This window comes from Cornus florida, unplaced genomic scaffold, assembly GCF_030987335.1.
Source record: "Cornus florida cultivar Cherokee Brave unplaced genomic scaffold, ASM3098733v1 CherokeeBrave_3.0.0_Hap2_Chr06, whole genome shotgun sequence".
In the NCBI taxonomy this organism is placed as follows: domain Eukaryota; kingdom Viridiplantae; phylum Streptophyta; class Magnoliopsida; order Cornales; family Cornaceae; genus Cornus; species Cornus florida.
In genome coordinates this window covers 542,440-614,528 of record NW_026775576.1, presented here as the reverse complement: position 1 = coordinate 614,528, position 72,089 = coordinate 542,440, and the positions used below count along the sequence as shown (strand labels likewise).

The following is a 72,089-nucleotide window of genomic DNA, read 5'->3' as shown; positions in this document are numbered from 1 at the left end:
AGAAAAGATTCAAATTGAAAATGAGTCATTGAAAAATGAAATGAAATGTGTATTTTCTAAAGAATCTTCATCAATTGATCTTATTCCCGAAAATGAGTCTTTAAAGAAAATAATTCATGATCAAAATGACATGTTAGCAAAGCTTACCAAAGAAAAAGAGAATTTGAGTACTATACTTAGAAATCAAAGAGATGTCTTTTTCAAAAATGAGATACAAAATGATCCTCACACTAAAGATGCATGTTTGTTAAGAATAAAAAGGCCTTTGAATGATCACTTTGTCAAGAGTGGTACCCAATCCTCTAAATGCAATTATTGTAAAAGATTAGGACATAAGATTCATGATTGTCCATTTAGAAAGAAGTTGAGGTCAAAGAAGATTTGGGTTCCAAAAGGAACTTATGTTCCATTGCCTAACTTATATGGACCCAAGAAAATTTGGGTACCAAAAGAAGAATATGCAACCCTTTCTTATAGGGTTACTTAAGGGCATCAATTAAGGATTATGAAGGAAGCATCACTCTTGGGAACAACTTCAAGGGCAAGGACAAGTGGATTCTCAAGTTGGTGCCTAGAGCACAAAAGAAATATCAGCCAAGAATTTCTCAATCACAAAATGGAAAGGATGCATCACATTGAGAAACAACTCCCAAGCTAATGAAGTTAGCACCATGGGTAAAGAATTTCTTTCTCATTAATGTGCTTTTATATGAAGAATTCAATCGTGAAATTCTAAGCATGACATTCTTAATATGCTACTAGTTGCTAATAGATGTAAAAATGTACATGTTATAGATTTTGATAATTTTGCATGAAAGTAGTTTGTTTTGGCATATGAGTTATGAACATGCTAACACGAAATGATACTCTATCTTCCAAATAATCTTTAGATTAAGTATTCTCAATCTTTGTGAAAGATTTACTTTTTGGAAGATATGCCATCAAAGGAAAGCATACACTATCTCATGAAGACCATTAATGCTATTTCATTTGAACCTTATCAAATCTATCAAAGTAGCAATGTCTAAAACATCATCTATATGCCTTTGTGATCTTAAATGCTTTATCCATTTTATTGTGTCACTTCCATGCATATAGAAAATGAGGTTGTTCATCTTGAAAAGGTTTAGTTGGACTTAACAAAATAAGAAATCAAATAAGTCCTCAATTGAAAATCTCAAGGAACAAAACTCCATGGAAGAGCCATCTCATAAAATTTAAGAGTGAGAGTTTATAATGCCTTCCTAAGAGTGTTTGAATAGTTCACTTCATTATTTTGATCCATCATTGGAGAACATTCTATATGTGCTTGATAAATATCTGATTCTCTCTTAAAGTTGTAAACTTTTATCTATGTTTCTTTTCATTCACATCATGATAGTTAACGTGTGTCATCATTGGCAACTAGGCTAGAATATCTCTCCAAGTCTTCAACCTTGAAGAAGGAATTGAATGAATGACTTTGTGCACATGTGACTTTGATTAAAGGAACAAAAATGCTATATGTTTTTGCATGAAATGATTTTTATCAAATGCATTTTTAAGTGACTTTAAATTCAAAGGTCTCTAAAAATAAACCACACGGATTTAAATTGCACTACATGTTTAAAATGATCTCTAGCCTATGTGTTTAAAAATAAGCTCCTAGAGCTCCTTTCAAAAGGCTTTGTGGTTTTCTAAAGAATGATGGCTTTTGAACAAACTTAATATCTTCATATATTATAGCTTTCAAAACCATTGCTGAAAATATGTTGATTGCACTTAAATTTTATCCTTGAATCAACATTCATGATTTACGCAAAGATGTTTACCACTAGCATGCAAAATGATTTAACTTAGCATGTTGAGTAAACATGAATTCTTCTAAGGATTAAAACTCCTTAAGTATCATAAAAATAAAATTCATATATCTATTTGACAATTTAGTCTTGGGAATAAGTTATTCAAATAACAATTTGTTCTAGCTTAGATGACTAATGTGATAATTCAAGTGTAATATGCATTTCTAAAAATCCTATTCAGCATTCAAGGACAAAGCATATAGAAATTAGATACCATTTTCTTAGGGATCATGTTTCTAAGGGCAACATTGATCTTATATTTGTAAATACTGGAAAACAAATTGGCTGACATCTTCACAAAACCACTCCAAGAGGATAGATTTTGTTTGCTTAGAAGGGAAATTGGAATGATCACAGAGCAGAATGTCATGCAGTGAAGTAGCAGTAGCAGAGTCGGCTCTAATCTAATTAAGAGCCGCATCTACAGAGAATAAGAGCCGGATCAACTCATTCAAGAGCCGCCTCTCCAACCTGCATCCAAGAAAATCTCAAATCCTAACTCTCGGTATCTCTAGAGCCGGATCACAAAATTTCATGAGCTGGCTCCCCAAAACCTGTATCCAAGTCCTAACTCTCGGGATCTCTCAAAACTCATCAAGAGCCGGCTCCAAAAATCAAGAGCCGGCTCCAAAAAGCTCTTGAGCCGGCTCCAATTTCCCATGAGCCAGCTCCAATCCATTGTCCCTCATTTTAATACCTCGGCAGTAGGTTTTTTTTATAAATAAACCATCTTCATTCCAGAGAGCATTTTGGCTAAGCAACATTTCATCTTTCTTGGGCATCTTCACAAGTAAGTTTCTTTCATCAAATTTCCTTTAAAGTTCTTGTGTTCTAGCTTTTTTAGATGAACCTTCAGTGATTAATTTTTGAAATTCATCACTTTTAATCCATCATTCACTAAACCTTGGTACACACTGTAGCTTTTCTCTCTCACATGTAAAAGACTCATTCTAAAGAGAATTGCTTAATCTATGGTTTCAATTACCTTTTGAAAATTCCAAATTTCTAGTATTTATGCAGAAACTACCATGTGTCTTTTGTTTAATCTATTAATTCATTATATATAGATCAAATTTTAGAGACATATTGCATAAAGTTTATTATCAAACCCCATCTGTTTTAAATTTATCTTTGAATAAGTTCTAAACATGTGTTGTTTATGGTTCATTTGGGCAGTGTGTTGCAAGGTTCTATTGAATTTATATGCTTTTATGATTCTAATTGCGTATCTACATTTTATTGGTATCACTTCTTGCATATATAAAATGAGGTTTTTCAGACTTAAAAATGTTTATATGGACTTGAGATAATGAGAAATCAAATAAGTCCTCTGTTAAGATCCTCAAGGATAAAATCTTCTTTGAAGAGCCATTTCATGAGAAGTAAGAATAGGAATTTATAATGCATTCTTTAAAATTGTTGAAGTTTTCATCACTTTAATCAATCATTGGTGAATATTCTATAATGGCTTGCTAGAGAAACCAATTTTTTTGTTATGTTTTTTTTTACTTTGCTCTTATACTATGAAAATCTACATCATAGTAGGTATTATGGGTCATTCTTGATAACAATTGGCATAATTATGATTATCCTTAGGCATAATTATTTGTTATGATAATCTCATCATGATACTCATCTTAAAATGTTTATATAAAGATTTTCATAAAAAGTGGCTTGTTTTGGATTATGTGATTTGAATTTGCTAGCATGATTCAACTCTCTATCTTATCACGTTATGTCATTGCTTCATTGTTCCATTAGTTGGACAATCATTGAATAATATATGATGGGAGCATGTTCATAGGGGGAGATTATCAATAATCTCTTATGTATAAACATTACATGTTATACTAAGCTTAAAGGACTTATCTTGTTTTTTGTTAAACATGTCTTAAAATGACTTATTGGTCATTATTTTCATTCCTATGAACTTTCATGATTTTGATGATATTTCCCTTTTTCTTGAGGATATCAAATGTGAAGAAATATATTAGGGTAGAAGTAGTCTTGAGTTCTAAAATTTGCCTCTAAAAGGTTGTTTGCCTTTAGGCTTATTCTAGTTTATACTTCATTTTTGTTTCACGTTTGATTATGTATACTTTTGTATATGACATGAACCTTAAATGATGATTCGAACTCATGTTGTCAATGAAATTGGCCTCTTATGATATAATTGCTTATATGTTTCACCCTAAAACATATTATAGTAACAACTACTATTGCCAATTCTTGATTATCATTACGTCACCATGTCAATTCTCTATGCTAAATGATCAATACTAAAAGAAGATGTCTTGACCTCCCACCTTTTTGAGATGCCAAAGGGGGAGAGAAATGTGATGTGTTAAATGATCTAAAATGATTTATGAGATATCAAGCATGCCATTTTATAACATTATGTTCAATGAATGCACTTTGATAGGGGGAGCATTTTTCAAATGCTACTCCATTTGCTTATGAACACATCAATGTTTTGTCATCATCAAAAAGGGGGAGATTGTTGACCTTAAGGATTTCATCCAATGACAATCTAGGTGTTTTGATGATAACAAACCATTAATGGTGTTTAAGGACTAATGTTTACATTAAGTGTTATATAGATTATTCACATTCAAAGAATGACCTCAATGAAGCACTAAAGATCATTCAAAGTATTCCATTATTTAAGATCACATCAAGGAAAGAAATGAATACAATAAAGACATGAAGTTGCAAGGAACAAAATGCAATGTCCAAAGATAGCTTGGACTTCAATGAGCAAGAAAGCAACTCAAAGGAAGAAAGAAAGCAATACTACCTCAAGCCTAAACGATCATGGACAATGCATGAAGAAAAGGGGTAGATAGGATGGTGAGTGTTTTGGATTCAATGTTAAAGTATTTATGAATCCATTTGAAGCTCATCTCTATAGGATCATGCATATTATCATTATTCACATTTTCTTATATCCTTAGTAATAGACTTTGCACTTCATTCATAGATATTGTCATATGAAGTCTTTGCTAAGAAAGGGTTAGTTCAAGCTTGCATAAGCTTTGAAAGAACTCGAAACTTGAGCTAGAAATGCTAGGACCATGCACATTAATCATAAGATTTACTTTGGTGTCTAGAAAGAAAAGGGAAAAGGCATTGAACTTAATATTTCATCTTTAAAGCCTTTGTTGCCATAATTTAGTAAATGACTCTAGGACACAATGAACTTGATATTTATCATCCTTATATGTCCCTAGACTCTTAGAAATAGGTCTTGAACTAAATTGAACCATTCATTAAAGTCCTAGGTGCTAGAAAGATGGTTATCTCAAAAGAAGCAATTTTCAGCCCAGAAAATTTCCAGACCAGCCTATGCTAAAACTGCTATAACTATTTTTGTAGTTGGAATTTTTAAGTAAGGCTAGGTGCATTAGAAAGCTGACTTCGATCTCTTGAGTTTAGACTCAAATTTCACCTAAAAAAGATTTGAATTGAATGAGATATGAGCATTACAAAATGCATATCTCTGGTTTGCGAAAATTCTGACCAGGTTGCACTAAAACGACCATAACCATTTCTGTGGTTATAATTTTTGAGCAAGGCCAGTGGATTTAGAAAGCTGACTTCAAGGCAATAAATTTACACTTAAATTTCACCTCATTTGGAGTTTCATGGACTGAGTTATGTCCATTTGAAGTCATGTCATTTTCTGTCAAAATCCAAAACAAGGTGTTGCCTCCATGAAAACTAAAGCAAGCACATTTTATCAATTGGAGCCGCCTCCCAATTATAGGAGCCGCCTCTTTGCACTCCAGTAGCCAAATTGTGTGTCGTAGAATGCATTTTGTGAATTGGAGCCGCCTCCCAGTTATTGGAGCCGCCTCCCATTTATTGGAGCCTCCTCCAATTTTTTGTAAAGCCGGCTCTTCTAAGTTATTTGAATCTACAACGGCACTTTTCTGCATTTAAGTCTTCCAACTACTTCTAACAGATATATTATGCTACGGCTGTCTATATAAGGAAGGCTCATTTTGCTGAAGCATATAGACCACCATTTTGAGAGACATAATATTACATTTCAAGAGAGCTTTTGTTCTCTCATCTTCTCATCTCTCTCATTCACTCTTATTCTATCTTGAGAGATTCTAGCAAAGATTAAATGGGCTTTTGCTCTTGCTTTAATCTTCATAGAGTTTTTGCTCTATTATTCACTTGAGAGATTATAAAAGCTTACATTGTTCACTTATATCATCTTCTCTCATTCATATCATTTATAGAGTTTGAGCTTCACTTATATTCATATATACTCTAGTTGAGAGCTAAAGTTTGTACATCAATCTTTGAGAGATATTTCTTGTGAGCTTGCACTTGTATATCTATCTTGAGAGAGATTCAATCTTGTATTTCAATTACAATCTTTTCTACAAACTTGTAAGGGTTGGTGTGACCCAAAAGAAGCCTAGGAGAAGGGTGTTCTCCTAGCAAGGAAAAGAAGCAAGGTCTTGCTTCATGTAAAGGTTTGCTCTCCATCCGCAAGGAGAAGCTATATTGGATTGGGAAGTCTCAAGAGGGATCTTGAGCCGAGGAGTAGGAGCTTCCGAACCTCGCAAAAATCGCCGTGTTGTAGTTTGCAATTTCTCTTCCCTTATCTCTCTTATAATTATGCTTTAATTGCTTATTCCATATCTTGATCTCATATCTTGATTATTGCATAATTACTTAAATTGTTGAATAGAAATTGTATTTCTATATATTGCGAAAATTATCCATTGTTTGGCATTGACTCTATTCATCCCCCCCCCCCCCCCCTCTAGAGTCAATTCTTGGGCAACAGATTGTTTTACACCCCTAGTTAATTAGTTTAATTTCCTTGTCTTAGTGTAATTGTAGTGTAATTGCATTTCAATTCCTAGATTGGGTAGACAATCTAGGCTTGTGTTTGATAATCCATGTTTTTTGGTTGCAAGATGTATATTTCTCTAGATTAAAGTATGCTACAATTGTGTGTTAATTGAATGGTTAGTACTTTAATTTAATGATTTGTACTACATTCTAGCTTAAGTAGACAATTCATGCTTGATATTGACATCCATGCTCATTGTTTCAATAGTTAGCACACACACACCTTGGTTGCAATATTGAATTCCCCCAATTTGTTAAAGGCTATATGTTTAAAGGAAGAGTTTAGTGGTGATTCCTATGCCCCAAGACCTCTCTCCTATTCTCTTCACCTTACTCCATTTAGATTGTTTGCTATTGCATTGTTCAGATTTAGTTAATCATAGTTTAAGTAACCAAACCAACCCACTCTTTTGATCACTTGACCTACTAATCCAACTTTTATTCCGAATATTCTTACAATCACTTGGGACTATCCCTACTCCTATGCTACATTAGTAGTAGTAGTGGTGGTGGTTTTATAAATTTAAATTTGACCAAAAAGGCTTCTTAAACCACACTCATAATTTAACCATTGTGAAGCGACTAGCAATCAAGGCGTGTCAGCCCCCATATCCTAACAATGGTGCATAAATCCAAAACCATATCCTGACAATGGTTCCCACACAATCCATTAAATGATACAATCATATATGTACGTCAAATGATCCAGAAATAAACATGATAATAATGATACAAATATCCATTGCATTTAATTAAGCAATATAAACAGCAATTCTAAGTAACATATAATTAACTTACTAAACAAGTAATTAACTTACATCTCAATTAAATTGTATAACCTTACAAAATCCAGAATTAAACAGTTAAGGATTAAATATATATAAAATCACAAAAGACCTCCATAGACATGATTATAATCGTTTAAATATCCTTTGCAATTGTTATAACAATTTAAAGCAATATAATCATCCATTAAACAACTTATAAGTTATTTAAAATTCCATATTTTATTAATCCTTAGCATATTAATGTATATTATGCATTCTAGGAGTTAATTAAATCCATACAGACCAATTAAAACCACCAAAACCAATTATAACTCCTTCTGTAAACCCAAAACCAAGAATCCATTACCTAGATCAACTAAGTCGACTTAGTTCCTAACTAAGTTGTAAGGTTTCTAATTTTCCCTATTTTTTGGGAATTTTTTGATTTTTCGAGATTATTTTAGATTTGTCTCGTTTTGCGTGCTGGACACCAAGAGGTGTGCCGAGTGTGTTCTGAGAGTCGGTTGAGGTATTTCCTCAAGTTCAGGATTCTTGGAAATGCATTGGTTGCCGTTTTGGTATTTTTCCATTTTTCGGGCTGGGAGGTCGCAGGCAAGACCAACAAGCTGTTTTGTCGCGCACGGTGATTATTTTTCGAATTTGTTACATTTCATGCATTATTATTTTGGTACATATTTGCTTGGTTATATGGTTAATTATATGGTTGTAAAGTGTTAAAGCATATATATTTATGTATATGGCAAAAGATATTTTATATTGGCTGGGGCCCACTAATAACTAAAGTCATTATAATAACCATAAGGTCAATAGCTTATCATTCCACTTACTACTCCTCTGTGCCATTTTCTTTCTCTATATAAGCATTTTCTTTTTCTTTTTCCTTTACTACTTCAAGCTTAGATCTAGGCTTTGTCATTGAAATTTTGGCTTTGCCACTGAAAGCAAAGTTGACGAGCACGACAAGGGCTTCATTTTGATCGGAGCAAAGTCCTGTTTGGACCACTTTACAAATTTTGAAAATTTGGACTGATTTGGGTTTTTCTTCAAATTGTGAGGTAGGGGTGTTCTAATACCCATTTCTTTGAGATTTGTGAGTTATTTTCTCAAAATTGTTATATAAACATGCATTGGTTGTGTTGGAATTCTTTGGGTCTTATGTTATATACATATAATTTCTATGTTTCGTTTACAAAGTGAATCACTATGTGTTAGTTGTCCAAATGTGAAGAAGCATGCTAAATTAAAAATTATTACTTATCTTGTACGTTTAGAATGCTGAATTTTTATTATGTCAAAACATGATATATTTTCTTGTGAGTTTCTTATAAGCATGCAATGTTGTTAAATTTAAATGAAGTGCATACATATAAAAAAAAAATAAATAAATAAAAATTATTATTGGCATGATATTAAAAGCATAAAGCATTCATGCATTGCATTAGGTAAGAAAAAGGGAAATTTGTTTTGAAAAGAAATGAAAAATTATTTTGGAAAAATATTTTGAAAAGTGGTTTGCGAAAACCCGGGTGCCTAAGAATTGCCTAGTGGTCCGTGGTGTTAATGTGATTTAGATGGAACTAAGGAGAGACCCTAGCATGGTTGAGCTAACTAGGCCCGAAATGATGCCTTGGAGATGCCATATGGTCGGGGATAGCTAGCCAGCCCTTCTCTCGTGACACCATAAAGCTGTTATGGGTCGGGTTACATTAACGGTTTGGAATTGTGAAATGGAAATGTTTTGGAATGGGGAGCAACATTGGCATATCATTGCATTCCATTGGCATACATTATGCATATATGGTTGGATAACCTGTATATTATTGTAGTTGTTGTTGTTATGTTTCCCCTGAATATTATGATCCCAAATATCTGTACTCTATATTTTGTGTGGATTCATTGGGTCATTAAGAGGTGTGTCTTAGGTACCTCCTACTGAGCGGTTGTACTCACCCCTTATAGTAATATTTTCAGGTCTTAGGAAGGAAGTGGCGGATGACGTTCCATCATAGACATAGTGTGACGGCCCTAGTTTTTCAAGCCAGTACGTCCTGTGATGACCCGTAAAATGACTCGAAACGGATCTAGAATGCGGAAGCAAAAATAGAAATAAAGTCTCTAGGAATATACGACATCCCTAAGATGCCAAGGTGACCTTCCATGAAGTCACGAAACTCAAAAGAATCAAATGTGGAAGCTAAGATTATAAAATGGGAAGGGTACTTAACCAAGGGTAAAATGGTGTTTTCAAATGAAACTGGATGCGACTGAGCATACCATTAGATAGACAAGGAAAATATAATAAATCTTGACTCAAGAATCACTTGATTCGGAGTTCGGATGAAGAAGATATGAAACGTCAAAGTTTCAAAAAACCAACTTTTGGGTTTCAAATCAGTGCGACAAAGGTACTTGATAAGGGGTAAAATGGTTTTTTTAGACAAAACTAGATGCAACTGAGCATACCATTAGATAGATAAGCAAAAATTAATAAACTTAGACTCAAAAATCACTTGATTTGGAGTCCGGATGAAGAAGATATGAAAAAAACGAAGAAGAAACCCCCCTTAAAATCACTTTTTCTACCCGGCAGCGCAGAAGAAAACGAAAAAAACACGCTGTAAAATCCCTAAAATGCCCCTAGATCAGCATAGGTCAAAAGTATCCAAAAAGCTGCTACATGAATTTTTTTCAGGATCTATCCAACTGAGAGCAAAAAGGGCCATACGGCCACGTGGGAGAAAATGTAAAAAACACACTGTGAAATGGCCAAAATGCCCCTAGATCAGTACAGGGTTAAAAACTCAGAAAATGCAACTTTGCACTAAGTATGCATTTGACCCTAAATGCATTTCTAGGTTGAAACGAATGTGCACGCAAGTGTAATAAATGATTCTAAGCGCGCGGGAATGGTCTGTAACGACCTTGGATTTTTCAACCCAGTGTGTCTTGTGATGAACCAAAAGATGACTCGACAACCGATCCGAAATGCGGAAGCAAAAGAAGCAAGATGGCCTTAAGAGACGTACGTCATCCCTAAGGCACCAAGATCACTCCCCATGAAGCTATAGAACTCAAATGAGCCAAGCAAATGAAGCAAGAATGCCAAACCCGAAAAGAAATGAACTAAGGGTAAAATGGTCATTTCACACTGAAATGGGTGCCATCGTGCACACCAATAGAAAGACAATGAAAAATGAACAAGGTTAGACTTAAGAATCGCCTGATTCTGAGTCTGGACGGAAAAGATATGAAATTAAAACGAAGTAGCATTCTCCGTTTAAGAGTTACCACGAACCAATCTCACTAAAACTGAAATAACTTACACTATAGATAGAGTTTTGATGAGTGGTTGGTACCATTGGAAAGCTAACTTCAAGCTTTTGAATTTAGACTTAAGAACAACCCAGTTTGGATTTAAAATGAAAGAGATATGATTTCCCAAAGTCGATGCAACAAAGCTGTCCAAGGAAAAGATAAAAAAAATGGTTCTAGGGAGGATCGGTCGACTAAAATGCAACCATCAGCCAGCCGAAACTCAACCATCGGTCGGCTGAAACTCAATCATCAGCCGGCCGAAACGAGGTTTTTCCTAAAAAGCCTGCTGGAATGGTCTCGAGAGTTTGGTCAGCCAGCCGACTGACACATCTGCTACAGCAGAAAAAGCTGTTGTAATGTGTGTGTGATGCTTGGTCCATCTCTAAGGCTATACATGGACTCTACATGATCTGAACATGTTTAAAAACATTCCCTAGCGTCATACAAGCATCCGAAACAAGGAGGAACTCAAAATGATACCCCAATGCATGAATTTTCATAAAAATTCATAAAATCGCTCAAAAGTAGGTCAAAAGTTGAAACTTAAGATTTTTGTGAAAAGTGGATATGCAAGCAAATGTAAAAAGACATTTAAGACGTGTCCCAATGGTCCGCGGTTTCAAAATGTCCTAAATGCAAAATATGGCCTCTCAAAGGCCAAATATGCCTTAAAACATAATAAATGAAACCAAAATGCAAAACCTAGAACAAAATGGTGTTTGGCTCTTGGTCACACCTCATACATGATCATAGAGACCCTATGAAAGAAGAATAATGGAATTCCCACGCCCGATGCAACTATGGTGAGGCAAAGACTTAACATTTTCCATTATTTTTATAGTAAACCTTGAAAATGAAAGTGCATAGAATACAAGATACATGTCATTATCCTCCGGCCTCATCTTATACATGTCAAATACATTAAAAGGAGTGTACTTATGTACACATTATATACAAGAAACCAAGGATACAAGTTTTGATACATAAGGCCACAAAATATGGCATTTCATGCTAACATTTGCATGAAAATGATACTTCAAGTCTATGAAACTTCCATGGCTTAGTGTGCATCCCAAATCAAGGTCCCTTTACCTGAAAAATGTCCCTATTATGTAGGTGAGTAACATAAAGCTACTCGTAGGAGATGAGCATGCATCGACCTAGTATTTTATAATTATATCACCTTAAGATGAAACATGTTAAAGGGGCTCATGCCACCAAACGTCTATGTCAAAGTGAGACTCAGAGATCATCCTAAGCTACCTTAGATCATTTCTAGTATAAATCACATCATTCATGCAATTTAAACAACAAAGAAACATGTTATACAAAGCAACAAGATATAAGTTCTCAAAAGTATCAACTTGCAACTTAAGATACGAAAACAACTAAAGTGGGTCATGCCACCTAGCGTCTATGTTTCAATGAATCTATGGAATCATCCTAAGCTACATTTGAACATCAAAACACAAATCACAATATCGATACAATTTAACCAACATTGGAACTTCCAATACAACGTATAAAGCATGATTCCTCTAAGTTAACATCTTGAAACTCAAAATGGGAAATCAATAAAAGAACAACAAGTTACGATATCATCTAGTTATCAACTTGAAACGAAATGCGAAATCAAACAAAGTGGATACTTGGACATCACGTCGGATCAGACCAACACCATAATTACTTTAGGGTTACTAGCCCATGGGTAACCTCCTTATGTACGTACTAGACTATAGAGGGACAATCCCCTGTACTAGAACCATGTCCTAGCCGTAGTCAAACAACGACATCCCCAAGTTTCTAAAATCAACAAGTTATGTAACAATGTATATATCAACATGTATATACAAGATAATCAACTATCTATCATGCACAACCGAATTTGGAAACACATAAAATACATGCTTTAAGTCCACAACCACTAAGGCATGACAAATGTCAAATCTTCAGTGTGCGATTCGTTACACGCTATGGCAATATCATTCAATATTGAAAACATAAACTCATGCATTTAATGCAAATCCAAAATTTTGATTTTAAACATACAACTAACGTCAAATACATGAATAAATCCTTAATGCAATAGAAACGAAAATTAATTAAATAAACTAATTAATTTCCCTACGTTTCAATTCTCAACCAAATGATCCATAATTAATATATGTTATACAATATAACTTGATCGTTACATATATCAATTCAAAAACTGAATTAGGCCATTGGAACAATAAAAAATGGAATATAATTAAATCATAATAATTAAATCCCTAAATTCGAAAACAACATCAAATGGTCCCAAATTAATATATACTAGTAAACAAGTCTTAGTCATTTCAACTATCAAGTTTAAAACTCAATTAAGCCAATGGAACCCTTAAATTGATTTTAATTATTAATTAAAATCTCTAAATTTTCATACTCATCCAAATGTTCCAAAATTAAAGTATGTTAAAGAGCATGCCAAGACTTAATTTAATAGCCTATCACAAGTTAATTTCATGCAAGGTACGACCATAATAATTAAACTTTCACAAAAGAAAATTATTAAATAAAAGTTCCAATCTTTATTCAAATAATCCCAATTTAATATATGTTAACAAACATACCAAAGCCTAATTTACTAGCATGCCACAATTTAATTCTAAGTTGAATATCATTATGAGAATTAAATCTTAAATATAGAAAATTATTAAATTAAATTCTAGATTTTAAACAAAAACATGCATACTAGTTGTATAAGTATCAATAGCATGCAAGACAACAAAAATAATAACCTATAACACCCCCTACCTCAATTTGAGATGAAAATCTCAAATCTCCACCGAAAGAAAAATGCTCCGAATTCGACGATACTTCGGGGTTTTGTTGAGGACAACACGATGAACAAGAATCCCAAGGAAGCCCCATCAAAATCACAACTTGACTTCAAACCCGAACTCAAAATTTGGTCAAAAACGGGTTCTAATAAGGGGGAAAGGTAGAGCACGACAAGGCCTATAATAAATATTAAGGCCGAAGACTTTCTACCAAGGAAATCAAGTGGAGGAGGAGAAGAAAAGGTGGCAGCCCAAGGAGCTCCCATGGCTGCCGGCCAAAGAGGGAGGAAGATGATGGAAAAAGTGACTTTTTACTTTAAGACATTCTATTTATAGGAAAACCCTAAAAGTGCCCCGAAAGGACCACGCCGAGTCCGGAAGCTTGAAATTTGAGTAAACGCGCTCAAAAGGAAAAACTCTATGAACAAAAAAGAACTGAGATGAGAAAATATGAACAACGGAAGAAACGGCGTCGAAAACTGAGTCCTGAGCAGAGAGATATGCCCTGAACAAGTTCGGCGGCAACCGGGGCCAGAAATCCTGAAACTAGAGAAAAACGACTAGAAGGAAATTCTAAGAGTACACGACTCAACGAAATATGAAAATGAATCATGTACGAGGATCTAGGCTCAAAATAAGGCATTTTTGCAATAACTTTCCTTAATTACACAATGGGCCCTTCAAAAAGTAAAAACTGCACTAATGACCTAGAAATGAAAATATCTTCCAAAAATATTTTCTTAAAAACCCCTGAAATAAAATATCTTTAAAAGATATTTATGAAAAACATCCTAAGAAAAGAAAAAGATTCTGAAAAACTATACATCCATGCCCCTATGGACACCAGGAGCAACCAGAGTACTTTACTGCAAAAGTAAAGATATGTATTTCGTGGAAACAACTTAGAATGAAGATACGTAAAATCAAAAATGAACTCCGAGCATGAAAAGTGAGATTGTGCCAAAAAGTGACAAACGGGGTAAAGACAAAATAAGGAAAAGGACGAAAAGTGAATAGTGTCCAAAAAGTGAAAATGTTGAAATGACTCGGTCCTTAAAGGAAATTGTTAATCGGAAAAAGTCTCGGAAACCATTTCTGAGCACTCGAGATGACACTAAGCGTCAAGAAACAGAACTCAAAAAAGAAAATTAAACAAAAAAATTTATCCATAAAATTTGAGAAAAAGAAAAGGAAGGAAAATGACCGAGTCATTACATGGTCCGCGGCTCCCGAGAAGCCCCGACTCAAAATCCGACCCCCCGACGGCCAAATATGAGAAAAATGGACTTGAAATAGAAAATTTGAAATCCAAAAAACTAAAATGGATTCAAATTACCGTTTAATCCTTGGTTACACTTCACACATGATTAATGAGACTTTATGGAAGAATAAAATTGAAATTTCCACACTCAATGCAACCACGGTGAAACAATGACTTGTGATTTTTCAATATTTTCATAATATTTCATGAAGTCAAAAGTTACCTAGAATACAAAATACATGTCAGTGGCTTCCGACCTCATCTCATACATGTCAATTACATTACAAAATGTGTACTTATGTACACATTACATATATGGAATCAAGGATACAAGTTTTGACATATAAGGCTTCAAAATGACATTTCATGCTAACATTTGCATGAAATGGAAACTTAAATGCGACAAGTCATCCAAGGAATGATGAGCATCATGAACCAAGTCTTTGCACCTAAAAAATGTCCCCGGTAACTTTAGGGTGAGTAACATAAAGTTACGTGTAAAAGATGAGCATGCATAGACTTAATATTTTACTATTCACTAAATTGATATAAATCAATATATAAGGTCCATGCCACCTAGCGTCTATATCCAAGGTGAGACTCAAATAGCATCCTTAACTACCTTAAAACATTTCTTGCATAAACCACATTATGCATGTAATTTAAACAATGTAGAAGTATGCGGTACGCGCAACAAGGTAATCAATATACAAGTATACATACACAAGTATACAATCAATATTGAAATACACTTAAGACAAGTATACAAGACACAAGTATACAAGGTTATCTAGAAGGTAAATCATCTATATACAAATGTACACACCAAGTACGCTAAGTAATATTGAAATGGAAATGCAACATATATACAAGTATACACTCACAAGTATACTAAGCATTTTTTATATACAAGGCATACAAGTATACTAAGCAAGAAATGAGGTATCATGCATCATAGCACAAGTTAAAAGCAATCCAAGATTACAACTAGGAATTGAATGCGAAATCAACAATTGGTAGAAAAACAAAAGACATAAAGTCCCAATGACTAAGCAAGTGGTTCCGGGTTACTGACCCGCAAGGTACTGCCTAGTGCGCAACTAAACACGGAATAAAACCGTTATATTGGTGATTTTGGGTTACTAGCCCTCATAGTACCACCCGGTGCGCACTATATAAAATAGAGGGAACTCTCATCCCCCGTACTAGAGCCATATCCTAGCCGTAACAATTTCCAATGTCCATACAAGCTTTCCAAAAATCATTTAAGTTGTGCAACAAGTATATCACATATACACAATGTACTAAAATTAATTACTACGCACAACCAAGTCATGGAATACACACAAGCCATGCTCTAGACAGTCAAGCTACAATGGCATATTAAATGTCAAATAATTAAAATGTGAATACTTACAAGTTAAATCATAACTTCAACTCATGGAATGCTATCATATAACCATATAACAAGTTCCAAACCACAAATTAAGTAAGAATACAACATCAATGCCTAATTACCTCAATGGGAGCATAAAGGGGAATCTAATTAACTTAAGTAATTAAATTCTCTAGATTTCAAAGTAACTCCAAAAATTCTATAAATCATAAATGTCAAAGGTCATATCAAGGCCTATTTTAATTTCATGATACAAGTTAATTCTACACTAGGCATCACTAGGTGAATTAAATTTCATACAAGGAAATAATTAAACAAAGTATTCAAGAATCATTCAAATATTCTCAATTCAAGGTATGTTAATGAACATATCAAGGCCCACTTTAAAATCATATTACAAGCTAATTATACACTAGTTAGAACTAGGTAAATTAGACTTAATACCAAGAAAATAAACAAATAAAGTTTTCAAAACTTATTCAAATATTCTCTATGTCAAAAATCCAATTAAGTGAATAGGACACTTAAAATAAAATTAATTAATCTAATTAATTAATTTTCTCTAAATTTTAAAACAACTCCAAATGTCCTCAAATTCACATATGTTAAAGAACATACTAAGCCCTAATTTAATATCACATTACAAGTTGATTCCATGCAAGTTACAACTATGTGAATTAAATTTTCATTCAAGTGAAAGATTAATTAAAAGTTGCAATACTTATTCAAATCCTCCCAATTTAATATATGTTAACAAGCATATCAAGGCTTAATTTAATAGCATGCTACAATTTTATTCCAAACTATATACAACCATGAGAATTAAATCTTAAACATAGAAAATAATTAAATTAAATTCTAGAATTAATACAAAGGCATGCTTACAAGTTGTATTTGCTCATAAAACCATCAATACAATACATATATAAACCTAAAACATCCCCTACCTCATTTTGTGATGAAATCACAAATCCCCACCGAAATGAAAATGCTCCGAATCCGACGATACTCCTAGGTTATGTCGGGGACTACGAGAGAAGCAACTTTAACCTTTGAGGCACCATGAAAATCTAAACCCGAACTCAAAAATGGTCGGAAATGAATTCTAATAAGGGGGAAAGGTAGAGTACGACGAGGCTTACAATAAACGTTAAGGCGGGAAACTTTTTACAAAGGGGAAGTGGTTCAAAGGAGGAGAGAGAAGGTGGCAGCCATGGCTGCCACGGATGGTCGACCAAGAGAGGGGAAAGAGACGATGAAAATCAAAATTTTCATTTAAGTCATTATATTTATAGTAAAACCCTAAAAGTGCCCCGAAAGGGTCCCGCCGGGTTCCTAAAAGTGGAATTTGAGCAGACACGCTCAAATGGCAAAAATCCGTGAATGAAAAAAAACCAAAATGAGAAAACATGAACGGAAGAAATGGCGTCGAAAACCAAGTCCTGAACAGAGAGATATGCCCCTAACAAGTTCGGTGGCAACTGGGGTCAGAAATCCTGAAATTGGGGAAAAACAATCAGAAGGAAATTCTTAGAGTTCGTGACTCGACGAAATATGAAAATGAATTCCGTACGAGGATCTAGACTTAGAACAAGACATTTTTGTAATAACTTTTGTTAATTGCATAATGGCCTCTCCAAAAAGGGTTAACTGCAAAACTGGCCCAGAAAGAAAATTTCTTCTAAAAATATTTTCTTAAACCCCTGAAATAAAATATCTTTAAAAGATATATATGAAAAAAAAAACCCCAAGAAACATCAATGTTTTTGAAGAATCTTTTCATCCACTCCCCTGCGGGAGAAAGAAACAACCGACGAGTTTTTCTCCAAAAGTAAAGCTACGCCTTTCGAGGAAATCAACTGGAATAAAAACTCATAAAGTCAAAACTTAACTCCCAACATGAAAAGTGAGGTTATACCAACAAAGTGACAAACGGGGAAAAGGACAAAAAGTGCATAGTGTCGAAAAACGAAAAAAATATAGAAATGACACGGTCTTTTAAGGAAGTTGTCAATCGAAAAGAAAGAGTCTCGGAAACCATTTCCGAGCACTCGAGATGACAGTAAGTGACGAGTAACTGTACTTAAAAAAGAAAAATCAACGAAAAAAATTTATCCGTAAAATTATGAGAAAAATGAAAGGAATGAAAATGACCAGGTCTTTACACATAGTTGGACTTGAGGGCTATTTTTGGTTGTCTCTATAATTAGAATTCCGTTTTTGTAAAGCATTGTATGATATGTATAACCTTGAAGTGGTGGCCTTGTAATCTATAACTTTGAACCATTTGATGCAAATTGAAGTAACTTGGATTATTTTGTATTGGCCATTGAAAACATATTTGAACTATGTTGTTACCTTGGGATGAGGTACAGGTTATGCATTGACATAGAAAATGACAATAATGCCCTTAGATGACCTTGGGTTCTGGTAAGGACCCGGTTAATGATTCAAATCCCCGAGTTTGAGTCGTTACATAAGTTAACTTCTTTTCAAAGAAGTTGACTTAATCAGCAACTGAGTCGACTTAGTTGGAACTAAGTCGACTTATTCCTACTGCGAGTCTTTTTCCCCATCTCTAGCCACTGTAATTCATTTGTAACTCCTCTGTTAAGGGTCCTAATCATCCATTCTAAGTTCCATATGATCCCAAATATTTATTTAAGGTGATTAAGCATGTAAAGATCAAGTTTAAACAACAAATCATGCATCAAAACTCAAGAAAATACAAATCAAGAACATATACATATATTCACATATAGCCTCTGTTTTAATATAATTTAAGCATGCATACATGTTTATTAATCTTGCTTAATCATCCTAAAGTTATCCCAAATATGCATTGAACCCTATATCAAAGAAGAGGAGTAGAACATAGAACTTACCTTTTAGGATTTCGGATTGAAAACCTAACTCCTTCCTTTTCCGACCAACTCCTCAATGCCGACAGCCTTGGATGTCGTCGTCCTCCTCCCTGCTGCTCTTGTTCGTCACCCACAACAGCCCTCCTCATTCTTCTTCCTTTAGTTGCACCTAATCTTCTCTCTCTAAATCTCTGCTCTCTGTTTTGTAAACTCTTTACCTCTCTATATAATTTCCCACGTAAATAAAACCTTCCTCTAGCAGACTACACACACACACATATATATAGGCTACAACATCTAACCTAAACTAATCCTCGTCTACCTCATGTACTTGGGAGAAAAGAAAAGAAAAATAAACTAATTACTATAATAATAATCCTAATAAAGATAGTAATAGTCGGTATACACATTATATATATTTATATATATACAGATCATTATATATATATATATATATATATATATATATATATATATATATACATTCATGTATTATTAATAATAATATATAATAATAATACTTACCATAGTACTACACGTATATACATATATATACACATTACTATGTATATATATAACTGATTCATCCATTATTAGTAATAATAATTATAATAATAATAAAGTAGTCCATGTGACTCATTTGGTTGGTCCATTACTGTTATCCAAATCCATTCTTTTTAAATTAAAATAAAATAAAGCAGACAATTAAACATTTAGTTAACACATAATTACAAACAATTACATAATTAATCACATAGATCACATCACATAAATACACACAAATAGAACACACAATACATATCAAACAATTAAATCATTTAAGTATATAAACATAGAGTCACATAAACAAATGAAAATGAAATAACGAAATAAATTCTTTTAAAAATCCTCTAAAAATTAGGGGTATTAAGGTCTTAAACAAGCCCTTAGAGCCTGGTATGAAAAGCTACATAACTTTTTTGGTTGAATAAGGGTTTCATAGAGGTAAGGTGGATAGTACTTTATATGTCAGAACTCATCAAGTTCAATTCCTTATTCTTCAAATTTATGTTGATGATATTGTGTTCTGTGGCTCAAACACTTCATTAACCTCAGAATTTGCCAAACTTATGAAGACAAGGTTTGAAATGTCTCTTCTAAGGACTCTTAGATACTTCTTAGGCCTTCAAATCCATCAAACATCCACATAAATCTTCATTTCTTAAGATAAGTATGCTACTAAGCTACTAAAGAAATTCAACATTGCTAAAAGTAAGGTTATTTCAACACCTGTGTGCCCTAACACTAAACTTACACTTGAGTGTACCACAGAAGTTGTCCCTTCAACCCTTTACAGGTCTATCATTGAGAGTTTGTTGTATCTCACAACTTCTAGGCCTGATATCATGTATTATATGGGCTTAGTTACAAGGTTTCAAAGCAATCTAAGAGCTTCTCACCTTCAAGCTGCCAAAAAAATCCTCAGATATATCAAAGGAACTCTTTCATATGGCCTTCACTACTTAGTTTATCCCACATTGCCTATTGAATCATATTCAGATGTTGAATGGGGTTGTTCTTTGCATGACAAAAATAGTACTTCAGGATGTTGTCATCTTCTTGGCTTTAATATAGTCTCTTGGCTGAGCAAAAAACAAGATACAATATCCCTTTCAACCTCTGAAGCTGAGTACATTGCTGCTTCACAAGCTAGTTCTCAACTACTTTGGATGAGAACAACCCTTATAGACCTCGGTCTTCAATTCTCAGGTCCTCCTAAGCTGTACCGTGATAACCAAAGTGCCATTGTTATCAGTAAGAATCCAACTCTCCATTCAAAGAGTAAGCACATTGACATCAGACATCATTTTCTTAGAGACAAAGTTCAGAAAGGTCTAATTGATATCACTTATTTGCCCTTTGAAGGTTAACTTGTAGATATTATGACCAAACCTCTTATTCCTCATAGATTTACAACTCTTAGAGACCTTCTCAGGGTTGTTCCACCACCCTCTTGAGCTTATAATTATTGGTCCTTATCACATTTTGGCCTTTAATATCAAAAAGGGGGAGAGAATGACTAAAATAAGGATAGTTTTCATCCTTGAATAAGGTTTTGGTGCTTACATTTATCTATTTGCGACTGTGGTATTCATATACTTGTGTTACTGAATCTTCATTTTTTAGTTCTTATTTCATTGTGAGGTTTTTGTTATTAAAGGCAAAAAGGGGAGATTATTGGTCCTAGTAAGTACCAATTGGTGTTTGCCTTTTTAACGTCAAAACCTGGTGTTACAGAGTAGTTAAAGGCTTATTTCATCACCATTGCTGTACACAGTGGCTTATATCATCACCATTGCTGCGCATAGTGGCTTTTATCATCTCTCAAGGATAGTATAGTCCCCATCTTGTGACACAATTTCACAATGATTTAAGATAGTATATTATAGTTATCCAGCTTGTTGAGGCTGTTTTCTTTGTTGTGTGAGGTTCAACATATGGAAATTAGCTACAAGGATTTTTAGGGGTACTATGGTCATTTCACAGTTATATTATATGTTTTTAAATTTGTTCAGATAGCTGCATTGCATTGAACAAATGTGATTTAGCCTGCATTATGAATTGTACAGTCTCAGCAACATATTAAAGCTGAGAATGACAAGTGGTTGTTACAAAGGCATTTTGGTCTTTCTACTTAAAGCTCAGGTGTGTGACACGTTGTTGTGGTCCTAGTGTGAGAGTGTATACACAACATTGCATTTCTTAATCACCAAGTCTTGGATAAGAATGATATTACAGCCTTGATATAGTGAGCTGTAATTTATGGTACACTAAAGGACAATTTAGCTGTGTTGGCAATGGTATTGTGATCTATTCACATAAAGAATGTTAGAACATTCTCTGGCCAATGATTGGCTACAGGTGCCATGTGTATATCCTTCTTGTAATAAGACTTGTATTGTATGCTTGAGTATATATATATTGTGATATCCATTTCTGCAGAAATAAGCCTATTGTAAAACCTTAATAATGACCTACATTGAACTTATCTCGAGAGCTTCATATGAACCAAAATTTCTAAGGTCCTTGATGATGATATGAACCTAAAATCTTCATAGAAATGTCACTTAATTCATCCTTGTTACTGTGTTCATTATGAAGTCCATTTGCAGTCATGTTTTGATGGTGCAAGGGGTAGTTTGAATGTTCACTTTGAGCCTGAGGTTGCTGTGGTGCAAAGTCAAGGTTGAGACATATATATTTGAGCTATTTACATTTGTTGAGCACTTATTCTTGAGCCATACTATGCTGCAAATGATTTTCACCTCTCAGAGTTGTGATTTGGACTATTTTTTGGTTTAGCCTTGGGATTCATACATAGATTGTTTATATCTTGCTATACAATGTTTGATCTACATGCTAACAAATTTATTTTGATAAATCAAGGCTGTTGAAGTTGGTTTTTGGACAGAACTTTAGTCACCTTTGTTTTTGAGCCACCGCTGTGGGATTGATCTCAGAATTTTTGGGGACACGAATTTCCAATTCTACCATTCAAACCCTAGTTTTAGCATAAGGTGTTCCTAAGGATACAAATTGTTGTTTTAAGCTACACAACCACTCTTATCTTTTGTGTATACTTGAATTTTATTGATATTCATTCTTTTATATATATTTTGGTGAGCTGTGAGAGCTTGTAGGGTCCAAACAAGGGTGCTTAGGACACGGGGAGTGCTTGTGAGCACTGTGTTGAGCTAGTGTGTGTGTAGAGGCTGTGAAAACTAGTGTTTCAACTTGTACAAGGTTGTGTGCAGAGTGTGAGACAACTAAATGTGTAACTACTTGCATATAACTAATGGAGCTTATAATGGCTGAGGCCAAGAATCAAGGTTATTCCCTTTTCCTTGTATACCTTGTGTTCATTGTATTTACTTATCAACATTTATCTTGCTGTGAAGAACATTTATCTTGGTGTGAAGAAAAATGATTTAAAATTGACCAATTTAGCCCCCTTTTTGGTCTAACAGACCCTTAGGTCATAAAAAACTTGAGAGAATTCTCCTAAAAAATGAGTCAAGGGTTGGGAGGAGATGGAAGTGCGCCGAAGGTGAGGGAAAAAGGAGTAAGGGAGAGAGAAAGTGGCGGCGTTGGGGAAAGAAGATGAGGAGGTGAATGTTTTTTTGTTTTGCTTTGATACAAAAAAAAAAAAAAAAAAAAAAAAAGGAGTTTTTTTTTTTCGGTTTTGACTTTACTCAAACTAAGAATCAAGAGTTATAATTTATATATAAGAATATGGTATAAAGAAAAGAAACCAAATAAAAAAAATAAAAAAAAAACTGGAAATATGACAAAATCTACGTAATCCCATGATTATGGAGATCTTAATCTATTTTATCCCATAATTATAGGGATCTTACATAAAACACCTAATAAAAGGTTAAAAATAACTAATAGAAAAATAAAGATATTTCAACAATACCAAATTAGCGTTTTAATTTTTGTCCATTATTCACGAAATATTTTGACATTGTAAAATAAAATAATTTTTATGAGACGAGATTTTTTTTTTTTTTTTTTTTTACTGTTTACTACAACAATACTAGACAAATATATATATATATATATATATATATATATAATAAAATGAGTACCAAAAACCCTTATGTTTGGTGTGTAGTAATGGAATAGAATGCTCATTCCAACCATTCCTTTGTTTGGTATGCAATTTAAAGTAGGAATGGCCATTCCATTGGAATGAAAATCTATTGCACAACTAAACCTATAGAATGACCATTCCATTCCTAAATAATTTTTTTTTAAGAAAATCAACTTCTAAAAAAACCTTCATGTTCCAAGTCCAAAAACCACCATTATCACCTTCGCCTTTCATCACCATTGCCTTCCATTACCACCATCGTCACCAACTTTCACCATTGCCCACCAATTTTCACCACCGCCACTGCCTTTTACCATCGCTACCACCACCGTTTGCCGTAACCACCACCGCTACCACGACCACCTTCTACCACCACCACTCCTATTGTTTTTCATTACTACCACCACCACCTTCCACCATCGCCACCACCCTACACCACCACCACCACCAGCTTTCATAACCACCACCGTCACCACCTTCCATCACTACCACCTTTCACCTCTGCCACCACCACCACTGCCACTGCCACCACCTTTCACCACCACCACCACCGCCACCACTACCACTAAAGCCACCGCCTTCCACCACCACCGTCACCACCTTCCACCACCGTTGCCACCACTTTCCACCGTTGCCCCTACTTTCCACCGTTGTCGCCACCACCACCGCCTTCCAACACCACTACCACTTTCCACCATCCCAAACCGCCATTGCCACCATTTATTTTTAAAAAATTATTAGAGAATGTCATTTTGTTAATTTAATTTATTTGCTATTAAGATGGATATTTTGGAGCATTCAATTAGAAATTTATTCCTTTCTAAATTTTAAATTGGTCGAACTAAACACTAGAATGGTCATTATCATTTAATTCCTAAATATTTTATATTTACAATCAAACAATAGAATAAGAATGGCTATTTCTACTTACATTCCATTGTCATTGTCATTCCATTTCCTTTTATTCCTTTTCATACCTGCACAACAAACTAATGCTCAGTAATAATTTTGGTTCTAACTAGTTTTTTTTTTTTTTTTAATTCAAAAAGCGTAATGGCATAAAGTCCAGGTGTGGTGTGTGTGTGACAATGTGAGTACTATGTGAGGAGAGAATATTGGGTACCCCAAGAGTACCTCGTCAGCTTGTCCACCTGGCTAACTTTCCACCTCAGCTTCTTACTCAACATGCCATTAACGGAGACGGCGTCAACTTCCTTAAAAAAAAAAAAAATTAGCAAAAGCGATGCGTTGCTCGGATTGAGGAATCATCTTCACCATCGCCGGCCCCACCAACCAGCAGCCATCGCCGAGCTCTTGGATAGCCCATAAATGTTTCTTATGATCTTGCCGAGTTGGCTCACTAACAAGTTTGAGCTAAAGACCCACAAGAATTAAAGGTTTTGGAGCAATTGAGAGAGACCCAGATGAGAGAATTGCTTGAATCTGTACGACGGAGTTATGAGACATACGCCATAGTTTTGAAGGTCAGAGCGCTGCCTGCGCCAGAGAAGATGATGCGTCGAGCACCGGTCGATTTGGTGATAGTATTAGATGTGAGCGAAGCGTGGCGGTAGAGAAATTGTAGATGATGAAACGCGCAATGCGATTGATCGTGTCGTCTCTTTCGTCCGCCGATCGTCTCTCCATTATGGCTCTCTTGGTGAATTCCAAGAGGTTGTTGCCATTGAAAAGAATGACGGTGAACCGCCGGTTATCGGCGCGTCGAATTGTCGACACACTTGTGGCAGGCCAAGGCCTATCGAATTTCATCGACGTGCTGAAAAAATTAGCGAAGGTGTTAGAAGACATTCAAGACGAGCCAGTCTCCGCCAGTAAATCGGCGGTGGAAAGGCGTCAATCCTCCGTCGTCTGTTGCGAAGCCCCTGCCGACAACGCCTTCGCCAAATGTATGGGTGGTATACTGAGCACCGTGGTGTAGGATTTCCGTCTCCAGCTCAGTTTCGTCTTCGGTTCAGCTCCGGCGGAGATCACAGCGGTCTAGTCACACACCAGTCGGCCCGGTGCTCTCGAATCCGGTTGGATCCGGCTCAGTGAGTTATATGCCGAAGAAGGTATAGATCTTCTGATTGAATTGAAAGTTCTATCATCGACTCTTGGGGCAACCACGTACTGTCGGTTCAATGATTTAGGTTTTATAATATATATATATTTTTAACAAAATTGGCGACTATTCCGTTAGTGACATGTTGAGTACGAAGATGATGTAGAAAGTTAGCCAATTGTCGTGTTTTTATTGGATTGGGATCCCAGGTGGGACAAACTGGCAGGGTACCCTTGGGAAACCCAATATTCTCTCCTGTGAGGTGTAAGTACATTTATAGAAAAAATAAAAAGCAAAAGATTTTTTCTTAGTTCAACTTCAGCCTCAGCAATCGTAGTCCCATTTTCCAACACTGCTATTACTCCACGCGCCCGTCAAGAGCTCTCGCACGCTCTAATATTTAAAGGACGAATTTAGCCCTTCCTGCTGAAATGCTTTATGTTGAAACATGGAGAAAATTGGAAATTCACTGCTTCCGTATGAGCGTAGTCTGCACGCCACATATTTCCGCGTGAGTCTATGATCCAACCCTCAGTCCCGCTTCCTCTTCCCTCGGCGGTTCGAGTAGACTCTCTCTAGGGGTACGTACCACCGCCATGTCTGTTCTCTATTTTCACACTTGTTCCTCGTGATCAACGTTGAAAAAGCTTTATACCCAGTTAGCCACGTGGCCTCTGAAACATGTATGAGCAATCTTTGAGGACATTGATTCTGGGGTCGGTCTTGTATTGTCCGATCCAGCATTTCTAATCCCTCTATAGCTGGATCCCTGGTTGGTCCTTCCATCTTTCTTTCTTTGTGTTTATATATATATATATATATATATATATGTAACTATTTATGTAACTATATATGTATTATGTGTTTGCAGTTTATGGCTTACTATTGAGCTTGATGGGTTTTAAGTGGCTATTCTGATTTCTTTGTGTTTTGGTCTTTATTAAGAACAATTTCATCTGTAAAGATTGTTCTTTTCCCTATATTTCTTTTGCTGTGGTGTTGATTTGCCTGTCTCCGTGTGTATATATGGTTTGGGATTTGAAGGGAATGGTAATGTTTCTCTTGAAACCCTTTTCTATAAAGGGGTTTTAATTGGTTGAGATTCAATTAAAACTTAATGGTTGATTTGGAAGGCATATCTTATATTAAATTGATGGTTTTTTTTTTTTTTTTTTGAAGGGGATGGTTCAAAGTTCCCTGCTTCTCATAGGCTACAAACTTCAGTAAATATGAACTATTAAGTAAATTTTAAATTGCTGGTTGTTGTAAAGGGTGTTCTTGATCATCTCCAATTGAGTGCAATAACTACATTTTGAAAAAGTGCAGTTTTTAGTGGGTGAATTTGTGGAACTTGTATTTGGTGTGTCCATTATATTTCCAATAAAGTTGTTTTTTTGTTTTTTAATTTTTGGGTGGTGTCGGTGGTTGTTGTGTTGTTCTGGAAGTAAACTATTAATTGGGTTGCTTTGGCATTAGCTTTAATGTTAATATTTATGACTGCTGATCAGCCTTTTTTACTTTTAGGGATTTAAGGGAAAAGAGGAGAAATGATAGGTCCTTATAAACAGCAGAGGCTTTATGAGGTGCATAATGTTGGTGAAGATAGAATTTGCAATCTGCCTGATTGTATTCTTCATCACATACTCTCATTTCTTTCCACCAAAGATGCTGTTGCAACCTGCATATTATCAACAAGATGGAAGTACCTTTGGACATCTGTTCCCAACATTGACTTTGATGATTCATTACTGTATTCAAATGAGGTGAATGGTTGGTGTCCACTCGAGCTGACTTGCTTCATGAATTTTGTGGAAAGGGTGCTTCTTCTTCGGGATGTGTCAAGTATGAAAAAGTTCCGTCTCTCATGTCGAGTTTGCTTTTGTGCATCTCGTGTTCATGTGTGGGTCTCTGCTGCAATCATGCATAAAATTCAAGAACTTGACCTTTGCCTGTTTGTAGAGAAGCCTTTTGCGCTGCCCCGTTGTGTGTTTGAATGTGAAACACTAACGGTGATGAAATTAGAAATGAACTGTGTACTTGAACTCCCCAGTTACATTTCTTTTCCATGTCTCAAGACGTTGCACCTGTGTCTTGTTACATTCCCAGACGATTACTCAACCCAAAAATTATTCTCTAGCTGCCCAGTTCTTCAAGAGTTGGCTATGTTGGACTGTGAATGGATGAATTTGAAGAGTATCACAGTTTCTATTCCCACGCTTACGAGCTTGACAATAGATGATTTGCCCTACTTTGGGTCATCAGATGAACTAAATGGTTGTGAGATCAAGATTGATGCGACCAATCTCAAATTTCTGAAGTACAGTGGTCACCTATTGAATGAAATTCTTGTATATAATCCATCTTCATTGGTCAGTGCCGATATTCACATACCAATTCTGCGTGAGAGGAAAAAAGCAATTGCTAATGGTGCAGTTAAACTACTTAGAGGGCTGCACAATGTTAAATTTCTGAGAATTTCTAATGATACCATTGAGGTATTTAGCTATTTCTCCATGATTTTTTGTTGACATATCTAGGGGAAAAAAGATAAAGTCCGTCTTACCATGTATTGTTTTTTAAGCATATTTGCTAATTCTTTGGTACCAAGGCTTGATTTTCTTTTTCTTTCCACACAAAGTCTCTCTCTCTTGCAGATAATGTGCTAGGTCAACTTCCCATATTTCAAAATTTGACCTATTTAGAGTTGAACATGGAAATTGGCAATCACACTTCCCGAGCATTGATGGACTTTCTCCAGTTCTCACCAAATCTAGAATCCCTTGTTTTTGCTGAGGTAGATTCCTTAGTGCCTTGACTTCAATTATTTTATTGGTGATTCTATATTATTGAATGGTATATTATTAATTGGGAAAAAATAATTGGTATGTTACTCCATGATCCTATATTTATAAAATGATATATCACTCCATGATATTATATTTATGAAATGATATATTACTCCATTTAGGGACTGGAACCTCGCATGTTACTTTTTGAAGATGATTGGATTTTCCCGGTACCTAAATGCTTTCTTTCCTGCCTAAAGTCAATCAGCCTTCATAATTTTCATGGGAATGGTACAGAAGTATGTTTGCTAATGTTTTTGCTGAAAAATTCACTTGTTTTGGAGACGATGAATATCTTTCTTTCTAAGAATCCATCCCGAGATATAGAGAAGCAAAAGGAGGTGAGGAATAAGTTGCAATTGCTTCGTAGAGGTTCACCAAATTGTGCAATCATGTTCTTCTGAAACGTCAAGAATTCAGTAATATTTTTTTGTAAGTACATTTCCCATTTACCTATTTTTCTTCTACTTATTCTTTATAGTTATATTCTATAGAACATGATTTATGTTTTTTTCTCTTGGATGGGTTATGCACACTTTTGTTAAACATGTATTGGGAAATTCTTTCTGTTGGTTTACCTTGACGAAATTCTCAACCCAATAAGGTATAAGACAAGTAAGATTGAAGGAATGAATGAAGATTTTCAGTCATCATATCATACATATTGCTCCCATGCAAACAAGTAAAGTACTGTCATCCTTTAAGAGTTTAAATTCACAAGAATATGGATGTTACATGAGTGGTCTGGTGATCATATATTCACTTCTGTAAAACTATTTTCAATCAGAATTGATTTGCATACAGTCTACTCACAGGAATTATGCAGAATGATTTGAGGCACATAACCAACTTTTTACCAAAGTGAAACTTGATTATAATTGAATTCGTGTGCCTATACACCAAGTCAAACTTCTAGTTCTAGATGAGAACACCCTTAGATTGTTCATTACACTGATCTTGATATAGACTAAGATCCTTTCCTCGAACTCCTCATAAAAACTAATGATTGAATCAGGAATGGCATCAGATTGTTAAACTATATGAGATTGAAGACAATCAATATATATGAAGGAAAAAATAGATATTTATGGCATCAATAAGAGAACTTCAAAATAAAAAGCTAGTTATGCAAACACAAGGCAGGTGGGTATGCGAAGGAAAAGCTAGAATTGAGCAAGATAAGAAACTATCAAAATAAGTTTACATACATAAGGGACCTAGGGTAGAAATCACAAAGAGAACTTCAAAATGAACATAAAATGGTTCCCTTGCCATTACCCCCTCCCCGCGAATATAAGTCACAAAGGATAATAAGCTAGAATGTCCTATTACATGAAGTTTCATTCCCTCAAGTTTCCCCAAAATAAAATTAAGTCAGAATTACATCATTTGATATCAAAATCCCAAAAATGATTTCCCATAGTCCAAGGAGGTCTAAGTCGCATCCGTGGCATGCCCTTTACCTGTACAATGATGGGCTGAGCTAAACTATGCCCAGTGGATGATGGCTAACCTACCTGCCCTACGGTCATGCAAGTCATGCAACAAATAGGTATTTAAAATCAATTAACCCTAAGGGATCTGCTTTTCAACAATTGTTCATCACTCGACAAAACAAGTTCCACTTTGTCATATATTGATTTTCAATAACTGCAATGATTCTACAATATAGCTTGTCAGAACGTTCTACATTGTCATATATTGCTTTTCAATAACCGCAATGTAGATGAACTCACACATGATGGGGTCATACCCCATTTCATGAAAATCTTGGATTGATCGTACTCACACACCCGAATATGTGTCGAAGCCCCGTACCCATACCCTTGCTTTATGGGCTAGTAACCCGTCAGAAACAACACTTGCTTGGCCAAGTTTTGAGACATTCAACCCTAGGGCTCCGGGCCCTTCGTATTTAATCCGATCCAATCCAATCCAATCCAATCCAATCCAAATCAGTTTCAAACTATGAAATTCAATACACATCCAATGTCTCACACAACCCACCTATGCATTTTTGACCTTTCTACGAAATGATATGTCCCATGCATACAAGCATTTACAATATACCAATTTGATTTCTCATTTCAAATAAAGCATCAAATAACATCAATCTCACATCCTTTAAAGCATTACTCCCACATAGACATTTCGTTAAGCACAAAGCATGCACAGGCATCAATGTTCTTAATTCCATTATAAAGCTAACAACTAAGCAACTCATCCTCATATAGTGGTATCAAACACACATTCATAATCATTTTGTAAGATTCATGGCATTTAAGTCCATTAGGACATATCAAATATATCCAAATCAATTATACTCCCATAGCATATCAAACCCACATCAAATTTCCACCATATGTAAACTCATTTCATCAATTTACACACACACACACACACACGTATATACATATCATCATCATGTAATTTCTCATCATTCTAAGCATGCTTCATTTAAATAAATCATATATCACTCTAGTAAAACCTAAGAACAAGCAAGTTAAACACCCCTACCACAATTTGGAGCAAACCCAAATCTTCCACCGAAATGAAGTTGCCCAAATCAAAATTCTGGAACTGTACACTTGTGCAGAATCACGTGTTGAACAACTTCCCCTCTTGTGCCTTCGTCAAATTTGGACCCGAAATGGGTCGTTTCTAGAGAGAGAAACTAGATCTATGGGGTTAGAGAGAGAGAGAGAGAGAGAGAGAGAGAGAGTAGGAGGGGTGGGGGGGCGCTGGGCTATTTGTGGCCTTCAATCACCCAACTCCTCTTTTATATACTTCCAACTCTCTTCTAATTCCCTTTTGGCCCAAGTTATTTTTAAAACTCCCGTTGCTCCAACAACTTTCTAAAATCACTCTAAAGCACAATCCTTGTCAAATGACCACTAGGTCCTTAATGAGTTTCTACTTAGGCCCTTGATGACACCCGAGCACCTTGGCTCGCCCCAGGCCCGTATGGCCATCAACTCTGGCCCACTTACCCGACTCATAACGAAACTGACCAAGGAAAACCAAAGTCTGGAAACTCCCGGAACAACGAGAAACTATCCCGGACACCAAACGAATCCCCACATAGCAAACAACGCATCAATAAACAACACATCATATCAAATTCTCCAACTTGACCCAATCATTTTTGAAATATCCAAACTAAGGTGGTGTTTAGGTTAGAAAAATCGGGTTAAAATTGGCTTGCTCTCCAGTTAGGTTTGGGTCATATATGGGTTGGTTGTCCAACCTAGATAAATAAATAAATAAATATTTTTAATTTACCGTAGAAAGTGCTATAAGTTGTATTGTTTTTTGGCATCTTTTGTCTTCAAAACTAATATATTGAGTTTTAATTTTAAGATATTTGAGTTGGAAGCTAAGAAGAATAGACACGGATACGGGACACAGATACGACATGACACCGACATGGCGACACGGCAAATCCAAAAAAATTAGGACACGGGCACGGCGAATAGTATATATATATATATATATATATATATATATATATATATATATATATATATATGATGTAGTACTTTAAAAATTACTGAGTGTTACTATTTTTCATCAACCTCACAATGGAAAAAAAACACAATCATAACTCATAACTAATAAACTATAAAAGAACAATGTTGCAGAATTATAAAACCAAATAAAAAATAAGACATTAGAATAATAACTAGTATCATTTAATCATCATTGCAACTTTACTCCAAATACAAAAGTATAGACAGAAAGGACTATTAACATTCATGACTTTACTGTTAGCACTTAACATTCACAAAAACCTAAAGGGGCTAATCCCCAAAAAAGATACAAAAACAAGTTAGTGTACTATCATCTATTCCCATCCATCATTTGACCTGGGACTTTTACCATTTACAATACCAAAAGGGTAGTACAAAACACAAAAAAAAAGAACATATCAGCATTCAAAAAAAAAAAAAAAAAATTCCAGAAGTGTCCATGTCGTCTCTATGTCCGTGTCCGCGGAGTGTCCATGCTGTGTCTGTGGAGTGTCCATGCAGTGTCCGAGCCGTGTCCGTGCCGTGTCTGAAAATTCAAAAAAATTAAAAAATTCCAGACACGATTTTTGGCGTGTCCGACACGAGTCGGGGCGTGTCCGACTCGTGTCGGACACGGATTCTTCGCCCATTTTGGAGTGTCTGTGCTTCCTAGGTTAGAAGCTTCAAGTTCTGAGTTCTAATTGATCTTTTGAAGACATTACATGATAGAAACACATGTGCTAGGTTAGGTATGATGAGTGTGGGAAGCTATGTTATTTATAAATAAAAAAGAGTGTGGGAAGCTATGTTACCTGGAGTTGGGCAAGGCTATTGGGTGGGGTTTTTTTGTCTAAAGCAGGGATGGAACCTGTATGGACTAGGATGGGTTTTTACTTTCTTTTTTCTTTTACTCTTCAAATTCCTTTGATTACCTAAAAAAAATTGCATTCTCCTTCTTCAATTAGGCTCTATTTCTTTTGCCTTCAAAGTTCTTTCATTTTTCTTTTCTTTTCCTTTTTCGTCGTCTTCTTTTCTTTTGTTTGTTTTTTATTTTCTTAAAATTCTTCTTGTTGCACTCATGTATGATGTATGTGCTTTAATCTTTATTTTTTTATTTTTTATTTATTTTTATTTTTCCTCTTCTTATTTAAATTTATTATTGCAATTTTATGCACTTTCTTTACTATAATTTTTAGTGAATAATGACATACTATTGGAAACTTGATTAATGCACTGTTATTGCACTCTATTTTTCAAATTACTGTCTTGTTGTATTGTCAGTTGTCATGTTAGTTCAAATAGATATGTATATATTACTCTATCATGTTCAATATGCCCCCCCCCCCCCCCCCCCCCAAAAAGGAAAAAAATTCCAGGCTCTATCACTATGTGTAAGTGATGGACACCTCTAAACCCAAATCGTAGAATGCAGGGAATATGTATTCAACAGGTGTTCAATTTGGGTTCATGTGTCATATACATATCCTATACCAATATCCTAGTTGTTTCGTGTCGAAATAGGTACATGAAGAGAAATAGGAGAATCCACGTAACAGAGTTGATGAGTACACGTGATATTATGAAGTTTGTTTTTAGAGCATAGAAGTTAATTTATAATAGTGCATGATTGCACCATTTTAATTTTCTGTTACACTGCTTGAACTAGATATTGGACTGATGTACTTTAATTCGAGTAAGCAGTTCCATTGGTGGTGATTTCTATTGCATTGGTGGAACTGGTATTTGTTGGAGTTGCTTTAATTCTAGTGAACAGTTGCACCAGTGGTGTTTTCTTCTTCACCGGTGGGTCACTTCCCACTTCAACAAGGCCTTTTAGATTTGATCCTATCTTTGAACCAACTTTACTTGATCTCTTAGAGTCTGAGAGCTTTTTTTATTTAGCTGAGAAATTTCTGGTTTTATTTCTTTTAATTGAATCACACACTTTTACGCAAGAGTATCAGTAGTGAGTTGTTGTTCATCCCTGATCCTGTTAATCAATGATCAGAGCAGCGCTGCAACGGATTTGTTCAGTTTCTTCACGCACTTGTGGAAAGAGAATGGCATCTTGGTCAGTCTAAGAACTGGCTTATGATGAGGTGTTCACGTTGACATGTGTCGGTAATACAACTTGTAGTCAACTTTTCCTTATTTAGGGATATGATCACAGCTTTCATATTTTACACATGATGTATTTACCTAGACGCACAATAGGTCTAGATACATTCCTTGCTTTGCACTCACCTACCATCTCCCTTATTTTGTGTTATGGAAGATATTATATATACCTATAGTAATCATCCTTTTGTGATATGAAATAAGAGATACAGTCAATTCTCCTCTTTCTCTTCTCTCTAAGATTTGGCTTTAGCTTTCAACATGGTATCAGAGTTCCAAGGTTAAAGTTGGAGACCTAACGTAAGCTTTGTCGTCTTCTTCTTCTTCTTCTTCTTTTTTTTTTTTTTTTCCTTCATCTCTTTTGTTTTTTTTCTTTCTAATTCTGACAGAGATGACCTGAAGAAAAAAAAAAAAAAAAAAAAAAAAAAAAAATAGATCCCTTTCTTGATTTCATGTTCAACATTCTTTAGTTCCTTTCTTATTGATCTCATACTTGAAATTCAATAGCTTTCCTTGCTTAAGCATTTGTACTCGGATTATCTCGTCTATACTATCATGGGTGACAAATCGGAAAATTAGGACTCTCTTTTTCGGTTCTATGACTACTACCAAATTGAAGGGTCCCAATTACCTTCAATGGTCTTGAGCAGTCCACGTTTTTGTAAATCGTGGGAAACTTTCCTATATCCAGTCGTCTAAGGAGGGAAAACAGATTGATGCATGGGAACAAGAGGATGCCCTTATTATGACCTGGTTATGGAACAGTATGGAACCAGTGGTGTTCAATAATGTCTCCTTTTTGGATTCTGCTAAGGAAATTTGGGATGCTCTCAAAGAAATGTACTCGTAAAAAAATATATATATTTCTTTCCGATATACCAGTTGTACCAAGATATCTTTTCACTTCAATAGGGTGATGGTTCAGTTGAAGAATATTACTCAGAATTGAAAGGTATGTGGGAAGAACTTGATGTTTATAAGCCTTGGACTACAGATTTAGAGGCTTAGAAACAACACAGAGAAGAATTTCAGGTAGCAAAATCTCTCTCTGGACTTCGGCCAGAACTTGCTCCCATTAGTTCTCAAATTCTCTCGAGCAAAGACTTACCAACTGCTAGTGAGGCATTTGCTCGGGTTCAACGTGCCTCCATCCACTTTTCTATCATATAAAAGGAGGATTGTTCCGCACTTGCAGTTCCAGCTGAGCGATCCGATACTTCACGTGGTGGACAAGGAGGACGTGGTCCTTCACACACTAGCAGAGGTGGCCATGGAGGCGGTCATAGTGGTCGAGATGGTTGTGATGGCAGGCCATGTACACACTGTGGCTGTACCAACCATTCTGTTGATTTCTGTTGGGAACTTCATGGCAAGCCTGCATGGGCAAATCAGGCTGTGGTTGAGGGGGAGAACACTAATTCTACTACTTAGGAACGGGCTCTTATCTCCAAGGCTGAGTATGATTCATTTGTCAAGCGTACTAGTCCTCCATCCACTTCCACAGTCACTTTTGTTGATTTAGGTAATACTTGCCTCCATTCTTCACTCAGTACACCTTGGATAATTGATTTTGGGGCCTCGGATCATATGACAGGTAACTCCTCTCTTTTGTCTAATATTTCTTGTATGAGTTCTTCATTTGTCACAATTACTAATGGTACCAAGTCTCAAGTCCAAGGAATTGGTACTGTTAGCACCTTTAGTTTAACATTCTCTTCTGTCTTGTATTTACCCCAATTTCCCAATTTCCCAATTTCCCTCAAAAGGATGTTTTCTGTTAGATCTTTTTACCATTGTCTCATGGAGTCGCCAACTTCCACATTCCCTTGGAAAGCCATATGGAAGACTAAAGCCCCGTTAAAGGCGGCATTTTTTGGTTGGACTGTTGCCTTGGGAAGCATTCTTACCCTAGACAACCTCAGAAGTAGAAGTTAGATCGTGGTGAATTGGTGTTGCATGTGCAAGATGTCGGAGGAATCGTTGAATCATCTCTTGTTGCATTGCCCGGTGGCAAGGGACATTTGGTCTATGTTCATGCTTATGTTTGGTGTGGAGTGGGTTACTTCGGGATCCACAATGGATAGGCATGGAAAGGATGTATATTGGAGAATCGAGTCAAAGAATTTTGGAGTGCCACGCCCCTTTGCTTGTGATGGAGAGTGTGGCGAGAGAGAAATGGGAGATCCTTTGAGGGCGAGGAATCCCCTTTTGTTCTCTGGGATCGCTCCCCTTTTGAGCACCTTTTATAAATTCTTAATTACTTACAAAAAAAAGCATTTTCTCCTACTTATTGTGACTTTCAGGATCTAAAAGAAGGATATTCAGATGTTCCTTGACCCTTGGTGTGATGGGAAATTTTTGTCAGAGATCTTTAATCACAGATTATTACATCACATTTCTAGGAATAAACAGAGCCAGCTGAAGGATGTTATTGCTGCAGGACAGTGGAATGCAACCAAGTTTGATAGTAACACAAATGGGGTGCTTCAATACCTTATACATCATCCAATTCATGGGGGTGATGATAAGTTCAGTTGGTACTCTAATCAATTCTCTTTCAAATCGGGTAAAAAATCACAAGGTTTATTGGCATAATTTTTGTTGGAATGGGGGAAGACCTAGATGGTCTATATATTCTGTTCTGGTGCTACACAAAGCTATCCTCACCAATCTGTATCTTCAGCAAAGAGGGATTATTATGGTTTCTAGATGCTGTTTGTGCCTTAAAAGCATTGAAGATGTGGATCACCTTTTTTGCGCTTGCGAGTATGCTAGGCAGGTTTGGCTGAATGTGTTCTCTACTTGTCAAGTGTCTCTACAAAATTTCTCTTCAATTTATGAAATGGCGTGGCATATCACTCAATCCTACACAGGGAATTCAATCCAGAACAAGATGGTAAAAATGATGTTTACCGCTACATTGTATTTTCTTTGGAACGAGAGAAATGATTGATTGTATAATAACAAATCCAAAGTTCCCACAGATTTGGCTAAATGTATCTTGTGGGAGGTTATGGACATTTTGGGGGTATGCCTTCATGATGTTCTAGTTAGCCTGAATCTAGGTTCCTGCCCTTGGATTCTTTTAGTTTTGACTTTTCGTGGTCTTAAATGAGGGTATGCCCTCAAGTCCTCTTTTGTACTATATTGTTTGCATTTATAAAAAATTTCCTCCATTTAGGGAAAAAAAAAAGGATGGGCTCTACTACTTTCAGTCGTCTTGTTCGCCTATTTCATCTCCGCTCCATACCTCGACTTCTTTATATCAATGGCACTGTCGGCCTGGGCATCCCTTGTCTGACAGTCTTCGGCATTTGTTTTCTTCCCTACCTAGTTTTTTCTAATTTCTAATTTTAAACTTAGGACAGGTGGACCTTGTTTATGCCCTTTTGAACTTATTCACTCTGATGTTTGGGGTCTCGCCAGAACTACTGGGTTGGCTGGTGCTCTTTATTTTGTCTCTTTTATTGATGACTATTCTCGTTTAACTTGGTTATATGTTCTTAAAAATCGATCTCAAGTCTTTGATGGGTATAAATCTTTTTATGCTGAAACAACTAATCAGTTGAATGCTAAGTTACATATTCTTCGAAATGATAATGCTCTTGAATATAAAGATTCCCTCTTTCAGCAATTTCTTAAGTCTAGAGGTGTTACCCATCAAACTTCTTGTGTTGATACTCCCCAACAAAATGGGATTGCTGAAAGAAAGAATGGACCAATTCTTGCCATTGCTCGGGCTCTAATGATTCAAATGAATCTACCTAAACATTTTTGGGGAGACACAGTTCTTATAGCATCATATCTATTGAATAGAATGCCGTCGAGGGTCCTTAAAGGAAAATCACCTTTTTAGATGATGTTTCCTGGTAAAGACCTCTTTCCCATTCCTCCAAAAGTGTTTGGGTGCGTTTGTTTAGCTCATAAATGTACGTTTTTGGATTATTCTCACACTCAGAGAGGATATAGGTGCTACAACCCTTATATGAGAAAACATTTTGTGTGCGCCGATGTAACATTCTTTAAGCTTGTTCCATATTATTCTAAGGCGGGTAGCCAAGTGGAGGAACCTATTTTACAAGACATTGTTCTACCATATTCAGACATTGTTTTATCATCCCTGGTTCCTGATATTCCTCCCGCTACTCGGGTTTATACTCGGCGACGTTGCAGGAATACCTCTCCTACTCCTACCACTACACAGGATGAAACTCTTGTGCCACTTGCTCCAGGGCTTGGACAGGTAGAGCCTTCCTTGCATCCTCCACCATCTTCCTCGGCGCCTACAGATCCAACTAATCATCCTTTCGAGTTTGATCTTGATCTTCCAATTGCGCTTTGTAAAGGTAAAAGGGTTTGTACTGATCATCCTATATCTCATTTTGTGTCTTATAACCATTTGTCACGTTCCTTTAAAGCTTTTTCTTTATCCTTGTCATCTATTGCTTTCCCATCTTGGATGGCGAAGATGGGATCTACTTCCAAAGCCTACAGGTGCTCATGTTGTTGGTTGTCATTGATCTTATTGACACAATATCATGGCTTAAGCTCCTTGGTTTGAGTCCAAGGGGGAGTGTTTGTCACCTTAAAAAGTCTATTTATGGACTCAAACAGTCATCTCGTGCATGGTTTGATAAATTTAGCAAGGTAATAGTTGCTCATGGGATGACTAGAAGCCAAGCTGATCATTCGGTTTTCTTTAAAAAGATAAAGTGTGGCATTGTGATTTTGGTGGTTTATGTGGATGATATCGTCATTACTTGGAGTGACAAGAAGTGGTTTCAGACCTTAATTCATCATCTGGGTTTGAATTTTTTCTCTAAAGACTTGGGCAAGCTTCAGTATTTTCTTGGTATTGAGGTTGCAAGATCAAAGAAAGGCATCAGTTTATCTCAGAGAAAATATACTCTTGATATCTTAAAGGATACGGGTTTTCTTGGCTCTAAGCCTGCAACAACACCAATGGAGACTAATCTGAAGCTATTTCCTTATGTCGGTGACTTGGTTTATTATCCAGAGATGTATAGACGACTTGTAGGTAAGCTAATTTATCTAACTATTACTCAACCAGATATTGCCTATGCAGTTAGTGTTGTGAGTCAGTTTATGGCTAGCCCACGAGTCCCTCACATGGAAGCAGTTATATGAATTCTTAAGTATCTCAAAGGAGCTCCGGGTCGTGGTCTTTTCTACCAGTCATCTGGACATTTGTGCATCGAGGGTTACAATGATTTTGATTGGGCAGGTTCTCCTTTAGATAGATGATCAACGATTGGTTACTGTACTTTCATAGGAGGCAATTTAGTCAATTGGAAAAGTAAGAAGCAGTCGGTTGTGGCGCGATCAAGTGCTGAAGCTGAGTACTGTGCAATGGCTCATACTTCCTGTGAGTTAACTTGGTTGAGAACTCTGTTTCAAGAGTTTGGGCTTCTGTTCAAGACTCATCTCTTCTCAATTGCGATAATCAGGCAACTATTCACATTGTCAGTAATCCGGTTTTCCATGAGCGAACCAAACTTACTAAGGCTGATTGTCATTTCATTTGTTCTAAGGTGACTTCTAAAGAAATTGTGACTCTATTCGTATAGCCTGGTAATCAGTTAGTTTACTAAGGCTTTACCCAAGCGTGCTATCGATTCTATCTACAACAAGTTGGGAGTCGTTGACATCTACTCTCCAGCTTGAGGGGGAGTGTTGTGAATACAGCTCGTAGTCAACTATCCCTTATTTAGGGATATGATCACAACTTTCATATTATACACACGATCGATTTACCTAGACGTGCAACAATATGTCTAGATACATTCATTGCTTCGCACTTACCTACCATCTCCCTTATTTTGTGTTTTGGAAGATATTATTTACTGTTGAAGCATCTATATTATTATTATTTTTATTTTTATTAGCTGCTTTCAGCCTTTTATTAGGTGTCTTATGTAAGATCCTTATTATCATGGGATCACGTAGATAAGATGTCCGTAATCATGGGATAAGATCACCATAATCATGGGATCGCGTAGATTTTGGCATATTTCCTGTTTTTCTTTGATTTGGTTTTCTTTCTTTGTACCATATTCTTGTATATAAATATAGCTCTTCGCTATCGGTTTGAGAAAGCTAAAACCCAAAATTTCTTCATTTTAATATTAGAGCAAAACAAAGACCTTCACCTCCCCTTCTTCCTCCCCAACGCCACCACCTTCTCTCTCCCTCTTTCCATTTTCCCTCACCTCCAGCGAACCTCCATCTCCTCCCAGCCCTTGCGCCGGACCCCTCGGGCAACCCTCTGTTTTTGACTCCCTTTTTAGGAGAATTCCCTTAGTTTTTTTTATAACCTAAGGGTCCTTCTGGTGTTCTTTTTCTTTGTGGGCTGCCGGTGTCTGTTCGATAGCATATTTGGAGGAAAGTGCTGATTTTTCCGACCTTGTTTTTTTCTCTTACCTCTTGCTTTGCCGTGTGGACAAGCCTTATTCTGGTACTGTGATTGATTTTAGTAGCCAAAAGGACACTTTATCCTCGGTCCAACATACTTTATCTTTGGCACATCATACTCCGGCACAACGGGTTACTAATGTGCTCTTGAATGGGCGCAACTTCGTATCTTGGTCCCGTTCTCTTCAACTCTATATTGGAGGGAAAGGGAAAACTGGTTGGCTTTTGGGTCTAGTCAAGGAATCGAAAAAGACGGATACTAAATATAATGCATGGGACATGGACAGGTGCACCATTCTGGGTTGGATCTTCAACTCAATGGAGGAGCGTATCTATAATATGTTCATGTTTTACACTTTCGTTTTTCGTCTGTGGCAAGCCCTTAATAAGATGTATGCCCATTCCTGCAATGACGCTCGTATCTTTGAACTCTATTAGGAGATTGCTCATGCATCTCAGGAGACACTCAAGCTGTCAGTATCAGAGTATTTTGGGAAGAATTAGCATAGTGTAAACCTTTCTCCGATTTCTCTGAAGAAGCTGCAACTCTTTTGGTTAAGAGATTGGACCGCCAGCATACCTACCAGTTTTTTATGGGTTTACGATCTGAGTATGATGCTCTTAGAACTCAGATCATAAACACTTCTCCTATGCCTGATTTATATGATGCCTTCGCTACTGTTGACCATGAGGAGCATAGACGTTAGATCTCTCAGCCAGTAGCTTTACCAGAGACTCCAGTGGATCAGATGGCTCTTGCTGTTAATTCTAGACTTTCAAAGGGAACGGTTATTTGTCGGGTTATGTAAAGGATCGTTGCTTTAAGCTTTATCCCGAGCTAAAGCAAAAATTTTCTCACAATCGTCCTTCTGGCCGTGGTCGCACTGCCGAAGTAGCGAATACTATTGGTGGGTATACTACTCTACAGATTGTTGTCCCTCCTCCTCCCAGACCATCTTTTTAGGACTTCAATCACTTATAGTCCCAGATTGGTCAGCTCCAGGAGTAGTTTGAAGCTTTATCTACCAGGGCTAGCTCTTCTATTCCCTCGGCTGCTATAGCTACAGGTACTCCTACTTTTCATGTTAAAGCAGGAAAACCTACTTGGGTTTTGGATTTCGGAGCCAATGATCACATGACTAGTGAGTTGTCATTATTTTCTACTCCCGTTACCCCTGTTAATCAGGCTGTTAGTCTAGTCGATGAGTCAACCATCATTATTCATAGTAGTGGAGATGTTTATCTATCCCTGATATTATTTTGCCATCTGTTCTTCATGTTCCTAACTTTGCATTTAATCTTCTATCTGTTAGCAAACTTGCCAATCACTAAACTGTGCAATGATTTTCTTTCCTCATTACTGTGTTTTACAAGACCTGTGTTCAAAAATGATTTTTGGCAGGGGATTTGAGCACGATGGCCTCTACTACTTTAGGGATCCTCCACCGACACCTCCTCCACTTGCTTCAAGCCTTTGTTCTTCCAATTTCTAGATCTTATGATTTTTCTTTTCAGACTTTAAATCTATGGCATGCTCGCCTTAGGCATGTACACTTTCAGTATTTATGTCTGCTTTTCCCTTCATTAATAACGGCTTGTAAGGATAATAAGTTTCAATGTGAGATTTGTGAACTTTCTAAACATACTAGAACCAGTTATATTTCTCATATGCATCGTGCACCTAGTATGTTTGATCTCGTATATTCTGATGTGTGGGGTCCTTCTCCCGTTATTGCTTTTTTGGGGCATCGTTATTATGTAACATTCATTGATGATTATTCCCGCTGCACATGGGTATATTTACTTAAAAAGAAATATGAAGTTTTTCCCTTGTTCACTTAATTCCTCCAAATGATCAAAACTTAATATAAAACTTTTGTTAGGAATATTAGGTCTAACAATGGTTGTGAATATGTTTCCAATGAGTTTCAGTCTTAACTTAACCAACAGGATATTCTTCATCAACTTACTTGTCCATATACCCTTGAACAGAATGGTGTGGCAGAGCGTAAAAACCATTAACTAATGTCAGTTGTTCGATGTCTTTTAAGTGGTATGAATGTGTAGGCATATGGTAGTTCTTACAGCTACTTTTCTCATTAATCGTACCCCTAGTAGGGTATTAAATGGTAAGGTCCCCTTACAAGTGCTTCAGCCTGATATTACTCTTTTTTCCATCATGCCTCGGGTGTTTGGATGTACATGTTTTGTTCAGAATCGTAGCCCTTCTTGTACTATACTTGATGACAAGGCCATTAAATGTATCGTTTTAGGAAACTCTTCAATGTCAAAACGTTACCAGCTTTATGATCCTGTACACAAACACATGTTTCACTCTCTTGATGTCACCTTTCATGAGTATACCCCCTTTTATGGTTCTAACACTATCTTGCAGGAAACTTCTATTCCCGATCAAGAGGATTATCCTTTTGCTCGTCTTCTTCCTATTTTTCAAGAAGAGTCTTCTCTTGCGGTTTCCTTACCCCCTTTGAAGGTCTATTTTTGCCTCGTGCTCCGCCTCCACTGCCTTCATCCTCTTCAGATACAGGTTCAGGTATATCTCCTCTCTCCCCTTTATATTTCCCCGGCCCTATTCTCGAGTCTCGATATCTCACTCGGGACCACAAACCCCTGCCCAATTTGGATTCGCTTGTAGTACTAATCATCCTATTTTGCAGCACATCTCTTATGATGCAAGGTTGTCAAAATCGCGATCCTGGATCATAGAATCGCACGATTCTAAGATCCTACCAACCCAAAACAAGTCAACTCGTATAGAAATCACTCCCTGTGCAGAATCGTAGTAGAATCATGTAGAATCGTAGTAGAATCGCAAATAGAAGATTCTGAGATATTTTTTGTTTGGGCTTTTTTTTTTGGGGCCTGGTTCACTTTCTTAAGTGTTGGGTTATCTAAATAAGAAAGGTCCACAGTTTTAGGGCCCAAAAAAAGTACATATAAATAAGAAAAAAACACTATTTAGCCCTAATCCCCCATTCTTTATTTATTTATTTTTTCCGTGTTTCTGATCAATTTTTTATTTTTTTTAATCATGAAGAATGGACCCTTTAATTCTGTTATGTTCTTTACTTCTTTACATTATGTTTTGTAACTATGTTTAGTTCCTTTTCTATTTTATTTGTGTTCTCTTCTTTTAAGGGAGTTGTTGGACATTTGGATTAGGATTTGGGATTTGTGAACTTATGTTATGAATTAGGATTCAAACCTTCATCTTCTCACACACTTCACAACTTGCAAATTGCATAGTTGTCATGAGAGCTCTACCTTTTGAGCTACATTCGCTTTTATATTATATTTGAACTTTGGAATGTACCTTTATATAATTATTTATTTATTTATTTATTTTTAGCTATATTTTACACATTATATTGTTTAAGAAGTTAGTTTGAATTATTTTTTTCACTAGTTGGTAGAATCTTACGATTTTCGATCTGATTTTACGGAGCCCAAAACGATTCTACGTAGAATCTTTGATTTAAACAACCTTGTTATGATGGTCTTTCAAGGTCTTACCGAGCCTTTCTAGGCAAACTTGATTCCATTTCCATTCCCAGAAATGTCTATGAGGCTCTTCGGAATCCCAATTGGAAGTCTGTTATGATGGTAGAAATGAATGTTTTGCAGCAAATGAAACATGGGAGCTTGTATCTCTCCCTCCTAGTGAACTGACTGTTGGTTGCAAATGGGTATTTAGTGTTAAATATCTGGCCGATGGCTCTATTGATCGGTATAAGGCCCGTTTGGTGGCCAAAGGGTTTACTTTGATTCTTGGTAAAGACTTTAATAATACCTTCGCTCCAGTGGCTAAATTGACATCTCGTTTGCTTGTTTCCTTGGCTGCCTCTCACAATTGGCCTCTTCATCAGCTTGATGTGAAGAATGCTTTCCTGAACGGTGATCTTCTTGAGACTATTTATATGGATCCTCCATTCAGTTTTCGGGCTGAGGGGGAGTATGCTGGAAAGGTCTGTCGATTGCGGAAGTCTTTGTATGGGTTGAAACAATTTCCTAGAGCTTGGTTTAGCCGCTTTAGTGATGTAATTCTATCCATGGAGTTTGTTAGATGCCATTCTGAACATACATGTTTTATTCACCTCTCCTCCATTGGTCGATGTATCATTTTTCTTGTCTATGTTGATGATATCATCATTATTGGTAAATACATCCATGGGATTGCTCAAGTAAAGCTTCAATTGGATAAAGCTTTTGATGTGAAAGACCTTGGGCAGCTTAGATATTTCTTGGGAATTGAGGTTGCTAGATCTAAGCATAGTATTTCTTTATCGTAAAGGAAATATGTTTTGGATCTTCTTCGAGACACGGGTATGCTTGGGTGTAAACCTGCTTCCACTCCTATGGATCCTAATATGAAGATCTCGGTTGAGTATGGAGATCTCCTTTTTGATCCCTCGCAGTATAAGCCCTTGGTAGGAAGATTGATTTATCTTACCAACACCTGTCCTGATTTGGCTTTTGCTCTTAGTGTCGTGAGTCAGTTTATGTATGCTCGTTGCACAACTCATATGGATGCGGTATATCATATTATTCGATATCTTAAGTCTTGTCCTGGACTTGGATTATTCTATTCGTCTAGCAGGTAGGTTGGGCTATCCTGTTTTAGTGATGCAGACTATGCTGGGTCCAAGACTGATAGACGTTCCACATCTGGCTTCTATAATTTCTATGGAGATCATCTTATATCCTGAAAAAGTAAGAAGCAACCTGTAATTTCGAGACCTTCAGCAGAGGCTTAGTATCGTGCCATGGCTCATGGTACTTGTGAGATTCTCTGGCTTCAATCTTTCTTGGAGGAACTAGGGCCAAGTGAAAAACAGTCCTCAGACTTGTTTTGTGATAAGAAGTTAGCCATCATGCTTGCTTCAGATTCTGTTCTTCATGAGAGGACTAAACATATAGAGGTGGACATTCATTTTATCACAGAGAAGGTTTGTTCGGGATTTATCAAGCCGTGCTTTGTTAGGTCCTCTAATCAGTTGGTAGATGTGTTCACCAAATCCGTTGGTCCATCTTTGCTTCATTGCTCGATTACTAAGCTGGGCTTGATTAATATCTTTACTCCAACTTGAGGGGGAGTGTTGAAATATTTGTATTATTATTATTATTATTTTTATTAGTTGTTTTCAGCCTTTTATTAGGTGTTTTAGATAAGATCCCCGTAATCATGGGATCAAATAGATAAGATCCCCGTAATTATGGGATCACGTAGATTTTGGCATATTTCCTGTTTTTCTTTGATTTGGTTTCCTTTCTTTGTACCTTATTCATATATATAAATATAGCTCTTGGCTCTCGGTTTGAGAAAGCCAAAACCCAAAATTTCTTCTTTTTCTACCTATTGTAATCATCTTTTTGTGATATGAAATAAGAGATACAGTTAATTCTCCTCTCTTTTCTCTTATGATTTAGCTTTAAGCTTTCAACAACATGGATTTGTGTTGCTGCCTTGCTGGTGATACTGATGGCACTAGATTAGAGGACACCGAGCGTTGAGTTAAATTAATGCCAGGTGATTCAAAGGTATTTGAATTGGCGACTCGTGGAGAGTAGTTCCGTAAGCATTGGATCTGGTTGCATTGTTTCACTTCTTATAGTAAGATTAGATTGCTTGAGACGACTAGCCTTCACGTTTTTTTCTCGCGGAGAGTAGATCTGTAGGCATTGGATCTGGTGTCAACTCTCTACTCTCTTTCATTTCTGCTCGTTTGACTGCATTTTAATTCATTAAAATTGTACTGATCCTGTAAATAAGCAAAAGAAGCTAGATCTATTTGCCCTCGTCTAGTTCTGTAAAATGATATGTTTACACATCCAATTACAGGCTTGCACAACTTTCAAATGATTAGCTAGTAGCAAGGGAAAAACACCATATAGTTATGTATAATGTTAGATTAAAATTTGGATTCAACTTAGGTTAATTTCAATTGGATTCTGATTGCCAACACCACAACTTGAACCTGAATTAAATTCAGGTTGGAATTTTTCTGTCCTAGGTCGATTCGAGTTTTAAAAAACTGTGTTCTAAGTATGTGAAAAAAAATAAAGGTTGGGCTTTAGTTGACTGGCTCAAGTTTCATTCTTAGATCCATGCTATTAGTGTTCCTTTATATGCTAAACTACTGTTTCATTAGCTGTGTTGTTTAGTGGTTATAAATATTTTTTTTTTTTTTTTTTGCTAAACTTTAATCTTCATGTACTCATCGTATTAATGGTACGAAGTTTTTAAGGATGATAAAAAATATGATTAATTATTATTTCTAATCAGTTTCCAATGAATATTCATTAAGGATGATTAAAATATGATTAATGATAAAAGACTTGTTTATGGATTCTCTTTCTTATTTTTGTAGTAGTAGGAAATCATTTACCTTCATTATCTAGATTTTAAATTTGGAGGTATATCATGGGAAGTTCTTTGCCCTTCACTACTTTTGAAGAATAGAAGTTCAAGCACGCAGAGTGTTCAAAGTGATCCTGTGCATTGCACTCGCTGAAGATTTAATTTTAAGTATCAAAAGATGCTTTAAAGGGCCATTTGGCTATAAAGAATTATGATACCTTTTTCTTCCTTAATTTAAAGGTTGCTGATGTTAATTATGTGTTTTCAGCTAGCATTTTGTCGTATTGGTATTTGTTTCTCTTTGATTGCTGTTTCAAGGTCTGAATTTACTCGGTTGTTGCAGTTGGGCATGGTAGAAGAATTTATTGGTTTTTTCTGTGATGGTGAGCCAGCTTTTTGTAAACACTGATGAAGCTTACTGGAGTTGAAGTTCTTTTGCCCAAAACTCAGCTTCCAAAGCTAGTATTGAGCAAGTTTTTTGGCGTTGGATGAAATGGTTTAAATCTGATTAATAGACTGGTTTATTTCTCGTTCAGGAATTCTCAGGATGGCTTTGGGTTGATTAGTTTTGTAAAGTTCGTTCTCATATATAGGTTCGATAAACCAATGTGCCCATATTGTATACAAATAGATTGGTGCTGTCTATCTTGGGTGCTGGGACTCAACAGCTTCCTTTCCCTAGGACTCTGTTGGCTTCAAGCTCCCGCTTCTGTTTTTTTGTTTTGGCTTAATATGCATTATTGTAATATAGACTTCCAGACTTGTATCTCTTTTGCGTTGTACATTTAACTAAGTAAACAAAACTACAAATTAAAAGATATGTAAAGTCAGGTTTCATTATTCTGCTTTTAAAGCCGAGTGTTTTAGCCCGTAATTTATTTAGTTATTCCTAATTGAATTTATTTATGACCTTCATCGATTTAATAGTGTAGATTTTTCAAGGTGCCAGGAGGGGGTGTTAGTCTCTTTCATACGTGGTTTATAAGAAGGTAAGCTGTGTCCATTATTGTCTTGAGTGCATTGTTTCAGGCATTATCAAAACCACATTTGATCTAGTGTGTGTATTTACCATTATTGTCGTCGCGCAGCAAGAGTTGTGAAAATTAGGTATTGAGATCCATGTCAACGTTTGGAAATGAAATTGGAACAAGGGGTATGGAACGACCGATGAAATCAGTTTTTAAATTAAAAACAGCTTATGTAGAATGAGTATAAAAATAAACAGGTCGAAATACTTCGTCATTTGAAAAATGTAAAGAATTGAGAAATTTCCAAGGCTTTTGTTTTTAGAACATAGACTAATGGAAGTATAAACCTAGAAAATTTGGGCTCTGCTTGGATTGACACTCTCAAAACAGTTTTCTGTTTTTAGGGTGTCAAAAATTCAGAAAACCCATTTTTGCACTGCTGGGTGCCTGTTTTTGAAAAAGAGTTTTTAGAAAACTGAGTTAAGGGAGTATGGGTTTTTTTGAAAACAACTCAAAGTTGTTTTGGGAGTTTTCAGAAAGAATGAAAACACGGAGATGGGATGGTAGCTTAAAAAAAAAGAAGCTGAGGGGTTGCCGTTTAAAAGCTTCTCTCTCTAAGCCCAAACTGTACGTTCTCTCTCTAAAGCTAAACCATACCTTCTTCATTCTTTCTCTCTCTCTACTGTAAAACTCTAGCGCTTTGCCGTCTTTCGTCCCATGTTGGTGAGTTTTTCTCTCAGGCTTCGGATTCGCCTTCAGGGAATGGAGCCCAATCTTTAGATCATCTAGTTCTCCTGATTTGGGTTTAAGGATTGTGGCTTCTTCAAATTCATGGGTTTTTCATTGGTTGTGGCCGGATTCTTCTCTTTTATGCAAATCGGGTAGAACGATTGACTCAAGGTAGATGTGATGCAGTAGACGAGGGTGGTCGGATACGGGTTGAACTTCGCAAGTCCTTTCTTTTTTCAATTCCTTCTGAAGTTGGGAGCCGATGTCAGAGGTTGCGATGTCAGAGTCATTGGTATGAATTCGAAGTACTGATGTGATGAATTAGAAGTAAAATTGCAGGAATTGTGAGAGTAATTTAGGAAATTTTAGAAATTGTCCGATTGCAATTTAGGGCAAGTTTGCAATTAAAATTGTTATATTGCAGAACAACGATTGCTACACCTACCTTTTTCTCTTCCAATTTACTTGATCATCAAGCTCCAAAAAGACATTATTGATTCTTCAAAGCTCGAATTCCACTTGGGTTCAAATAGAAATGGAGTTGGAATATCAATTGGGTTTAGGTATAAATGAATGCTCAATCTGGCTCAAATTGTGAATCGTAAGTGGCTTTGCCCATTGTAGGTCTAGTAGGAGGACATTATTGATTGTTTGGAGTTTGTGATTCCTTTGTTCTTCAATTTATCTATGGAAAAAAAAAATGGTTGTGATAACAGAGCTAATGAATTGACAGTAGAGATCAATGTTCAATTTATCTATGGGATGGAGCAATCTGGTCACTACTTGCTTTTCCAATAATGTAAATTTGAGATGTCCACACTTTTCCAATAATGTGAATTTGGAACGGATCCTTTGAACTTCAATCCAAGCAGGATTTTTAGACAATTAAACAGTTTTTTTAGTTTTTGGTTTCTGAAAACTGTTTTGGAGTTTTTCTAACCAAGTAGAATTTCAAACTCAGAAATCTGAAAACTGTTTTTAGTTTTCATTCTCTAAAAACTGTTTTTCAAAACTATTCTTTGGACTTCAATCCAAGCAGGCCTTGATAATTTTTCAATGTCAAGAAGTTGGTCAAATAATTCATTAAAAATTTATTTTTCCAACAGCGACAAACAACGAACTGCTAGCGTTGTCAGATTTATTTTTCCAACAGCGACAAACAACGAACTGCTAGAGCTGTCAGATTTGTTTAAAAATATCTACTGGACTAAAAATCACGAAATTTTACAGAGAAATACTAGATTCATAACGAAATCTGTGGTAAAATTTTCGTAAGAATCGGAATATTACAGTCCCTTGGAGAAAATATTGAGTTTTACAAAACAATCTACTATGTGGAATCAACTACAAAAGGAACTTGAATCCATTCATTTATCATTTATGCTATACATTACACAAAATAAGTCCGGGCTACATTGGATTTCAAAATACACAAGTCAAGCTTGAAGCTTTACAAAAGAAACATATATGCAACAAAAGATGACAAAAGAAGGTGCTCTCTATCCCCGTCTATGCTTGTGGAGGAATGTCCTCCACCATTTCTTTTCCATGACTTGAAAAATTGGTAATAATAAAGGGATGAGCACAACGGCTTAATAGGAGACGCCTAAAACGTACTCTCCTTAATGGTCTCGTGAATTCAAACAAAGAATAGCAATGAAACGGGATTCATGCTTAGATTGGGTACATAATCATCACATATTATAAGTCCTGTAAATACAATAAAATGCAATGCCAATGTCTCTCCCCAATTGTTTTCAAAATCCTTCCAACACCTCAACTATTAAACCGTTAATCATCATTTTCAAAACATTTCCCCAAATCAACTCTTTCTTTAAAAATCCAGTTTTCCCCATTTATCAACCCAATGTAAATGCAAGAATGAAACATGCTTCTCTATGTCATATTACTATAGAATTTCTACATCAAAACTTACTTCTATGAACCATGCTTTAGAAGAAATTTACCGTATTAGTTTTCATGTAGTAAACACAATCACAAATGTATATGATGAATATCATAACCAAAACATCTTCGACATAGAAGACATGTACATTTCCAAAACATTCATGCTACATACAATCATCCAATCATGCCATAAGATAGCAAAATAGCCACATAGAACACAACCAACACATTATTGTATTCATACTTTCATAACCACTAAAATAAATCAAGTCTAGACATGTTATAGTATAAATTTAAGAAGGAAACTCACAAAGAACAAAGGTTGTGAACTTTAGTGGAAAGCATGCATTGATTCACACATTCATACACTTGGATATATGATACAATTAAGCATGTAAATTCCAGTTTTTAAGCACATAAAACACCATCATTAGAGAAGCTCAAATTTTATTTTTTAATCACATAAAACATAATTGTAAGAGAGGCTCAATTCTAGTCATATTGTAATTCAAATTCAAAGGGGTGAATCACCAAAAACAAAGGTTGTGGGCTTTAGAAAACCCCTACCTATTTGAAGCTCAAATGGTCACAAAACAGCCTTCCAATAAGGACTAAAGATCACCAATTGCAATGCTTAGAAACACCAAGGAAACAAGGAAGGTAAGAGGAAGGAAATCCCCTCTTGAAACACCGTCAATATTCCCCCTTCAAGGAGGAATTTCGAAATTCGAAAGGGAAAAATGGGGCTGTTTTTGGTATCAATGGAAAGCCTTCATCCTAAGGATGATTTTTCCCTTCCCAAGCATGGCCAAATTCCTGATAGAAAGTGGTCAAAATTAAGCACCAAAACAAGGAATTTAGAAGAAGAAAGAAAGAGAAAGAAGGAAGAAGAAAGAAGAAGAAGGAAGAATGGAGAATGTGCCGAAACTTGGTGGAATTCTGCAGAATGTGAAGCTGCTAAATTGATCTTCACATGGGTAGTCAAATAGTTGACCATCAAAATGACTAAAATGCCCCTCTTAGAACACTAAACCACCACTATGCCATCACCATGCAAAAATACCAAAATAGGTATAAAAAATTTAAATAAATTTAGAAAATAATTTTGGGACACAAAAATCCGGGCATGGGGTCCACTCGGGACCTCCCAGACCAAAAATCTGAAAAATGCTAAAATGACCCAAAATGTATTTCTTAGAGTTCTAAACTCAAAGAAATATTCAAATCACTCTCGAAATCTCTGTGGCATGCTAACCGGTGCATGACATGCAAAACGAGGCATGAAAATAAAATAATATGAAAAATAAAAAAATGGCCGGAAAAAAATGAAAAATAGCGAAACATCATAACCTACCCTCCTTAAAAAGATTTCATCCTCGAAATCTACCTTCCTTAAGAAGAAAGGCACTGTGCTGCTCACGCTTACATCAACGTCGTCATCAAAAGACAACTCACCAGAAAAGTATCGGACTTCTACCAAGTAGATCCAACACACAACAGTCTACACACTCCACGCCAAACACCCTAAATGATAACAAAGGAAGTGGTTACAAAGTCGCTCGATAAAACCTACTCGCAGGCTCGACTCGTGACTCCAAGGGTACTCACAATACCATTCCCGTCATTCATCGTTTTCGATTGCTATTCTCTAGTTGCACTATCAATTACTAGTTCTAAGACCGAGCAACTCAATATACCAACCAAAAATTGAAAGGAAGAACTACTAGTACTCTCACGTGCACAATCCACGATGTCCATTGTACATGGAACTCACTTCTAGATAAAACATCACATTCCCATCATGTAATACACCGTAGCTTACCTTAGTCATTACCGTTCGCATAGAAAAATCATTGGCCTTGGACCCGATATCATGTCAAGGAAGACTAACTCAGAGAAATGGTTGGCCAGGTGGTGTAGGCGTGACCTTGTGCTCAAAATGATGTGAAAAGTGTGGATGTGTGAAGTGGCCACCACATTTAAAATTTATAAAAACCACTTAACACTATACTATGTAGTATGAGTGAAAATGGATCGTCCCAAGGGATTTGTAAGGTACTACGGAATCAAAATTGGATTAGTAGGTCGAATGATCAAAGTGAGTGGTTTGTTGGTTGAGTTATGCTACGATTAATTAAAAACAATGCAATATAAAATAAACTAAAGTAAATGAGGTGTAGAGAATGAGAGAGGGGTCTTGGGACATAGAGTTCACCACTAGGCTTTACCTCACTAAATATCTAATACTTGTCAATTTAGGAGGATTAAATGCTGTAAATCAAGTGTGTGTGCTAGTAATTGAAATACTAAGCATGGATGGCCAAATAAGCATACATTGTCTAATCAATCTAGTGAGTAGCACAACCTATCAAATTAAGCCATTAACTATTCAATAAACCCATAATCAATACACACGCAAAAATCTAGAGAAATGTACTACTTGCACTCATAAGCATGGACCATCAAACAACAAGAATGGATTGTCCACCTATCTAGGAAATTAAAGCAACTACGCTACAATTACACTAATGACAAGGAAATTAAACTAATTAAACTAATGAGGTAGCACAATTCATCAAACAAAACACAAGAGTAATCAATTAAGCACCATGCATTGACCAACACTAGATCCATTATTTTAATACACATAGACATGCACAAAATGTAAAGAATCAAGTGTAAGCTCATAATCATCCATTCCATCACACAGACATATTAATAGAATTGAAAGATTAATTGGAAACATTAGACCATACAAATCTTGTAAAAACAAGATTTATATAAACATGAGGTCAATGCAATAATTACAACATAAATCCCCACTAATTACAAAGTATTAAAGTTTAGGAAGCAAGCCTTGGCCCATCTCTAGCCCCAAGAAAATGATCTAGCCACTCATGGTTGTTGTCATCCAACCTTTAAGGGCTCTCTTCAAGGTTGGATTCATCATTGTAATGACCCGGTCATTTTCCTTCCTTTCATTTTTCTCAAATTTTACGGATAAATTTTTTCCGTTGTTTTCTTTTCTGAGTCCGAGTTTTGACCCTTCGAATCATCATGAGTGCACAGGAATAGTTCCCGACACTTAATTCTTTTGGGAGATTGGTATCGTCCTGGTGAAGACTGTGCCGTCTCCTCTTTTATTTTTCGGACATTTTCCTTTTTCGTCCTTTTCCCTGTTTGTCACTTCTTTCACGTAACCTCACTTTTTGTGCTCGGAGTTGATTTCCGACTTCATGTACCTTCATTCCATTTGGTTTCCACAAAATGTGTATCTTTACTTTTGTAGAAAAGTACACGGGTGTCTATAGGGGCATGGATACATAGTTTCTTCGAAAACGTTCTTCTTTCTTGGGGTGTTTTTCATAAATATCTTTTGAAGATATTTTATTTTGGAGGTTTTTAAGAAAATATTTTTGGAAGCTATTTTCATTTTGGGCCATTCGTGAAGTTATCCCTTTTTGTAGGGTCCATTATGCAATTAACAAAAGTTATTACAAAATACCTTATTTTGAGCCTAGATCCTCGTACGGGATTCATTTTCACTTTTCGTCGAGTCACGTATTCTTAGAATTGTCTCACGGATATTTTGCCTAGTTTTAGGGTTTTTGGCCCTAATTGCCGTTGAACTTGTTCGGGGCATATCTTTCTGGTTGAGACTCAAATTTTGACTCCGTTTTTTCCTTTGTTCATTTTTTCTCATTTTGGTTCATTTTTGTTCATAGTGTTTTACCGTTTGAGCGCGTCAGCACAAATTTCACTTTTCGAGGCCGGGTGGGACCTGTTCGTGGCACTTTTAGGGTTTTTCTATAAATAGGGGGAGTAAAGAGAAAAAGTCAAACTTTCTTTTCTCCCTCCTCCTTGGCTAGCCAGCCATGGCAGTACCTTGGGCTGCCACCTTCATCCTTCTTTTTAGGCTTCTTCCTCTTTGATTTTTGCCTCGACGATAAAGGCATTGTTGTAGGCCTTGGCGAGACCGTCATTTCCCTTCTTTTAGAATCTGGTTTTGACCATTTTTAAGTTCGAGTTTTGAGTTTAGATTTGGATTTTGGTGTTGCTGCAAGGAGGATAGTTGTTCCCCTCGTTGTCCCCGTCGTAACCTCGAAGTATCGTCGGATTCGGAGTAGTTTCACTTTGGTGTTTTTTGAGATTTTCATCTCAAAATGAGGTAGGGGATGTTATAGGTTTATATTCTTGATAGTTTTTCAAACTTACATAACTTGTATACATGTCTTTGTATGAAATCTAAGATTTAATTTAATTATTTTCCTTCTATGAAATTTAGTTCACGTGGTTGTATTTAGTGTAGAATTAAATTGTGACATGCTATTAAATTAGGCATTGATATGTTCTTTGACATATGTTAAATTGAGAATATTTGAATAAGTTTTGAAATCTTTAGTTAATTATTTTCTTTGTATGAGATTTAATTCACCTAGTTGTATCTAGCATGGAATTAACTTGTGATATGATATTAAATTAGGCCTTGGCATGTTCTTTAACATATATTAATTTGAGAACATTTGCATGAGTTTTGAAATTTAGAGATTTTAATTAAATGATTTAATTAAAATCTATGTAATGGTTCCAATGATTTAATTAAGTTTTTAACTTGATATTTGTAATGACTAGGACTTGTTCTCTAGCATATATTAATTTGAGGCCATTTGGAGTAGCTTTAAGATCTAGAGATTTAATTATTGTGTTTTAATTAAATTTTATTTAGTTGTTCAAATGACCTAATTAAGTTTTTGATTTGATATATGTAATGATCATGCTATGATCTTTGATATATATTAATTAGGGATTATTTAGATGAGATTTGAAATCTAGAGAAATTAATTAGTTTATTTAATTAATTTTCGTTTTTATTGCATTAATGATTTAATCATGTATTTGACGTTGATTGTATGTTTAAATCATGATTTTGGACTTGTATTATATTCATGAGATTATGTTTTCAATATTGAATAGTATTGTTATAGCGTGTAACGAATCGCACACTAAAGATTCGATATGTGATGTTATTGCAAGCGTAACGAATCGAACACTGAAGATTCGACATGTGATGTTATTGTAGCGTGTAACGAATTGCATACTAAAGATTCGACATTCGTATGCCATAGTAGTTGTGGACTTAGAGCATGTAGTGTGTGTTTCCAAAATTGGTTTGTGCATGGTAGATAGTTTATTACCTTGTATATGCGTAATATATATATATATATATATATATATATATATATATATATGTTGTTGCACAATTTGTTTATTTTGGAAACTTGGGATGTCGTTTATTCGAAATGGCTAGAGTAAGGCTCTAAGGCGGAAGATTAACTCTTCCAACACGTGTGCACTAGGGAGGTTACCCGTGGGTTAGTAACCCTAAAGTAACTACGTTGTCGGTCCAATCTGATGTGATGTCCAAGTCTTCAACTATTTGTTTTCTCATTCAATTTTAAGTTGTTAATTATGACTTATTTGTCATTTGTGAATTGATGCATAAAGTCTCTTTCCGATTTTGTATACTAGTGCTTAAATACTTGTATGCTTTAGATTTATCATTGCAATAACTTGTGTAGTTGAGATGATTCCTTAGTTCACCTTGGAATATAGACGTTAGGTGGCATGATCCACATTTGTTCAATTTCGTGTTTTAAATTCCAAGTTGATAACTTTGTGGAAATGAACACTAAATTGTTACATTCTCATTCTCAATTGATATCAAAGCTTGAATCCCAAATTGGGATGATAACTAATTCCTTAAATGAAAGAGAGATTGGTAAACTACCTAACCAACTCGAAAGAAACCCAAAAGCCCAATACTTAGTGGAAGCAAATCCTACATCGGGATGCCCTTCCCAAGAGCAAGTGCAAGCAATTACTACTTTGAGAAGTGGCAGGCAAATTGATAATAGGCATTTGAATGAGGATGAGCAAGTCGACATCCTATCGATGAAGATGAGTGTTGTCTCATAGATGTCTTGGATGAAGTTGTCGAGGAGTCCATTCCTTCCATAATCTTGAAAAAACCGACTGAGGATAATCTTTTATCTCTCATTTTCGATGATCCTCTTGCGTCTTGTTTCCTTGAAATGTATGGGAATTGTGGGTTCGACAATGAGGGATCAATAAGTGAGGTAAGCAATTTAATGGAATCTATTGCAAGATTGGATTTCCCACCTTGGAAAGCTCCTTAAGAACCTCTTCCTCCACTCTCTAGTACTCCACCGGTTCCATCTTTAATCTCCCTAGCCACTCTTGAGCTTAAAACTCTTCCTTCCAATCTTAAGTATGCCTTCTTTGGCCCGAAAGAGACTCTTCCGGTCGTCATTTCTTCATGTCTTGAAGAGGACCAAGAGAATGATCTTTTGAAGGTGCTTAAAGAAAATAAGGAAGCTATTGGATGGAGTGTGGCCGATCTAAAGAGAATTGAACCTTCCATTTGTATGCATCGCATTCTTAAGGAAGAGGATGATAAACCTTTTAGAGATGTCCAAACATGAAAGAAGTAATTAAGAAGGAAGTTGTAAAGCTTCTAGATGCCGGAATCATTTATCCAATCTCTGATAGCAAATGGGTGAGTTCAACTCAAGTATTTCCTAAGAAATCGGGGATTACGGTTGTTGAAATTCAAAAGGTGAGGCAATTTCTAAGCGTACCGCCAATTCATAGCGTGTATGCATTGACTACCGAAAATTAAATGCCGCCACTAGAAAATATCACTTTCCTTTGCCATTCAGTAATCAAATTCTAGAGAGATTGGCCGGGCAAAAATGTAATGACCTCGTCATTTTTCCTCTTTTCTATTCCCTCAAATTTTACGGATAATTTTTTTTTTCGTTGATTTCTTTTTCCGAGTTTTCTTTTTCCGTCACTTTTTCACTATCTTTTCATTTTGCATAACCTATCGGGTCGTGCTCGGATTTGATTTCGACCTTGCATGCATTCATTTTACTTGATTTCTATGTGATCCACATTTTTTACTTTTGTAGAAAAGCATGCTAGATGTTTACTTTTGCCCGTAGGGGTATAAATGAAAAGATTCTTTTTTTTTAATAAGTAAAAATATATTAGAAAAACGTTCAAAAGGGGAACGCATCCCTAATACAAGAGAAAAGATCTAAGGACCAATAGAATCCAAGAGATCAAAGAAATCATCAATCGAGGAGCATGTACTTCCTCTAACATAAAAGAATAAAGAACGAAGAATATGAATTTTTAAATTAACTAAGGACGATTCTTTTCCTGCAAAGGATCTGTTATTTCTCTCACGCCACAAACACCACCAGACACAATGAGGAACAATCTTCCAATAAGCACGAGCTTGTTTCTTAACAGGACAGCTTTTCCAAGCGTTAATCAATTGAGAGGAGTGCTTAGGCATTACCCAAAAAATGCCGAATATGCTGAAAATAAAACTCCAATAACCAAACGCCACAGGACAATGCAAAAGAATGTGATCCACGGATTCACTATCATCTTTGCATAAACAACACCAATTAATAATGATGTTGCCTCTCTTTCTCAAATTGTCCAAAGTCAAAATCTTCCCCAATGTAGCTGTCCAAATGAAGAACGCGATTCGAAGAGGGGCTTTAGAGCACCACACGGACTTCCAAGGAAACTCGGAACCTACGAAAATGGATAAATAAATAAACATAGAGCGGACATCATACCGACCATGAGCCAAAGGAACCCACAAAATATCATCACACCCTCTGCCAATATCCTTCTGCCTATACAAAATATCCAAAAAAGCAGAGACTTCCTCCATTTCCCAATCCTGAAAAGACCGCCTAAACCACACATCCCACGTAACTCCATTATTATCAAGATAATAACAATCAATCACGAAAACATGCTTATTAGTTGCAATGCTATAAAGCCTAGGAAATGAGTGTGAAAGCAACTGGTCGCCACACCAAAGATCCTCCCAAAAACGAACATGCCTGCCATTACGAACTTTGAATCTAATAAAAGTAGAGAAGACATCCCATCCCTTCCGAATAAATTTCCACAAACCAATGCCTCCCGTAATAGTGACTGGAAGAGATGACCAACCCCCACTCCCCTCACCAAAACGACACGAGACAACTCTTCTCCATTGACGATGTCGTTCCCTTCCAAATCGCCATAACCACTTTCCTAAGAGAGCACGATTAAAAGGAACAATTTTTCGAATGCCTAACCCTCCGAATCTCAATGGTTGGCAAACTTGATCCCAATTAACAAGATGATACTTAAACTCCTCTCCCCTTCCACCCCACAGAAAATCCCTCTGAATTTTTTCAATTCTATCAGCAACAGAACATTGAATTTGAAACAAAGATAAAAAATAGGTAGGAAGGGATGAAAGAGTACTCTTTATAAGTGTGACTTTCCCACCCTTAGATAGATACTGCTTTTTCCATCCTGCTAATCTTTTCTCATATCTATTAATCACTGAATCCCAATTCCCAACTAGAGTAGAAGAAACTCCCAAAGGCAATCCTAAATAAGGAAGAGGAAAATAACCAACTCTGCACCCTAAAACAGCAGCTAAGGAGGAAATATCTGGAACATCCCCCACTGGAACAAGCACACTCTTTCCGACATTAATCTTAAGCCCAGAAACTGCTTGGAAGCAAGCAAGAGTGCACCTCAGATATCTGAGTTGAGAAATATCAGCATCACAAAATACCAAAGTATCATCAGCAAATAAAAGATGGGAAATCTGGATCTGATGATCAACATCTTTGCCAACTCTGAACCCCCTAATGTAACCCAAATCTTCCGCTTTTCTCATTAATCTAGTCAGACCTTCCATAACGATGAGAAAAAGAAAAGAAGATAATGGATCACCTTGTCGCAGACCACGTGAGCTAGCAAAAAAACCCGCAGGAGAGCCATTCACAAGAACAGAAAACATAACTGATGAGATACAAGTGTCAATCCATTTTATCCATCTATCACCAAATCCCATCCTCCGAAGAAGATACAAAACAAACTTCCAATTAACATGATCATAAGCTTTCTCGATATCAAGCTTACATAAAACGCCAGGAACCCCACTTCTTAATCTAGAGTCAACACATTCCCCAGCAATAAGAACAGAATCCAAAATCTGCCTTCCACCAACAAAAGCGTTCTGCGATTCTGAGATAAGACCATCCAACACTTTACTCATCCTGGAGACAAGAACCTTGGCAATAAGCTTATACATACATCCGATTAAGTTAATTGGCCGAAAATCCTTGATATCAGATGCACCGCCCTTTTTAGGGATGAGAGCAATAAAAGATGCATTCAAAGATTTTTCAAATGTGCCATGAGAATAAAAATCCTGAAAAGTGCTCATCACCTCCTCTCACACCACCTCCCAACTCTCCTTAAAAAAGCGCATAGTAAATCCGTCTGGCCCTGGTGCTTTGTCCCCGTTGCAACTAGAAAGTGCCTTAAGCACTTCCTCTTCCGTGAATGGAATCTCAATACTATCCCTATCCAACGCAGAAATAGTATTAAATGGAAGACCATCAAGAGTAGGTCTTTGATCCAAAGTTTCAGTGTAAAGCTGCTGATAAAAAGAAGCAATTCCTCCACGCACATCTTCTTCTCTCCACAAATCAGAACCATTAACCCGAATACGTCCGATATGATTACACCTTCTGTGAGCATTGGCTAGTCTATGAAAGAATTTTGTATTCCGATCACCATCTTTTAACCACAAAGCCCGAGACTTTTGACGCCACGAAATCTCCTCCATATGAGCAATCTCAGCAAAAACCGCTTGATAAGAGGCTCTTTGAGAGCGTAAAGACTCCCTACTCTGTCCCACCTTAGCTAAACGATCAAGCTCAGCAATATCAGCAAGAACTCTATTCTTTTTCCATTCAAGATTCCCAAAAACTTCTTTATTCCATCTCTTAAGCTCAATTTTAAGAAACTGAAGCTTTCTAGCTAACACATAACTAGCAGAGCCTGTGAAAGACCCTTTTTGCCACCAAGACTGAACCTTCCCTTGAAAGTCTTCAGATCTAAGCCACATGTTTTCGAATCTGAAAGGAGTGCGTCTAGACCTCAAACCACCACAATCCAAAACAAGAGGTACATGATCAGATGTGACTCTAACCAACACAGCCTGAGAGACATCCGGGAAATGCTCTTCCCAAGCCCCAGAAATCAGGAAGCGATCCAATCGAGAAAAAGCAACCGGTTCCCTACCATTAGACCAAGTAAAAGCCGCTCCTTCCAACGGAAGATCGATAAGAAAATTATTGTCAATAAATTCTGAAAACATGGTCATTTCTGAAGACCACCTACCTCCTGTGGATCTCTCAAATGGGGATCTAACAGAATTAAAATCCCCACCTAAGCACCAAGGCAATGACCATAAGTCCTTAACAAAGCAAAGCTCTTCCCACAGGAGGTAGGTGAAAATTGTTTTCTTTACTTGGAGTGTTTTTCGTAATTATCTTTTGATGAAATTTTGTATTTAACTTTATTTTAAATGTATCTTTTGAATCACACTTCATTTTGGGCTTTATGAGAAATTCACTTTTTGAATTATTCAGTGCGGGGCATTTGTGTAATTATGGAAAGTTTTCAAAAAAGTTTCTCATTTTGGGTTCAGACTTTCATGAGGGGTTTATTTTCACTTTTTATGAACTCTAGCACTTCCAGAATATTTTTTGAATTTTTATTTTATTTATTTTGAATTTTGGAACCCCGTTAGTCGTCAATCTTGTCCGGGGCATATCTCCTCGCTCGGGACTTGGTTTTCAACCCTGTTTCTTCTGTTGACCTTAGAATTTCATTTCAAAACTTTTTCATTCACAGACGATTGGCATTTGAGTGCGTCTTCATTGATTTCACTTTTTGGACCCGGACGGGGCCGTTCGGACTGTTCGGGACACCTTTTTGACCTATTTTGGGTTAGTGGATGAGAGAAAAAGCATCTCTATCTTTTTATTTCCTAAAGTAGCAGCCACTAGCCTCCATTGAAGAACCTTAGAGCTGCCCTTTCTCACTCCTCTTTTCATCTATTTTCTCTTTGATTTTCATCTTCACGGTTTATACTTTTTTGATCTCCTCGACAACGCGGTCATTTCTATCCTATCGGTTTCTGATTTGCAGCACTTTGATTTTTGGGCTTAGAGTTCAAGCTTGGATTTGGGTCTTCTCACTTAAGAATTCGTGCTCTACTTGTTGTCCCCGTCAAAACCCCGAAGTTTCGTCGCACATTGTGGAGTTTGATTTTGGTGGGATTTGAGATTTTCATCTCAAGTGAGGTAGGGGGTGTTTCATGTTTATAATCTTAGTGTTTTACATGTTTTTGAGGTTTATATAACTTGTATGCATGTTTAAAGTTTAGATCTAGAAATGGATTTTATTTTAATTAAATGATGATTTAATTTCATAGTTGAAGCATGCTTAGATTTCATTAATAGTATGATATTTGGGGAGCCCATGACTTGTTGTTTATCATATATTATTTTTGGAATTTTTGGATGACTTTTGAAATATAGAGATTTTTAATTTATTAAGTTAATTAAAAATTAACTAAGTGTTTTAATGACTTAAATAGACTTTTGACTTGATATTTGAGTTATTCATGATATGTTGTTCATTATGTGTTAATTTCTTGTCATTTGGTGATATTTTGCAATCTAGAGGAATTAATTAACTTTTTATTTAATTAGTTTCCATTGAATGAAATTATGATTTATTTGCACCTTTGATATTTTCAAGGCTTATTATGTTACATGCTATGGTAGTTGAGGACCTAGGGCATGTCTTGTGTGTTTTCACAATTTGATTGTGTATGATATTTGATTAAGCGCATTTAGTATATGTGTATATACTTGTTGTGCACTATTTGTTGATTTTGGAAGCTTGGGGATGTCGTAAGTATGATTATGGCTAGGGCTCGGCTCTAGTACGGTGGACGAAAGGAGCCCTCTATTTATAGTGCGCACTTAGGGTCAAGCACCCACGGGCTAGTAACCCAAATGATGCTTGGTGTCGGTTTTATTCCGGCGTGACGTCCAAGTTTCCGTTTGTTTGATTTCGTATTTTAAATTCCAAGCACTACAAGAAAAATGACTTTTTATTACAGTGGAAAAGGCTTTCTACCACGGTTTTGAACCGTGGTAGAAACAGCCGTAGTAGAAAGTCGAGACTTTTTACCACGGTTTTTAACCGTGGTAAAAAGTCTATTTTCAATCACGGATCCGCACTGTGGTAGAAAGTCTATTTTCTACCACGGTTCCCCACCGTGGTAAAAAGTCTTTCTTTCTACCACAGTTCCGCACCGTGGTAGAAAGTCTTTCTACCACGATTATGCACTGTGATAGAAAGTCTATTTTCTTAAAAAGTAATAGACTTTCTACCATGGTGCATAATCGTGGTAGAAAGTTATAAATATATATATATATATATATATATATATATTTATAAATAGTGTGGCCCATTTGAAGCCTTTTTTTTTTTTTTTTTCCTTCCTATTACTAGCCTTGCAAGGACCCCATAAGCAAACCCTAAATAAATAAAAAATAGCATCATAACCAAAATAATTTACAACTAACCAATTACATCATATATATATCCAAATCATTGTTTTATAAAAAAATTAGTTATATACAAATTTCAGATAAGTACATGATCCGCACTTTATATATTTACTTAACCAAAATAAAACAAAAATTCTTCATATCTTCTTACAACTTCTTCATGAGCCATACAAAAAATATAGCGGCAACAAAAAAAGTAACGGCAACTGCAACCCACAATCCTAGCTTTGACCTACAAAGATGTAATAGTTGTAATGACTTAGCCTTTTTCCTCCTTTTCCATTTTTGGCGATTTTCTTTTTTCGTCTTTTTCCTATTTTGTCTTTTTCCTATTTCGTCTTTTTCCCGTTTCTTTCGTTTTTTCTTGCATAACCTTACTTGTTGTGCTCGGATTTGATTCCGGTTTTGTATGCATTCATGGTATTTGATTTCCATGACATTAGTATTTTTACTTTTCTTGAAAAGCATGCTAGATTAGTACTTTTCTTGTAAAGGGCATGAATGTGTAATTAACCTAAACTTGAGCGGGTTTAGTGTAATTAAGTAAAGTAATTATTTTTCGTCTTAGGGACCATTTTGTAATTTAATTTGGAAGATATTTTCAAAAAGGACTTGTTTGCAATTTTCGGAAAATGTGACAAGTGTCACACTCTCATTGGTCCACTTGTTGACATTTGTGTGGAAACACTTTGATGCCTTGGATGATAACATGTGGAGGGTGGAGATTCACCCACTTGTTGGCCTAGGATTGGTACACTTGTTGGCGTGGATGGTTGACAAATGTAGGTTCAATATTAAATTTTGGAAGTTTACATAGGATGGTGACAAGTGTAGGCTTAAGATTAAGCCTAGGAATGAACCATAGATTCATGACAAGTGTAGGTTCACCATTTAGTCTTGCATTGTGTGTGTGTGAGAGGTAGTGTAAGACTGTAAGAGCACATAGTGAGTGGAGGATTTCTAGCCCTTCCACTCACCATTTTACACTTTATCATTTTCATTTTCACTTGTCTTCAAGAACCATAACCTAGCCACCATTGGAGAAAAGCTTGATTAATAGCTTTCTTCTTCATTTTGGCCTCCTTCCATTCACCTTAGACATAAAACCTTGGAAGACAAAAGCTTCCTCTCACTTCCCTCTTCATTAACCCTAAACTTGTTTTCCATTTTAAGCTTGGTTGCTTGGATTATAAAGATTCAATTCTCTATTGAGGTAGGGGTGTTATCATTTATCTTCCAAGTGAGTTTATTTGTTCCTAGAGTGATATCTAAGTTATATGTTTGTCTTGTATTAAAATGAGAAATAAATGATTAATTGTAACTTGTATGTAATTCACTTTAGACTTGATAAATAACATGACCATGACTTGATTCATAACTTATGTTAATTTGAGGTCATTTAGAGTTGTTTTAAAATCTAGAGGGATTAATGAATTAATTTAATTAATTTTTATTTATATGCTCCCATGACTTAAATCAAGTTTTGAAGTGATTTATATAATAACCATGACATGTACTACAACATATATTAAATTGAGCATGTTTGGATGAGAAGTGAAATCTAGAGAATTTAGTTGTTTTATTAAATTGTTTAAATTATGATTTTAAACTTATATCATACTTGTGAGGTTATGTTCTTGTTGTTGAATGATATTATTGTAATTAGTGGCAAATTGCATAATGATCATTCAATATTCTTCATGCCATTTTAGTTGAGAACTTAGGGCATGTATTGTGTTTCCAAAATTGATTTGTGCATGTTGATGGCTTTACATTGTATATATATATGTTATGTTGATACATATATGTAATGTGCACAAAATGTTGATTTTGGAAACTTGGGGATGTCGTTGTTATAACTATGGCTAGGGCATGGTTCTAGTACGGGGGAAAGTCCCTCTACAAGTCTAGTACGCACATAGGGAGGTTACCCATGGGCTAGTAACCCTAAAGTAACCACATTGTCGGTTTGATCCGGCGTGACGTCTAAGTATCCACTTTGGTTTGATTTTGCATTTAAATTCCAAGTTGTTAACTTTGTAAAATTACATCTCATTGTGTTATGTTGAAAGTTCTATTGTCACTTGATAGCATGAATTAAATGGTATTGGATTGTAACTTGGTACAAAGATAAACCCATGCATTCCCTACGAGTAAACTTGTTTACTCACCCCTAAGTTAATGGGTGTTTTGCAGGTAAAGACGCCTTAGTGTGGGATGCACAGCATTCTTAGACTCACTAGAGTTCTTGAAGTATTTTTGATGACATAGAATATCCATATGTTAGCATATCTTGTCCTACTTTTGCTTACTTTGATAAAACTTGTACTTATTGTCTAAGTTATGTAATGTGCACTTAAGTGCACCTTTTGACACTCTTAGAATGTGGTTGTAATGAGGCCAAGGGCCAAAGACACTTATGTGAAATGTATGCTAACTTTGAACTTCATTGTTGCCTATGGAAGATATGTGGATTAATGCATTGAAGGGTTCTATTTTGCATATGACATGCCATGAGGCCATAGGCCATTGCAACACATCTATTTTATCACATTACATATGCTTGCATGCTCACTTTGGCAAACAACACCATCCTTGATGAAACAAAGACTTTAAGTAGTATTTTTAGGGAGTTTTACCCTATTCTGTTCTAGGGGCATTTTGGATATTTCAAAATGCGTTTTTTTCATTTTTCCTCACGAGTCACATAGAAAACTCAATTTTGAGGGGGGTTTCTTCTTTGTGTTTTTCCAGAAAATGCCATCTTGGCCCTCAAAAATATTATTATTATTTTTTTTTTTTTAAAAAAAATCTTTGCTGCCAGGTTTTTGCCGACTTTAGTGCAAATATACTTGGTACTATTCATCGACTTTTTTTTGAAAAGCGTGACGACCGATCCGAAGCCCCATTTCCTTTCTTTGGGCAGTAGCTTGGAACGATTTTTGACCTCTAGACCTGATTTTCTTGAGGGTATTTTGGACATTTTACAATGCATTTTTTTGGTTTCCGTCGGTTAGTCTGGTAGAAAACTTGATTTTAGGGGGGGTTTCTTCTTTGAGTTTTTCCAGAAAAGTCCGTTTAGATGCCCGTTTTTACTCTCAATTGCAGCAGTAGTGGGTTGACGGCATTGTAGCTATCACGGCTTTCGTCGGGCCGCCGCGACGTCGATTTTGTTTTTGACTTTTCTCCCTCATCCGGACTCCAAATCAAGTGAGTTTTTTTTTTATAAATTGATTAATTTTTCATTATCTATCCAACGGTGTGCTCGGTTGCACCCAGATATTTCTAGATAATTACCATTTTACCCTTTTAGCTTTATTGCTCGTTTTTCTTCGTTTTGTCGTTTCTCCTTCGTCCGGAATCCGGATAATGAAATTTTTGAGTCCATCATCACTAGTTTTTCATTGTCTTCCCAGTGGTGTGCTCGATAGCACTTGAATCCTTTTTTTTTTGCAAAATGACCATTTTGCCCCTAGGTTCCTTTTTGTCCGTTTTTGAAACGACACTTCCGCATTTGTTTTCCTTTGGGTTCCATGACCTCATTGAGGGTCACATTGGTGTCTTAGAGACGCATTGTATCTCTAGAGACCGTTGTTTCACCTTTCGCTTCCGCATTTCGAATCCGTTATCGTGTCATCTTTTGGACATCACTGACGCACCGGGTTTACAAAACTTGGGCCGTCACAATAGTTGAAGTACGAGAATTAATGTAAAGCAAGTTCATAAAAGAATGGCTAATGTTGTCTTTATAAAAAAATATAAAATGATAAAATTGTCTAAGGAAAAATAGTTACCTAAAATATACAACATATACTTATAACCGGCTTTAAATGGTAGTTTTCAAAAATAAAAGCTATATTCTTTGAATGGATTGAATTGGATAGGATTAAAACTTTTTTCTCTTAGTTAAAAAAAATTAAAAAAAAAAACCTATGAACTTATTTAATCTATCAAGGATAAAAATCCCATAGTCTGAAAAAGGAACATGTAATATTTATTTTTAACCAATATTAAGTCAAACTTTGGGGGGTCTGTTGAAATCCTTGACTAAGAAGCTCAAGCACACTTGAAAAACGAGAACAAAGACTAAAATGGTCCTTGCAGAACTCAGTTTCTTCAAGTTGTTGTCCAAGTCAAACAAAGCAATATTAGTTATTTTCAAAGGTGTATGCTACTCAGTGACATATATAACCTGACAAAATAGTAGAAAGATTATTTTCAAAGAGGTATGTATACTTCAGTTTTATATGCCCTGACAAAATACAAGTAATAAAGACACAAAATTGGTGGAAATTAGATTCAACTAGTTCAAAGGGATATAACAACTGTGTGTGTAGTTTACTAATATTGGGGAGCTTGGGATGTACTGAGATAGTAGTGACATGGGTATGCCCCTTGTTCCCTCTCAATCCCATTGTGAGAGGAAGCAAAGGGACAGAAACAAACACATATCCAGAGAGGTGAAAAGGGGGTGTCTACACAAAGTAAAAGACATTTCCTTACAAGTGGACAACAAAGTGATCATCTCTCTCTTTAGGCTCTATATGCACCAGAAAATATAATTGATTTCTAATACTGTGAATACACCCATAAACAAAGACAAGTTCATGGGTGAAAATCCCACCATGAATGGGTGTCAATATCAAAGAGATACAACCTGCATCTAAAAGTCACAAACTAAATATATTGAAAGGCAAATTTGTGTGGGTTTTGCACATAAATTAAACTAATTTTTATATTTAAAATAAATAAATATATTAAAAGTGGGGATTGAAAGAGAGCATATTCTAAAAATTTATGTAAAAACAAAAAGCATTCAAATTATGGGATAATCATTCCAATGGGAAAGACATGTAGCTTCACTTTCCACAGACCTCATTATATGTGTCATCATGCACCTTTAGGCTTTGCTTTGTCTACCTCCTCTCTTCATCTTCAACCCCTACCTCTCTTACTTCTAACTTTCACTTTTTCCACCGCCTCCCATAAAATACTAAATATTTATTATTTTTTAAACCAAAAGCAGTTAAAAGATTGCAAGTTTGCAAACACTCTCTTGGGTTTTCTCTTAATTCTATTCTGATACTCCCTTTGATGTGTGTGTGTGTGTGTGTGGTGTGTGTATGTGTTTGTGTGTGTGTGAGAGAGAGAGAGAGAAAAAGAGAGAGGATCCAGTTCATCATATCTCAGCTTCTGCTGATAAGGTTGACAACATAACAAAAGGTATCTTTCTGTTGGTTTTTCTCACCATTCAGGTTCAGTAGTTTTCATCTGAACCTTTTCTTCTAATAGGGTTTACTTTTTTCTTGTAGATTGAATCATCAAATCCTCCCACCATAAAGAAGAAAAGAAACCTCCGAGGAAATCCAGGCAAGCCTCTCTATTTTCCCAATCAAACATAGTTTTTTTGATTGTTTTCTTGTCTATCTTACTTTATCATGATCAGAGGTATATTCATGGATATTCAAGATTATTATTTTTTAAAAAATATTTTGTACACTATCTTTATTAACAGATCCTGAAGCCGAGGTAATCGCTTTATCACCCAAGACTCTGATGGCCACTAATAGATTCTTGTGTGAGATATGTGTTCAAAGGGATCAAAACTTGCATCTACATAGGAGAGGGCACAATCTGCCATGGAAGCTCAAGCAAAGGACTAGCAAGGAGATTAATTGCTTACATTTGTTTACTAACAACCACTTTTTCTATTGTTTTTCGTGATTGAATGATCTTGTTTAATATTCCCATATTGCATTATCCAAAAAGGGGAAAAAATGTTCTAATCAAATGGTCCAAATCTAGCAGGCCTAATGGAATTTTTACTAATACGTACAGAATCAAGTGGTTGATCCATTTTTTTTTTTACTCAACTTTTACAATATATTACTGTAGTAGGAGAAATGTTATTTCTTGAGCATTCCTTATTACTACCAAAGAAATTCAAATGGTATATACTAATCGGTTGCTTTAAATGGATTCAAAGTAATTCCTTCTAATTTAACTGAACATATATAGCTGTGTTAAAATCTAGAAAGGGGAAATTACCTCAGTTTTCACATGCAACTTTCTTTCATTTTCTGATGGAGACCTAAAGAAAAAAGGTTGAAAATGTTAGCTTAATGATAATTATACAAAATGGAATATGTAAACCAAACAGATAATTAAGAGACTTCTATATATCTTACTCATTCATAATCGTTGATGGCACTAAGCTCCTAGAAGATCCTGAGCCCTCCAAGACTGATCCAGCAGAGGTGGTTTTTCTTTTTGTAGCCTGGGCAGAAAAATGTTCAGCTTAAACATGAGTTGAAGTTTACTCATCTAATATACATTAATGATGAAAGATGAACATAGGTTTTAACTTCACTGCACGGCGATACATTTTTGCTCGCGCAAACACACATTGCAAAACATAAAAATGCATTGAAGTACTATATATATTGTTGAATTGCTGAAACAACACTTTTATTGCTAAGATTATTAGTCAAGGATCAAACTAGCTTGGTTCATGATTAGAGTTTTTCTTCTATAACTAGGTTATCAATCATTTATGCTTTCATCTATTTCTTTTCCCCTTTTGTTTTGCCACATATTGGTATACCCTTAATCATTTGTTAGAATATATTAACTATGGCAAATGTAGAAGCATGATCTTGAAAATATTAAAGAATAAAGATGCACAGTTTCAAAAGAAAAAAACCATATTTTAGGTGCAGATAAACAAGATGAACTTCTTAGTAGACTTGCTCTTTTCCAAATTACACCATTAAATGTAAAGATTCACTTCTTAATGGATAAGTTTTACTATTTGAGTGCTTGGGGTTTCTGGATCACATAGATGGCCGAAACACACCATACACACATACACATACATACATATATATATATATATATATATATGTAGAGATACACACACACATACATATATATATGTAGAGATAAAAGAGAGGGCTTACCTGCTACAGTGGCTGCTTCCTTAAGGCTTTGGTTCAAAGAAACTTGGATGTTCCAAATATAGCTGCACACAAAGAGGTTCACTACTTATTGATTTAATAGGTGTTATTAAAGGAGGTTGCTGCCACTGCTTTGTGTCTGTTGGGATCCATAAGTCTGCATCCTTGCTTGTATTGGCTTGAGGGAGAGAGCGAAAGTAAGCTGTTATCTCCCCCCTACAATCTGTCAAGTCGATAAGAGCTTGAAGACCCAATTCCAGTCTCAATACTTTAAAAAAAAAAAAAGAAAAAAGAAAAAAGAAAAAGCACAGTACATTATTAAAAGATCAAAAAACACCTAGCCGTACTGAGAGGAACTAAATAATTTAATAATTGTCATGAATGAGAACCCCTAAATGAAGGCATACAACAGGTTACCCTTTTCCTATCACTTAGCTCTTCATGCTTTAAAAACCAAACTCCAACAAAAGCCTATCTTCGGCTTCCCACAATAGGTGGAACTATTGCTGGCTTTGAATCCTCAGCTTTTTGATGTTCTTTGTTAAGCATCTAAAAGCAAAATTTGCAAAATCTCAGATATCATCTAAATATGTGGATGCAATTACATTACCAGCACAAAGTAATGGTTCTCAATTCTTGTGAATGCCTATAGGGAACAAATTAAGTTCATATCATTAAAAGACAAAAAAAAAAAAAAAAAAATTGAGCCATGTTAAACAATCACAATAAAGCTTCCTAATCATAAGATCTGATCGCAAATTGCAGATGCTTATAACTTCAAAAGACAAACATTTATACCAAGTTGAAAGTATCTAAAAATGGTATTAAGAAAAATTAAGATAAGATTAATTGCATACTCTTCATTTCCCCAGCTAATTCGTATATTTAGCACCATCGATGACGCCATAAGCTCGGGCTTTCTTCTAAAGAAGATAAAGGGAATTCATGAATTTTTGGTTTAGCATTAAGTTTAAACAGGGAGTACCATTGCAGTCCACTTAGGTCCCCTACTCAGAGACAATCCCACCGATGAGGCCTTAAAAATTCCAAAATAAAGGTAATGCTGAACCAAAAAAAAAAAAAAAAAACTTGGAAAATGAAACTTGATGTCACTGTCGCATTGCAAATTGGCAAAGTGTTGCAAGGTTAATGATTCAATTAGGTTTAAATGATAATATTTGGGCTGTTTTCAATCTAAAACAAAACATACACCCATTTGTGACACTTAAATTATGAGATCAAATTTGAGTTTCACCAACAATCCCTAAATCTAGAACCAAATAAGATTTATAAAAAATCACCAATTGAATCACTTATCTGTAGTCAGAATTTGTACTGTTGAAAAAAGAAAAAAGAAAAAGGTTCCTGAATATTGAATCTATAGAAGATAAAATTTGGATTTAGATGGCCATAAAGCACATGGTAATTAGTCATATACAATATACAACAACAAGAGGGGGTGTGTGCTAAAGTAACTCACCAATGAAATCTTATCATCATCCCCTTTCTTGATATTCTCTTCATTTGGAAGAAGTTGAGCAGTCATCATTTCCCATTTGGTCCATGCTCTAGCAGCTGCATATTGAAAACAAATAAAAAATTTGCTAATGATAGATTCCCAGAATGTAACAGTACATGCAGATTCACGATCAATCAATGATATTCTGCATGAGAGGGTTATATTGATATCGCCCTACCAAATACACCCCTTTGGCTGCATTTGGGGCTACAGAAAACTAAGCACCCGCAGCAGTTCAAGAGAACTCCCATTAAAACTTTTTGAAAAAAAAAAAAAAGACCAATACCATAGAATTTAAGCATTCTGTTATTTCTGGTCAA

General features: G+C 35.8%; 1 protein-coding gene across 3 annotated transcripts; it reads left to right on the top strand.

The window, feature by feature from the left end:
* Positions 1-26,140: 26,140 nt before the first annotated feature.
* Positions 26,141-47,981, top strand: LOC132311043 (F-box/LRR-repeat protein At4g14103-like). Of its 3 annotated transcripts, XR_009482800.1 has the most exons (6): positions 26,145-26,629; positions 27,382-28,352; positions 28,496-28,651; positions 28,826-29,135; positions 46,211-46,321; positions 47,485-47,981. XR_009482800.1 is itself a non-coding variant. In XM_059808734.1 (5 exons), exons 2-4 carry the CDS (start codon positions 27,405-27,407, stop codon positions 29,105-29,107), a joined length of 1,386 nt encoding a protein of 461 aa, XP_059664717.1. In that variant the 5' UTR covers positions 26,147-26,629; positions 27,382-27,404; the 3' UTR covers positions 29,108-29,135; positions 47,485-47,981. The 3 variants fall into 3 exon arrangements, 2 of the variants coding, with proteins under 2 accessions (XP_059664718.1, XP_059664717.1); XM_059808734.1 differs by lacking the exon at positions 46,211-46,321 and having other exon boundaries at positions 26,147-26,629; XM_059808735.1 differs by lacking the exons at positions 28,826-29,135; positions 46,211-46,321 and having other exon boundaries at positions 26,141-26,629.
* Positions 47,982-72,089: the final 24,108 nt, after the last annotated feature.

What these genes read in the sequence shown, in the direction of transcription:
- LOC132311043 (XM_059808734.1), top strand. Translation starts at nt 27,405, where the DNA reads ATGATAGGTCCTTATAAACAGCAGAGGCTTTATGAGGTGCATAATGTT. An exon ending in TTTCTAATGATACCATTGAG is followed by an intron (nt 28,353 to 28,495) that starts GTATTTAGCTAT and finishes TTCCACACAAAG; the next exon opens with TCTCTCTCTCTTGCAGATAA. An exon ending in AATCCCTTGTTTTTGCTGAG is followed by an intron (nt 28,652 to 28,825) that starts GTAGATTCCTTA and finishes TACTCCATTTAG; the next exon opens with GGACTGGAACCTCGCATGTT.